The sequence below is a fragment of the Herpailurus yagouaroundi genome, unplaced genomic scaffold (assembly GCF_014898765.1).
Source record: "Herpailurus yagouaroundi ecotype Mexico unplaced genomic scaffold, PumYag 163, whole genome shotgun sequence".
NCBI classification, from domain to species: domain Eukaryota; kingdom Metazoa; phylum Chordata; class Mammalia; order Carnivora; family Felidae; genus Herpailurus; species Herpailurus yagouaroundi.
The window spans coordinates 23248333-23319555 of NW_024412404.1; the positions used below are offsets into that span (position 1 = coordinate 23248333).

The following is a 71223-nucleotide window of genomic DNA, read 5'->3' on the forward strand; positions in this document are numbered from 1 at the left end:
ATATATTCATAAACAGGGATTTTGTTCTTTTATTAGTAGTTAGGAAAGGTTGCATTAATATTCAGTAGTTAAAATGTGCCATTCTAAATTTTTCATAATTTCCCATGGGAGAATGAATTTTTTTGAAAATATTCCCCGTAGGTGAATGACTTTAATAACACAGTGTCTATAAAGATGGCAAATAAAATGGCTCGTAGATCTATGCTTAGGCAAACAGTTGAAATAGCTCTTCCTTTATAGACAATTGTTAGCCCTGCTCATCTAAGGTTGATTGAGATTGGTTAGATTGGTACATAAGTGTGTATTAACTTTTTGGGTCCCCAAATCCTTTCCTGAAATCTTTCAAAGCTGATGCTTTAATAGAAAGAGCAGAAAGTACAGGCAGATGGGCTTGAGGAAACTGAAGGATTCTGAAATTAAAAAAATGAAGACGCTAAATAAAACTCTGGGTTGCCAATCTCTCTCTTTTTTTCCTTTCTCTCTTGGTTATGGAGATAAAGACTGACCAACATCTTTTTTTTTTTTTTTTTTTTTTTTTAAAAAAAAAAAAAACAAATTTTTTTTTTTTTTTTTTTTTTTTAAGAATAGCAACTTGATGTAGCAGAAGGGGAAATTTCTTACTCAAGTGAGGAAAAAAGCTACTAGAAGCCACAGGAATAGACAGGCAATCATAGCAGGACAAAAAAGGACCACAGTTATGTCAAAAGCTTTTCTTCATGGGGTGCTGGAGAGAGGCATGGAGCGCTCTGCAATTCACAGGCAAAACCAGATGCAGCATTGCCTGGCCAGAAAGAATCACAGCAACTACACACAAGGCTTGTGATGGACTCTTTTCTAGAATTTGCTCACAATCAGGTAAACAGCCTTTTCCTTGAGAGTCCCATGTCTGAGGATTCCAGCCTTTTGAAGTAGAGCTACTTTTCTGTCTCCCCAAGGTCTGAAATCGATGTGTAGATCTGGATGCAAGGGGCTGGCAGTTCCCAGGCAGGCTCACATTCATGGACAAAAACATCAGAAATAGTGGAGTTGGTGTGAGGGGAAGATTTAAGGAAGCCCCACCCCCAACAAATCCCCTCTCTGATGGAGAGGACAGCAAGAGTACATGAAAACAGCAACTGTCCTAAAAGTAGTAAAGTGAGATTATGGACACACACATATTGGGGGAACATGAAGATAAATCACTGAAAGAGATAGATGTGGGCAGCTGGTGGCTCAGTTGATTAAGTGTCCAACTCTTGATTTGGGGCTCAAGTCATGACCTCACAATTTGTGAGATCGAGCCCCTCATCTGGGCTCTGCACTGACAGAGAGGAGCCTGCTTAGGATTCTCTCTTTCTCTCCCTCTCTCTCTGGCCCCTCCCCTGCTCTCTATGTGTGCTCTCTTTCTCTCTCTCTCTTTCTCAAAAATAAATAAATAAAACCTAAGGGAAAAAAAGGCGACAGATGGAAAGACCAACTAATCTCATTCATAGGAAGGTTCTAGACTTCTATAACTATTGTATTAACAGTGCTCATCTCTGACCACTGGAATTACGGGTTGCTTTGTTTTAATTATTTTTTATTCTGTCAAGCATTTTTTACATGTCTCTCAGATAACATTGGCCAGTCATTGGAAACTCTTGGAAGCATCTTTTCTAGGAAAAAGATGATACCACATGATGAAATGTTTCTCCTGCATCTAGGATATTGTTACAGAGAACTAAAGAGGGAACAAAGAAAATCAAACAGGGATCTGGGTACCTTGTGAAGTACTTTTATTGAAAAGAAGAATAAGCTTTGAGCATGTATTTCTATAGAAATACTAATTTTATTTGGCAATTACCTTCCAAATATTTACATATGGACTTCCTTTATTATTTTAATCACTCTTTTAAATGAGACTATAAAAATTACAAATGAACTGCTTTATTGTAAGAACAGTGTTATACCTTATATTAATGGAACTCTAAATAAGGAATAAGATATTAACCCTAGTTTTATTTTAGAGATATTTGTGAACTTACATCTGAAATAAAGTGAAACCAACTGTTGTTACAAATTACCTTTACTAACCTCAAACTCTAAAAAACGTATAATTAAGTACTATGATCTCTTGTAGAAAAGGTAAGATAAAGAATTGCTTTACGGTCAATTTATTTAGAGATCCGATTCCTCACAAACAGTGTGTCTCATTCCTCACAAATAGTACGTGTCACTTGAGATTCTGAACAAAAAGCCCATCTCTACCACCCAGAGGCAAAGGCTCATGAGTACCCATAACCTGGCAATGGGAAATGAAGGCTACATTCCCACGATCTTAAGAATTCAAATTTTGTGGCAAATGTGCTAACGGTTTGGCTCCCACCTGCTAGAAGGAACTTATATATAAGGAACTGATATCTATGATGACTTATTTCCTTGAAATTAGCCTCAAAGGAGGTTACATATTTCAAGTGGATACTAACAAACTGACAGCTTTGAAGAAATCCCTTCCTGTTTCTGGAACGGTCACATAACAGAATATTAAAGGTCTCTTGAGCTCGGGGACCCCAACATTAGAGTCTTTGCCCAGTGTAAACCTGGAAGTGACAAATTCCTATTCACTTCTAAAGCAAAACACAAAAATAAAATAGTAAATAGCGATAAATGTATGAATGAATGACAAACATAAGTGCTTCTATCTAAGAAGGGTTTGTATCTAAATATCCTCTGGTTTCTCCTGAGAACAAGGCTCAGGAACCCCAGCATGCTAAATATCCAAGAGTATTCCCAGGAACTGTGCTCCCAAGTCCATGGTGATACGGATTCTGTCTCCATATGTCCCTGTTAAGAATTTATTGTAAAGACTGAAACAGAGAACTTTCTCTTCTTAAATAGATACAATAATGTAAACACAAATAGCTGTACTAAGTAAGCCCCAAACCCTATAAACTGTACCAGGACAGTTATCTGGAATACACAGCAGGAGGCAAAGCCATGGCATGCTCAGGTTTTTATCCCAGATCTAAGTTTTAAAACTTCCAGTGCAAATTCACTCCAGGGAGAAATTGTATTAAGCACAGACTCTTATTTTCTGCTGATGAGCACAGCCATGTGAACAGCTGATAAAGCCATCTCTCCCTGCAAAAGGGTGCCCGCAATATAGTTATGAGTTTCAGCTCCAAAGTTGAAAACCACTCTGTTTGCTAATCCAATTGTAGGTCTGTTGCCATTGCACTAGGCTAAATATATAAGTGTCTTAGTTCTATCTTTTTTTGTCTTACTTAGCAGGAATGGCAAGAAAACGTGCTCCGCCTACCAGAAAAAAAATGTTTCATAGGTCCATTCGGGAACCGAATGCAATGTGAGGTGATATGAGAATTTCTGGAGAAGTATCAAAAATCCTTAACAAACTCAACAAAAATCGTTAACAGTTCTCAGCATGAGGATGCTGAGTGTGTGTTTTGAAATCTGGGTGAGTGAACACTGGCAGGCACCTACTGAGGCTCTACACAGAAGGTTCTTCCGTGGCCCGTTGGCAATGACCCTGGGCTGGGACCATTTTCAGGGATTTCTTATTGATTCTCCATTTCATTCAGTCTCAAAGCTTTCAAGATAGTCATATAGGGTATGGCATTTATTAGCAAATTTCTGTACGTTAGCCCTGCAATGGGTTTTAAACATATTAAGCCTACAGGCAGGACGGCATACATGATTGGCCAGGTCCAATGCAAAATGAAATTCTAAACAACTTTTGAACATTTTTTATTTTTAAACTTTTTTTAAATGTTTATTTATTTTTGAAAGAGAGAGAGACAGAGAGACAGAAACAGAGCATGAGCAGGGGAGGGGCAGAGAGAGAGGGAGACACAGAATCCTTAGCCAGCTCCAGGCTCTGAGCTGTCAGCACAGAGCCTGAGGCCAGGCTCGAACCCACAAGCTGCAAGATCATGACCTGAGCTGAAGTCGGAGGCTTAACTGACTGAGCCACCCAGGGGCCCCTCTTTTGAACATTTTTTTAACAGCAAAAGCAGAGCATTAAACCAAGCACTGGATTCTTCTAAGCAGAGGGCCCTATGTGACAGCTTACATCACACGCTCATGAAAATATCTCTGCCTTCTGCAATCAGTGCCAGTTACTGGCTATACTTCTGTCCAAGAATCCATTGTGATTTCTCTGATTTTACTCCCCTCTCAACTTCTCCTACATACAGACAAATGTGTTCACACATGTGTGTATATGTTTGTGTGTGTGTCAAGAACCCCAGGAAAAGCGTTTTGAAAAAAGAAGCAGAAAACTCTGACTCTCACTTACTCAGTCTCGTTCAGCTCACTGCTAGATTTCTTTAGGCCTTGGACTCCTAAGCCAAAGTACAAGACGCTCACCTTTAAGTCCTTGTGGTAAATTATTTTTCAAACGTAAAATATGGCCTTAAGCATAATAATATCAAATATTCACACTGATAATACAAAAACAATATTGAAAGGAGAAATGTCAGCATTTTTACTGAGAGGTATAATAAAAATACAGGGAGGTTAGGCATGAAATATTATAAAATATGAAACGCTATGAATACTTTCATTAATATTAATTAGCATTCTGCATTTAACCAGGTGTTATTAGTAATAGCATTCTTTAATTAATGCTTCAGCATAATAGATTCATAATCACTATAAATAATGTAAGTTTTTTTTATTATTGATATTTTCTTTAAAACCTAAATTATTCAAAGATGTTGACAATGATCCCATGTTTACTGGACCTGGTTTTAATGAGGAGTATCTCCATAATATTGCTTAAGGAAATTCTCTAAGAGTAAATAAAATACAAAGAAGCAAAATGCCTGAGAGAAAGAATGAAAAGCAAATGGACATTCAATTATGTTTGAGCAAGGTTAATTTGTAGCCCAATTTGTGGCTTTAACACGCACAGCTAGCGCCACCTATAGAAACAACAATGAAAATCCGTGCCAACAGCAACTAGCCTGTTTCTGCAACAATTGAACTGGATCAAACATCAGCAAGGAATGAGTCAGCATTTTAGTGAAAAACTGTGGTCTTTGTTCCGTAAACAAAGAGCACTTCTCTAATGAGCCTCAGCACTGAGCTACTAAAGATTTATTGGAAATGTAAAACCGTGGTGTATTACCAAGACTGCCTCTAAGTCTTACTGCCTCTAAGCCTGTTATAGGAGAAAAACAAAAGTGAAAAGAGCATAACAATTCTACTGGAGAGGGAAAGCATATTGAGCCTTTTATTGCAATTAAGATACCACATGGCTTGTCCTTTTCTTTTCAGACTCATTAATGTACACTAAAAAGTACTGGGGGGACATCTACTTTCTGCCAAGCTCTTGAAAATAAAATACTCTGTCCTCGAGGTGCTTCCAACACCTAAATAGAAAAATATATGCATATGTACATCGATAATGGAATACAGGATAGGAAGTTTTAAGTGTCATAAGATGGCTCATATAAAAGTTGTAGTGCATGGCAGAACTACTTTCAACTGGAAGATCAGAGAAAGCAGCCTGGGAAGTGGTGCCTGAGCTGGACTTTGAAGGAGTTTGATTGGGACAGAAGGGAAAGGTGGGAAGACACAATTTGTGTATGAAAGAAAGCGGGAGAGACACATTTGGAAGGGTACCATGGAGCCAGATCATAAAGAATCTTGAATAGCAAAGTAATAAAATCGTAAGCACTTGCATAGTATCTACAATGTGCTGGGTACCAGTCCAGAAGCTCTCTACAGATTAACTCATGTCATCCTCAGAACAGTCATAAACAGATCAGTACCATATTTCATATCTCAGTTTTACAGATAAGAAACTGAAATACAGCGACGCTACCTAATTTGACAGAGATCACATAGCTAGCAAGTAAGGTTTGACCCACGTTCGTAACCCACTGCTATCTCTTGCTAATAAGGACTTTGGACTCAATTCTGTGCAAAATGAAGAGAAAGGAAACAGTGTTCTTGTTCTTTTTTTTTTTTTTAAGTAAATAAATGTTTTCATGAAAAAAGGAAATAAATGTCCACTATAGAGAACTCAAAAGGCAAAGAAAAAAGAAGGGGGGGCGGGGATACAGTTTTACTTCCCAGAGACAAACACTGTTAACATTTTATTCTATTTTATTCCCATGTGTTTTAAAACCTCCTGATAACAAATTTTAAAAATAAGAGAGTTTAGGCTGAAAAGAAACAGACTACCCCACCATCCCTGCTCCCCAGCCCCCACCCCCTTAGACAACCTTTTTCTAGATATAACAATTGAAAGCAATATCTATGGAATTCAGATATGCTACTCCTCTTCTCCTAATGTTTGAAAATTACAATATTGCTTTTACATCTACTATTAGTTATCTTAATCATTTCATTTTTAATAATATAGTAGTCCTCTGCTTATTCTATCAGCTTGAACTGGTTCATTCTTTGCAAAATGAGAATATTAATGCCTCATTCATCCCTTCAACTTGCCTCCCTTGACCTTCGGCAACTGCACTTTCCAGTACAAGGCTGTTAACATTTATATTCTCTGCCGCAACCACAGTCAAGTCTTTTATTCTTTGTATTTAAGTTGGCTTTAAGAGCTAAAAAAAAAACAAAAACAATAAACAGCATTTACATTAATATGACTCTAAATATTTTTTACTGCAAGGCCAAGTGTAACGCTAAGATTGTGTTTTCTTTTTTACAAGCCCTATGTCACAACACCTGGGGCCATGGAGAGGAGAAAGATCCTTGCATCAAGGTGAAATGGGTTCTCTTACACTCTATCAATTGTATTTAAAATCAATCCTTGCATATTCTATGTAAATTAGGACCACCACAGCTTGTGACCTTATTGTGATTTGGGTTTTTTTGGGGGGAGGCGGGAGGAGGGTCTTAAACTGCCTTTTTTTTTGGAGCATTTCATAGCCTCTTTTCAGCTGAAATGTTTATCTCCAGGCCTGAGGCATAGCTCTTATCCTGGATTTGCCTTCACTCCCTTCTTGGATTGGAACCACTGCTCCCTCTTGCCCTCTCGAGGTAGATCCAGCCTTTCTCTTGAGTTCCTCCCTTGTTTTTCTAAAGTGTATTATCGTGAAACTTCCTAAGAAATGAGATAGGAAAACTGAAGGATACCATAAAAACATGCTTTTTTGCTTCTTTAACTGATTCTATTTTTGCTAGAACAAGTACCTCCACTTTATATATACAAATAATGTATGTCCTCCTTGTAAGGGACAAAGACTTAATGATTTCTTTGGAGTCTTCTAGCACAATAGATAACAACTAAGAAATGCCCAGGCAAAAATGACAGGTGAAGCAATCCCATGAGTATTCCAAACTGCCAACACTAGACATCTCAACGCCAAGATCCCCTGGCTTTAAGGAATAAGTGACTTATGGATGACACCTAGACCCTTGCCCTTGTTCTGACCAATTCCTGGATGCCTGAGAGCATACATACACATACATCAGACCATAATTCTCATTAAAAACCCCAAACCCCAAGCAAAGACAAGACTCATTCTACTTTCCTTTCCAAGCCTCCCAGATGATCTATCTGTACCTGCACTCTTTTTATACTTTCAATAAACTCTGCTTTCACTTCCTCCCAGCTCAAGTTTGATTTCTATCCTATGGAAGCCAAGGACCCTCTTGACTAGTCCTTCAGGATCCTCCTCTGGGTCCTGGGACCCAGCCTGCCTACATCAGAAGGAAGGTGATAAAGCTTTCTGATTCCATGAACTCCAAAAATGTCTTTATCTTATTATATATATTACTCAGATTCCTAACAGGAAAAATGAAACTACTATAAGCATTTAAACAGAGGGAACTTAATGGAGAAAATTGGTTACATAAATAAGGGAAGAACTGAGAAACCAAAGAAGGGAAAAGGCAACCCAGATATTACAGATAGTAGACATTCACAACCATCCTTAGGCTGGAGGGACAAAGCAAGAAGTGGTGTTAGCAGATCTCAGACCTCAGCCTGGTCACCCAGAAGAAACTGGAGCCACAGAGAAGACACAGCAAAGGTCAGATTTCACTAGAGGCATAAGGGCAGTAGGAATTATACACTGGTTTCTTGATTCCTTCTGTGCTCTCACTACTTGAACCCACCAGCAGCCAACGAAATAGGAGCTTGAGAAATCCAGCCCACAGAGCCAGTGCCTTGCAATATAGAGCAGAGCAGAGCAAAGGCCAGGAATCCATCCCAGAACAAACTCCCTCACTCACACTTGATTTGTTTTCTTCCTTGGTATAAAATTCTAGGTCCTCAGTCCTATTCCTTCAGAGTTTTGAAAACATTACTCCACTGCCATCCAGCATCCAGTGTTGTGGATAAGAAGTCTGGTTCTTCCATTCTATGTGGCTTGTCTTCTCTCCTTCCCATCAAGCCACCAGAGAAAGAAGTCTCAAGCTTCCTATTCAAAGTAAGATCCTCCCAACAACATTTTTTCCTTCTCATCTCCCCTCAACCTTCCAGCATGCCATACTACTTTGCCTCCAGAACAAAGAAAGAGAGCTTTGGGAACAACTCAAATTCCTAGCATTAGTCCCTGGGATTCCCCAGGAGGATGCATTCACTTGCCCCTACTCCACTAAACCACTTGTGACCATGTCGGAGCTCCCTCATAGGTGCTCAATAAATAAATTAAACTCTCTGGAAATAAGAGACCCTCAGGAATCTCACTTCTCTTCCTTGTTTATCCAAGTGCCACCAGAAACTGAAACTCCCCAGGTTCTCCATCAACATATCCCTGTAATCACCTGGGCCCACCCAAAAATGATCCTATTTCCTACCATTCCCAAACCTTCTACTATGACCACTGGAATTCATGACGCATAGCCTGTAAAATTCCTTCCTCCTTCTGAAACCCCAGCAACATTTGAATGTGGGCATCAGGCATTGCATCCTTAGTTCTTTCATTTACCACCCTACCTCTTACCCACTACCACCACTCTCCTTAATTTGTTAATGACTCTAATAGAGTTTTTTTAGTGTTTTAGTTTCTTATTGCTGTTATAACAAATTACCACAAATCCATTGGCTTAAAACATCAGAAATTTCTTATCTTACAGTTCTGAAGTCTAAAATAATTTCGGCAGGACTATGTTCCTTCTAGAGGTACTACCTTCTAGAGGGGAAAATTTGTTTCCATGCCTTTTTCTAGCTTCTAGAAGCTACCCACATCCTTGGCCCATGACCTCACATCACTTGAAACCCTGCCTCCATCATCACATCTCCTGATCCTATTGCCTGACTCTTATAAGGACGCTTGTGATTAAATTGTCCCTCACTCTGTAATCCAAGATCCCCATCTGAAGATCTTTCACTTACTCATATATGCAAAGTCTCTTTTGGCACATATTGTGGCACATGTGCTCACAATTCCAGAGATTAGAGCATGGGTGTTTCAGGGAGCCATTATTGTGCTTACCACACCACCTTCCCTTCCACCCCTAGTCCTATCACCATTCTTGGGGCATCTTCATCCATTGGAAGATCCATCCAACATCTGAACCTCTCAGCTCCTTATCACTTTAATCATCTTTTTTTCTACCACACCTCAGTCACCTGTCCCATGCTCATACTCATGAACTTGCCATTACCAATAACCCACTTTCCTCCAAAATCTGAGTTTCTAATCTTTTTTACTACAATCTCATTTCAGTGAAATTGCCAACTCTAACCATTATTCAAATTCAAAAACTTCCAAGCCATTAACCATACCAGTTTCTTAGTGTCTCTCATTTTTCTCTCATATCTGTTCTGACCCAGCCTAGATCCCGTGGTCCATGATTACAATCTCTCACTTGAAAACTCTTAATTTGTTTGCCATTTTCACCCTAAACTCCCCTGTTTGCCATTTTCACTCCTACACACTCATCTGAAAAACTTCATCCCCTGGTTAAATCGAATCAAATGATTTAAATTCTTATAGAGGTAGGATAACAGGGGAAAGGGCAGGGGCAAGCCTCTGATAGCATCTTACAAGAGTACACAATAAAATAAATATATAAAAGGACCAGCAACTAGTAATGTCTGCCCACAGTAGAATTCAATAAGCCATAGCTGTTATTAAACTATTCTTGGGACGCCTGGGTGGCTCAGTCAGTTAAGCATCCGACTTCAGCTCAGGTCATGATCTCAGAGTCTGTGAGTTCGAGCCCCACGTTGGGTTCTGCGCTGACAGCTCAGAGGCTGAAGCCTGCTTCAGTTTCTGTGTCTCCTTCTCTCTCTGCCCCTCCCCTGCTCATGCTCTGTCTCAAAAATAAATAAAAACATTAAAAAAATTTTTAAACTATTCTTTTGGCCTACTTTCTGTATTATTGTTAAAAGAGTATAATCTTGGGGCACCTGGGTGACTCAGTCAGTTAAGGGTCCAACTCTTGATTTTGGCTCAGGTCATGATCTCACAAATGTGAGATTGAGCCCCGTGTAGGGTGGGATTCTCTCTCTCCCTGTCTCTCTGCCCCTCCCTCACTCCTCCACGCACTTGCTGTCTCTCAAAATAAATACATAAACATTTAAAAACTTTAATATATATATGTATATATAAATGTATAAACATTTAAAAAACTTTAATATATATATGTATTATACATATGTATTATACATATGTATTAAATGTATAAACATTTAAAAAACTTTAATATATATACATGTATTATACATATATTATAATATATAATATATATTATACATGTATAATACATATAATATATATTACACATATATAATACATATATATACATATACATACATATATACATATATACATACATATATATATATACATATATATAATCTTAAGCTAACAAACTATCTCACCATAGTTATCCTTTTGTAAAATATCTATGTGGGCATCACACATGTGGGTTTCTGATCATATAACCCAGTACTGAAATATTTGGATTATAGTGCTTTATAACAAGTATTCCACCATTTCAGTAAACCTAAATAAGTCCTAAAATAGGTTTTTTTTTACCTGAAAGTCTTTTCATTGTTTTTTCAAAACTATCAGTGTGTTTGATGCTTGAAACTGACATATAAAATGAGTGCTTTCTGCCCACAAGCATTTATGCACTAAAAAGACAAGCAAGGCAAAATGTAAAACACAGAAGGTAAAAATTAAAATATTGTTGGGTCTGCTATTTGACAAGAACAGTTTCAGACATGGCAGGTGAGCTTCATCAGGGACTAATACAAAGTAATTCACACAGAAAAAATATATATATAATCTATATTTATAGAGTAATGAGCTCAGAACCATCTGTTATAAACCAGTAAAAAAGACATTATAAACTACTAAAATGAGACGCTAATCCAACATGCTACAGACGTGGGAGGAAGAGAGCAATACATTTTAAAAAGCAGATTGTAGGGGCGCCTGGGTGGCGCAGTCGGTTAAGCGTCCGACTTCAGCCAGGTCACGATCTCGCGGTCCGGGAGTTCGAGCCCCGCGTCAGGCTCTGGGCGGATGGCTCGGAGCCTGGAGCCTGTTTCCGATTCTGTGTCTCCCTCTCTGCCCCTCCCCCATTCATGCTCTGTCTCTCTCTGTCCCAAAAATAAATAAACGTTGGGAAAAAAAAATTAAAAAAAAAAAAAGCAGATTGTAAATAGAATGTAAAAAGGTATCCTAAACCACATAGTATATGTAATGTATGAAGACCTATTTGGTTCACCTCAAGAAAGATAACTTAAGCTCAATAAAAACCATACAGAGTGGTATCTAAAAATCGTAAAGTGAGACTCTCAGTGTTTAACTCTTAATACCAATAATAAAAATAATAAAGAGCCATCATGCATCCATTCAGCTCAGAAATTTCATGTTACATCACTCAGTCCTCACAGGAACCCCATGAGACACGTTGCAATCTGCATCTTGTAGGTGGAGTGTTTGGCTGATCGGGCTACAGTTACAAACTACCACAGAGTGGAGGGCATAAACAACAGACATTGACTTTCTTTACAGTTCTGGAGGCTGGAAGTCCAAGATAAGGAGCCGGTAGGGCTGGTGTTAGGTGAGACCTCTCTTCCTGGCTTATAGACAGCTGCCTTCCCACCTTGTCTTCAGATGAGAATGAATAAAAGTGTCTATTCCTCTTCTTTTAAGGACATTAGTGCTATCAGGTTAAGGCCACACACATATGACCTCATTTAACTTAACCTCCATAAAGTCTCTATCTCTAAATACAGTCACATTCAGGGGTTAGAGCTTCAACATATGATTTTGGGGGGGACACAAGTCAGCCTGTAACAAATGAGAAAGTCAAGACCCATTCTCCACACTTTTCCACCCCACCATGAGCCCAGGAAGGCTAACATCTGGGACTGCATTGTCCCAGCTCCCTCTGGCTTAGAGCTGGGTTCAGCCATTGGGAGGCACCAGCAGGTGATCAGAGGGTGGGAGGTTGGAGAATTTATCCCCCTGGCTCCTGCCCCACCACGCTATGGGTTTAATGGTAGTCACACCTCCTGTTTGGTGATCCCTCTCCTATACCAGCAATTCTTGCCCCATCCACTATGGCCATTTCCTCCCCCTTATCTATCCAGACCCAAGGTGATAACAGCTTCCCATGCTGCTAATTCCAGCGTGCTTTACTATCCCCATGTGTATGTTATCCCAGTACACACATTTGCAAATAGTGACTTCATTAGACTCTCTTCAATTGTCTCTTTAATGTGCCATCTGTTTCCTACTGGATGCTAACACAATAAGTGGTACCCAGGAGACAGACTCTCAAAACATGATTCTGAAATGGCTCACATATTTGATGAAAGCACAGATAACCTCCTTTTCAGTCATAAGGTGACATCACAATTGTTCAAATTATCACTGGTAGTGGCAAGGGATGGAGTATGAGTCCAGGGACAGGAGTTGAGAGATAGTTATGGCATTTAGTCGTTAAGACAAAAATTTGGCATTTATTTGTTAAGGTAAGTGAGGTCATTATAAATATTGTGGGGGCAGCTGGTTATTTCTGACCATCCTACACAGAAAAGGGGACACTGAAACTTTGAAATCCAAACTCAAATAATAGATGTAAAATCAAAATACCACTATGAAAGGAATCTCCAATCTCCTATAACCACAGAACAGATGTAGTTGAGGATCAAACCCAGGGACTGATTGGAAGGATTATGAAGTAGCAGCATTTATTAGTTGAAAAAATCTGCCAAGTAAGGGCATTGGTGCAGACAGAATGGTGTGGCAACATTGGGCCAGATACTAATGAGACTGAGAATTTTGAACCCCAAGCGCCCCTTAATCTTTTTCACTGGTAGCAGTAGCCCCCCCCCCCCACACACAAATACCTGGCTCTCATCTAAAACCAGCCTTTGCACCACTTAAAAAAAAAATGAGATTCAACAACTATACCGAAAGCACTTGACTCACTAGAGATACAGAACCTCATCAACCATGCCATCCCTCGTTGGCTCTGGTCCTAAGAGTTAGAGTTAGTCCAGACAGAGCAGTATAAATCCTGCTCCTAGAGAGACATATTACATACCAAAGGAATGATGGGATCTCACCAATGGTATCATCAGGAGTCCAGTTAGCATGCATGGAAGTAGTCATCACAGGTATTACACTATCGAAAATAAAATACATTATTTGATTTTCAATATGGATGCACTTACCTGGAATTTGGGGTTTAAATGTGTTAGTGTAAGCTTATGAAAGTGGCTGTATAGGCTTCTAGTTGGTTGACTGAAGCTTAGACTCAACAACATAGTCTATAAGTATGAGATGCCAAAATTTCTCTGGCGTACTGTAGAACAGTGATTTTTAAATTTTAACATACATCAATATCCCATGGATATCTGGTTAAACAGTTTCCTGAACCTGAGACCTGGAAATTCTGATACAGTAGGTTGAGAGTGGCCTTGAATTTGCATTTTTAATGAACTCATGGTTGATGCCACTGCTACCAGCCCTGGGACCTGAGACTACACTTTGAGAAACACTACTATAAAGACTACTATAAACACTACTCTGAAGACTCAGGGGAAAAAGAACACTGGAGTATATCCATTATGTGCAACTGCTGGACCACCCTTTAGCTATACTCACTGAGCAGGTATTGGTAACAAGATAACCAACATCCTTACAGTTTCCATGGTGGCTGACCTCTGCAGGTTGAAGATGACAATTTCAAGATGCCAACATGGAATTGCGCTCCCTGGTCTCAACGGGAATACTGAGATCCCAGTGCACTAGAGGGCAGATTTTGATCCTTAACAATAAATGAATAGGTAAAGATGGGAATGATTACTATAATAAATCCCGAAGACAGAGTAGTACTCAGAGTATTTTGCCCATGGGCAAATATGACTAACTAAATGGACCACCCAGTCCTTGGAAATGAGATAAATAAGTAGCCTAATGAAGTGCTGTTCCATAATATATAAATAGAACATTTCTTGGTCTGATAAGCCGACACCAGATTTAAGTTGCCATAGTGAAGATTCATGGCTTCTTATGTAGTTTCCAAACTAAAACCAGTAAACAGATTCAAAATCTTTGTTTGAGATGGAGGCTGGGTCCCTCTAAAGAAGCATCTTGAAATATAGCCATAAGCATGGACTATGACTCTCCTTCCAAGTCTTCTTTGGAAATATCTATGACCATTTAGTATAGAAACAAAAATGCCCAGCCCTTCTGAGGGTTATTATAATGCCCCGAAGTGTCACTAATCCTTGAAGAATCACAACATTGTTGTCATCCACTGTTAAGCATGAAGACTTATGGAGGTCAGGAGTCTGTCTCTCTGTGAGTCCAATGCATCTATAGATACATTCTATGGTTATTTTCCAAGAGCCAGAACATACAGTGAAGAGATTACTTATAACTAGAAGAATCTCCACATTGCTTTTCTGATCATGCAAATCATGGAAGGAAGGGTCAAGTGGAAACCTCTGGAATACTCCTTGCCAAAATAGTAAATACAAAGCAATATGCATTCCCACAGAACTGCAAAGATTAATGTCACTTTCAAAGACTTGAAACATGGAAGTGTGGTTGGGGAGCCTGGGTGGCTCAGTTGGTTAAGTGTCCAACTCTTGACTTCAGCTCAGGTCATGATCCCAGAGTTCATGAGTTTGAGCCCTACATCAGGCTCTGTGCTGACAGTGTGGAGCCTGCTTGGGATTCTGTCTCCCTCTCTCTCTGCCCTCCCCTGGTTGCTCTCTATCTCTCTCTCTCAAAATAAATTTAAAAATAAAGCTTAAAAAGTAAATAAAATAGAAAGATGGAAATGTGGTAATTTCTTCACATTTCTATTTAACCTGCCAAGATGGCTGGTGTAACAGTATTCTGGGTCTTGGAGATGACTGTTAATTATCATAAATTTAATCAGGTGGTGATGTCAAGTGCAACTGAAGTTCCAAATATAGTATCTTTTCAAAAAATTTTAATCCCTATATAGCCAACATACAATGTTATATTAGTTTCATGAGTACAATATAGTGATTCAACAATTCTATATATCACCCAGGGTTCACCATGACAAGTGCACTCTTTAATCCCCATCACCTGTTTCCCTTAACCCCCATCCATCTCCCCTCTGGTAACCATTAGTTTGTTTTCTGTAGTTAAGAGTCTGTTTCTTGGTTTGCATCTCCCTTTTTTCCCCTTTGCTTGTTTGTTGTTTCTTAAATTCCACACACGAGTGAAATCATATGGTATTTGTCTTTCTCTGATTTATTTCTTTTTATTATACTGTCTAGCTCCACCAAATATGGTATCTTTACTAGAGCAAACACCAAACACGCTGGTATCTGGTATGTTATAGTTACTGTAGGAAATGTTTCCTTTTCTATTCCCATCAATAAAGATCATCAAACAAAATTTGCCTTTCATGGCAGAGTGATTAGTCCATCTCTGACTTAACTCAGTACTATGACAACTTGACTGCTTGGGTGTAATATACTCCAGAGCTGCACTGTCCAATATGGTAACTATTAGCCACTTGTGGTTGAGCACTTGAAATGTGCTATTCTGAATGGAGATGTGCTATCAGTATAAAATACACACGAGATTTCAAAGACTTAGTACAAAAAAATGTAAAATATCTCATTAATAATTTTGCATTCTGTATGTTGAAATGATATTTTGGATATGTTTGGTTAAATAAGGTTATAAAAATTGATTTTACCTGTCTCTTTTTACTTTTTTAATGTGGCTACTAGAAAAATTACAATAACATATGTGGTTCATAGTATATTTCTAGGGGTGCCTGGGTGGCTTAGTTGGTTGAACATCTGACTCTTGATTTGGGCTCAGGTCATGATCCCGGGGTCATGGGATCAAGCCCCATGTCAGGCTCCATGCTGAGTGTGAAGCTTGCTTAGGATTCTCTCTCTCCTCCTGCCCCTTTCTCTGGCTCACTCTCTCTCTCTCTCCCTCTCTGTCTCAAATAAAAAAAGAATTTTAAAAAACACAGTATATTTCTATTGGGCAGCACTAGGTCATTGAACCTGGTGAACAGAGAGGAGCAAGTACCCAAGATGCCTTAGTAAGATATGTGGATGTCAGAGAATAAGAAATAAAACCTGCCAAAGTACAGTGGCTGCCATATTGATCATTTCTACGAGTCTCAGAGGTTGACTAGGACTTATCAGATATCCACTCTAGAATGAAAAACAAGTTACTGCACCTTCTACTGCTCATCACAAAGAAGCACAACACTTGGTGGGCCTCTGAAATTTGGAGGCAACATATCATATTTGGGTATGTTGCTCATGAAAATGTTTAGGCGTATGTTGTCTGTAGTTTTCCCTTATTATCTCTTTAACATCTTCAAAATCCCCACTTTTATTTATGATATTGATAATTTGGGACTACTCTTTTTTCTTGTTTCTTGGACAGTCTGGATAATGCTTTATCAATTTTTGTTGATCTTTTTTAAAAATCAACTTCTTATTTTATCAATTTTCTCTATTCCTTTCTGGTTTCAATGTCACTGATTTCTGCTCTTTACAGTTGCCTTCTCTCTGTTTTGGGGGGAGTTTAATTAATCATCTCTTACTAATTTCTTAAAGTGGGAGCTTTGATTATGAATTTGAGACATTTCTTCTCTTCTAATATAAGTACTCAGCGCTATAAAACTCTCTGAAGTATTGCTTTAGCTGCATCACAGAAATGTTCTTTTTTTAAAGATTTTATTTATCTATTTATTTATCTATTTATCTATGTATCTATTTATTTATTTTAAAGTAATCTCCACACCCAACTTGGGGCTCAAACTGAGAACCCCAACATCAAGAGTCGCATGTTCTTCTGACTGAGCCAGCTGGGCACCCCTGCATCACACAAATTTTCTATGTTGTATTTTTATTTTAATTCAGTTAAAAAATATTTTTTATAGTTCTTTGAGAACTATTCTTTGATTCCTGAGTTATTTAGAGATGTATTATTTAATTTTCAAATACTTGAATATTTTCCATATATACTTCTGTTCCTGGTTCCTCACTGAAGTCCATTATGGTCACAGAATATACTTTATATGATTTTAACTCATCTAACTTTGTTAGGGTTTGTTTTATGGCTTAGAACATGGTTCATATCTTGGTGAATCTTCCTTGTACGCTTGAGAAGAATGTGTATTCTGCTATTCTTGGGTGGAGTGTTCTATCAGTATCAATTAGATTAAATTGATTTTAGAGTTGTGCGGGTCTCCTATAACTTCTCTTGATTCTCTGTCTGTGTCTTCTATCATTTACTGAAGGGGAAGACTTGATGTTTCTACGTATAACAGGGTTTGTCTTTTCATATCACTTTTTGCTGCATGTGTTTTTGAATCTCTGTTTTGTAATAGGGGCACACACATTGAGAACACTTATGCCTTTTTGATGAATTTAACCTTTCATCATTATGTAATCTCTTTCTTTATCCCTGGTAATTTTCTTTATTCTGAAGTCTACTTTGTCTAAAATTAAAAGTTACTTCAGCTTTCTTTTGCTTAACGTTTGCAAGGTATTTCTTTTCCCATCATTTTATGTCTAATCTACATTATTTTATTTAAAATAGGTTCCTTCTACATGGCATGTAGTTATTTCTTTAAAATCCAATATAAAAATCTGTATATTCAATTACTGTATTTAGACCATTTATATCCAGGTTAATAATTGATATGGTTGTATTTAGATCTATCATTTTTTTTTATTCGCTGTTTGTCCCTCTGTTTTTTTTTTTCCTGTTACCCCTTCCTTGACTTCATTTGAAATATTTGACTCTATTTTGGCATTCCATATTAATTTATTTCTTGTTTCTTCCATTATATATCCTTGTATGATTTGTTGGTATTGTTTTGGTTTTATTTTTATTTTTGTTTTGGTGTGGTTGCTCTAGGGTTTACAATATATACATACCGAACTTTCACAGTTGACTCAAACTTAATATTTACCACCTCAAGCAAAATTAAGAAGACTTGCCACATTATAGATTTCTTGATAAAACCCCTTTCCGTTAGGATTGTTGTGAATTGTGATTTGTAACAAGAAATATATATTTGGTGGCACACAGTTCCTAAAACCCTTGGAATTTCCTAAGTGATAAAAACAATAAAGGTGAAGGGGTGACTTTTGTTGTTCATAACAAACCCCTTCCAACTACACCTGAGTTCATGTTAATGAGGTGGTTTTTGGAAAGCCCCTAGATAACTAAGCATGTGGACTGGTTGCCAGGAGAATCATGTTGGTTTTAAGAAAGGGTTAAAATTTTCAGCCTAACCCTCCCACCCCTGTCCTCCAGGGGAGGGTACAGGGGCTGGAGGTTGAACCCACCAGCTATGGCCAATGATTTAATCAATTGTGCTATGTAATGAAGCTTGCATAAAAACCAAAAGGACAGAGTTTAGGAAGCTTCCCAGCTGGTGAACACGTGGACGTGCTGAAAGGGAAGTACATCCAGAGAAAGCATGGAAGTTCCATGCTCCTACTCTCATTCCTTGCCCTATGCATCTCTTCAGTCTAGCTGTCCCTGATTACATCCTTTTACAATAAGTCAGTAATACAGTAAGTAAACTGTTTTCCTGAGTTCCATAAGCCACTCTAGCAAATTAATCAAACCTGAGGAGGAGGTTATGGGAACCACCAGTTTACATGTTTTGTGACTTTCCAGTGTTTGACTTGAGTCACTGTGACACAGCTATACTTCTACCCTTGGATTCTGTGACATGTCCCCATTGAGTATGCTTGTTACCTTCCTATGTTTTCTTAAGCCACTCTCATTTGAGTCTTAGTGTCTTCTTTGCAATCTGACCAGAAAGTGTGAGATTATTCTCAAGAGTCCTCCAATGTTCCACCCCTTAACAGATACTATCCATTAATGAACTTGCTCTTTTGACATCCACATACAGCATTTGGTTGCATCTCTGTTAGCGGTATACATTGAAAAATTCCCAGTAAACTACAAAAATGAACTACACTTTTTCCTTATTCTAGTATCAATGTTGCCTGTGAGCCCCCAGTCAGCCTAAAGTGCATAGCTTTGTTTATCCCATTCTGGCAAACTCAGGACAGTCTGACAATTCATCAGTCAGATTTAGGACTTCTCACAATCAGTTGCCTTGTGGTTTAAAGCCCTTTCTCCTCTTCCGGGCCCCACCTGGCTTAGAAACATTATGTAAAACAAGAGGAAACAGGTGTGGCCTGCTTTCTATTCTTCCACTCTACTCTGCTCAATGTACCAGCTCCCAGGTAGTGCCTTCAGCAAGACCCAGAGGAGGGAGCAGTTTCTTCTTGGCTATAACTTAATTTTTCTTCAGTTGAGGTTGGCACTGTTTGGTCTCTCACTCAGACAGAGTCAGATGCTGTCTCTGTTGTGTAGCACACACCATGGTCTGTTGGTGCCCATCTGAGTATCTTGCTCATGCATATTTCTGGTGACGCCCTCACTACCTGGCAATGTCTTGAAGGGTGCAAACGAGCTAACTGACACTCACAGCTATAGTCTTGGGTTTATCCAGGTCTCAGAGATTCCAGGAATCTCTGACATGGCAAATTTTTAAATGCAAGGAAAAACAAGGAGGGGAGGAGCACCTTCCATTTGTTGGGAGAAACAGTGAGGACATAAGACCCCATTGGGGAGGACAGAAGGAAAGCCCTCACAAACTCCCCTTTCAACTCTCTTTCATCAATCCCATATCTCCTGATGGAAAAGCTTAGTGGGGCAAGGTAAGGGAATTTATTTTAACTAAACAGAAATAAAATAATTTTCTTTAGTCCTTGGTGCTGATTTTGCTCATCTATAACCCAGCACTTTCCACCTAGCCAGCAGGTGGAGGATAAGGAACAAGTCAGCAGCCTTTAATAAACATTGTGGTGGACATTCAGCATTAGGAGTCATGATTCATGTCTTTTTCTGTTTTCTGTCCTATGCTCCGAGGCCTTAGAAGCGGAGAACTTACAATTTAACACCTCATACTGATGCCAGCAGGCCATGTGCAGGGACCTAGAGGGAGAGGGGTCCTGCAGAACCAGCCAAGAAGATCCTTGGCTTTTCATAGGATGGAAATCAAATGTGAACCAGCAGGAAGTGAGAGCAGTGTTTATGGAAGATATAGAGAGCAGATATAGACAGAGTGTCTAAGAGACTCCGAAAGGAAAGGAATATGAGTCTCATCTTTGTTCCAGGTCTTGGGGATGATGGTCTGGTATACATGTCCCCTCAGGCATCCAGAAACCGGTTAAAACAAAGAAAAGGGCCCAGGTGTTATTACTTGGAGCCAGGGAGCCTTGGTGTCTGGATGTCTAGTGCCAACGGTCTGGAATATGCATACGATAGCTTTCTCCAGTCTTTCTCACCTGGTCCTTCCTTAGATATTATCTAAAGAAACCATTAACTCCTTGCCCCTTACAAGAAGGACATTATGAGGCATGTGTAAAGTGGGGTGAGGGTGCAGGTCCTAGCAAGAATAAAAGCAGAAAAAGGAGCAAAAACAGATTTTCATGGAGTCTTTCAGTGTCCCTGTCTCAATACTTTTATTTACCTACTTCCTCCACATCTGTATCTCTTTCTGTATCCTATCCCTAAATTAATGGTGTAATTATCCACCCAATTTCACTCAATTCAGAACACTGGGATTAACCTGGGTGCCTCCCTCATCCTTGTCAGTTATATTCAATCAGTCATTAAATCCTCTAAATTCCTCCTTAGTCATATATCTCTGTCATAAACCCCTTCTCTGTCCCTCTACCTTAATTCCAGCCTTCAACACCTTTTGCTTAAACAATTGCAATAAATTCCTAATTAGTTTCCAGTCAATGAAATCTCTCCCCACCCTACACTGAGCATATCTTCCCAATGATGTGACAAAGTAACTCTCCTTTTTGAAAACATTTGACATCTGTGGAAACAATCCAAGTCCCATACTGGAGAGAAGAAAATATGCAATCAGAAATTTATTTTCCTTTATGAAGATCATAAGCTTTAATTAATAAGAATCTTATCAATCACTTTAAAAAAGGCATGTTGTTTATTTAGGTACTATGCTGTGAATCCCTTCTCTTTGCTGATAACAGAAGCTGTAGGGAGAAAAAATACATACTAAGGGAGCTAAACAAAGAATCCATTTGCTAGCTAATCGAATTGGGTGAAGATCTAAAGATTAAATTGATCTTGCCTGACCTGTTCACTGTCATCAGTGACACATTTCTCTACAGTTATTTTCCTGCCATTTCCAGAGTAAAGACAAATTGTGTGCTGCCAAACCGTTTTATTACTCACATAAAATGTAAACCTTTATGTTTGTCAAGATTTACATGCTTAGCGGATTATCATAAATCACAATTAACAACAGCATAGGAGATAAGGCTCATGACTTTTACATGTTGTTAATCATTTTATCTAAAACAGCACCCATCCAGGGCTTCAGTCAGCTTTATTTTTCTGCATAGTACTTACCACCAAACATTTTCTCTATTTTTTTGTCTCCACCAGAAAGTAAATGCTGTAAAGGCATTTTGTTTTGCCCAAACAACGGTATTAGTTGTGTTTCATTCATTTGTAAATATCCCTAGTTTAGTGCTTGGTACAAAGTGAGCCTCAGCAAATATTTGTGTAATGGATAAAAGGAAGTAAACGAAAAACAAAACAAAACCTCTGTCGTGTAGCTGAGAAATGGTTTTGCGCTTCACAAATTACGAGTAATGAAAACATCTTCACAGTTCTCAGGACAAGGTAAGAGGTGGAGGCTGTCGTTATTCACCCTACTCTACATGTACATGTATGTATACAGTGAAGCTTGAAAATGTGCCGTGTGGAGGTCACAGAGCAGTGGTGGTACAAAACCTGCTAAAATCTGGCCCGATGACCTTGGGTGATTTAGACCCTTTCCTCGATTTCATTAGCCAATTTTAGGTGTCAGACCCAAGAAACCAATTTGCTCCCCTTCGAAACTACCACGTTTGGCACACTATTTATCTCGAAATACATTCTTGAGAAGGCGAAAAGGCGACATGAGGAAAGAATGGGCAAAGGAATAATTTTTAATTCTCACACTATTTTTCTCTTTTTTCAATATATGTTTATTGCCAAATTGGTTTCCATACAACACCCAGTGCTCATTCCAAAAGGTGCCCTCCTCAATACCCATCACCCACCCTCCCCTCACACTATTCTTTTTCAATTTTTACGTAATTCTTGTGACTGCCGCTAGTGAAAGTGTTGAGACAAAAACGTAGACTAGCTCCGCTACCCACAGCTGACATGACCAAAATGCTTTCGCTGCCCACACCCAAAATGGACGCTGACTATGACGTTCCTGGCAATTCTCTACTGGCCCCGCCCCTCTAGCCCGGAACCCCTCCTCCCTACCGTGCCCGCCCTTCCGTCAGAGATCTGCTCATGATTGGGTGTCCCTAGTGTTTGGCGATTCTCCGGATGTTGCGTCACGCAGGGAGTAGGGGAGACTGCGCGCGCACAGACGGTAAAGAGCGGGCGGAGGGCCAGGGAGGTGTGCGCGTTTGCGTATCGCCGGCCCGGAAGGGTAACTGCGCGGTTGAGGTGACCGGGGACTGAGGTATGGCCACTCCGGGCCGATTGTGGCACCGCAGATTCACTGTCATGATGGCTAGCTTCGCGGGGCCGCTGGGTGCATCCGAGGAGAGCTGAAGGCGGCGGCACTGCTGGCTGCGTCACAGCCTGGCGGCGCGTTAGAGTCACCGTCCTGTGGGTGACCGGGTGAATGGGGGCGACGGCTGCAGGGCCTGAGATAGGCTGGCAGGGGCTCACCCCCCGCTGCCATCTTCTGCAGGGGCAGCGAGGTGCTGAATCACCCTGCGGCCGGGCCGCACAGCCACCGCTCTCTCAGATAAGGGGGTGCTTGATAAGGATTGTGCATTGACTCTGGGAGACTGGAGGCTTGCTGCCGAGTCTAGTCTAGAGAGCTGGTTGAACTTTCTCAGGGGACCAGGCGCTTGATTGCATCAATGCTTACGGGAGCGTTTGGGGTTTGGAGTCGGTGATACCTTACCCATTTTATAGGTAACTCACAGGCGTCTCAGAGGGCAAACAGTGTTTCGAGGCCATTTCTAGCATGTGGCAGAAGCAAGATTTCTACGTTGTTCTGTTAGGCGACGTGGTGGCCACTCGGTTGGGCCTCTTTCCCAGTCCATGTGTCGATGACTGAGGAGATAAACAGCAGCAACGTACTGAGATGATGTAACGACGTGAAAGTATTAGAAGGACTCGGTATTTTCCCAGTGTTGTACACCCTCTTATAGATTCAGTGGTGGACCTGGAAGTACACTCGGTTAAGTAAGTTTTAGCAAAGATTCTTAACTATTGGTGTGCTAGGTAAAACCTATTCCTGGGTCCCATTCCTAGAGATTGAATTATTAGGACCAGAGTTAAGACCCAGGATCTACGTTTTAAGACACATCCTAGGTGGTTTCAGCACCTTGGGTATTTTTATCACATTTTGAAAGTACTATTTGGCGTGTTTAGCAAAAAATTCGTAATGCGTCATTACTGTTGAGGTCTTGAAGCCTTACAGTGCAGTCTGACCTTGAAGAGTTATTCATCTCTTCCTTGGATGACGTTTTTGTTCTGCTCAAAAGTTGCACAGAGTCTTGTTTTAAATTTTCCCATCGAATTCTGGTGTAAATCTTAAAACCATATCTATAAAAGCCATTACACACCCTGTAATTGTCTTAAGAAATTAGCATTCACTTTGTATTACATACATAACTTCTACAGAGTTATACACCTTATTGTTCAACCTGGGATTTAATTCTGTTTTGGTGAACCATCCCATACTGGATTCTGGAATAGATTTCTTGAAATAACGGGGAATAAACAGAGAATTCATCTTTATCATTTAAAAAGGTCACTTCCATTTTTCTCCTAAAACAGGATTGGTCCTTTCGTATCTCTGTATCTTCTATGTTAATTCCCTCATTAGTTAGTGGGTTATTTTTTGTCTGTGTCTAACTAGCATTTCAGATCTGCCTGGTAAACCTGGTGCACCACCATGCTGGCCGCAAGACTTGTGTGTCTCCGGACACTACCTTCCAGGGTTTTCCAACCAGCTTTCACCAAGGCCTCGCCTGTTGTGAAGAGTTCCATCACGAAGCATCAATGGCTCTTAACACCCAGCAGGGTAAAGATAATCTGAATGTTTTCATGTTGTGTCTCTGTGCACTAGGACCTTTTTTTTGGACAGAGTATGAAGTTCCCTATTTTACCATTAGTGATGCGCTGAAACAGCCCTGATAATGCCCCAAATCAGTTCTTTCTTCCCATTAGTTTTGTATCATTTTGTTCCTCCTTACCATGTATGAAAGAGCTCTTATAACTTTCTCTTACAGCTTTTGGAATTTCATTCAGAGAATTTACAGTGATTTGTGAGAGATTGAGAGCTCTTACGGCTCAAGAGATTGTGGAGCCTGTCGTAAAAAGCTGAAGAACCCAGGAATATTACCAGTTGGCCAGTAGCTAGAAATGTTACTAAAAATGCCATTTCAGCTTTTGATTAGAGAGTGGTAAAATCCATTAGGTTAGGGATGCCTGGGTGGCTCCATGGGTTAAGCGTCTGACTTCGGCTCAGGTCATGATCTCCTGGTTTGTGAGTTTGAGCCCTGCATCCAGCTCTGCTGACAGCTCAGAACCTGGAGCCTCTTCAGATTCTGTGTCTCTCTCTCTCTCTCTCTCTCTCTCTCTCTCTCTCTCTCTCTCTGCCCCTCCCCTGCTCATGCTCTGTCTCTCTCTGTTTATCAATAATAAATAAACATTTTTTTTTAAATTTTTTTTTTTTTTTCAACGTTTATTTATTTTTGGGACAGAGAGAGACAGAGCATGAACGGGGGAGGGGCAGAGAGAGAGGGAGACACAGAATCGGAAACAGGCTCCAGGCTCTGAGCCATCAGCCCAGAGCCCGACGCGGGGCTCAAACTCACGGACTGCGAGATCGTGACCTGGCCGAAGTCGGACGCCTAACCGACTGCGCCACCCAGGCGCCCCAAATAAACATTTTAAAAAATCCGTTAGGTTAGAGAGAAACCCATTTTCTTTTATAGTAGATTTATCGTTCATCGTTCACATTAGAAGTATAAGTTTTGAAATATGAGGTAGATAAGGAAATACATACAGGCTAAAAGAGACAGCTGTTTTCCTCTTGAGTTAACTGTTCCCTGTTGAAAACAGCTAAAATAGAGGTAGTAGTCATCCTGCCCTTTCTTTGGCTTTGTGTTCAGCAAAGATAACTTTCTTGAGCCCCATTCCCCAGATTTAAAAAAAAATGCAGCTAATACATATTGAATGCAGATTTTTTAGCAGTTAGTCCTTGAAATATAATTCTAGAGATATAAATCTGTGGTTTTTTAAATAAACAATTATTCCGAAACTTTAAGAAATAAAGTTGTGAACTAAGGAGTTAAGTGAATCACTTCAAAGATAGACCATAGGTAGGGTCTACATTGAATTTTTTAGATTGGCTAACATACCTTTGTAGTGAAAGTACATACATAGAAACGACCAAATTAGTATAGAGTTTTCTAATGCAATGAGATTTAATTTTATTTTACTGATAACATTCTGTTTTGGTGTGTGTGCTGTGTGTCTTTGTTTTCGTGTATATCAGGAATATGCCACCAAGACGAGAGTTGGGATCCGGCGTGGGAAAACTGTCCAAGAACTTAAGGAGGCAGCAGTGGAACCATCAATGGAAAAAATATTCAAAAGTAGGCAGTAGTCTTTAGTTTTTGAGCTGGAAAATGTGAATACATTTTACATGCATGAACAGCTTCCTAAACATACGTACAAACTTACGTATATGAGCATTTCCTTGGAAGAAAGGCAATCCATCATTCTTCAGGATCTTGTGGCCCAGAAAAGATTAATATTTCACACTGGGTCCATTGGTTTCCATTCACATTTCTTCCAGAGAAAATGTTATTTTTACCATTTTTTAAAAAGGATTAGTAGTATGACATGATATAAAAACATATAATCTGTTAAGGAAGTTCATTTGAAGTTGCATAGAATCTTCAAGCATATCATGTTTGTGTATGTTTCAAGTCAAGAGAAAATCACTGAAACAGATACTAATAAAAACCTAAATGTTCAAGAAGAGTCCTCTTAACTGGTTGTTCATATAAGGCCTCCCTGGAAACCAGACCTAACAAAGTCAGTTTGGATTTCAGCTTTGCAAGTTTAACCAGATTGTTCATCTAGCCACGTATACTCAACACTATTGCTTGTTAACAACTTTACAGAATGTCAATATATTATAATGAGAAACAGTTGTAATCAGTGTCCTTCAGGGCATTTCTTTCTGATAAGTAAGTTTGCCCTGAAAACCAAATTGTATGAATCCTACAGCTACAGCACAGTAATAATCTTAGCAAATTTATACTAAAGGGGGTAAGACGCTGTTTATGAATATTTCCAGCCAATTAGAGTTGATAAGCTGTTTCTCTTGCTCTTGTTTTAGAGCATCCTCTCCCTTGATTCCGCTGCATAAATATTGATTACACTTTTGGTTCCTTTTTCTTTCTCTTTGTAAAGCATCATCTTTGTTAATAGCACTTTAGACACAGCGTGATATGATTATTAACATTTCTTTTTCATCTTTCTAAGAATATCTTGAGAACGTACCCCCGATTCTTAGGAATAAAACACTATTACAGAAGTATTCCCATGTCCACAGATATACTGCCTCCTTAAAGTTCATTGGAGTGAAATTAAAGGCCAGTCAAGTCTGATCCTTTCTGTATTATTACACTTAGTTTAACATTGTCCTTTTTTACTGGTGCCCTAATTTTAAGACCATTGCTATACCCCTATATATTCTAACTATGGTTTTACAAAGGAGTATGGTATATAGTTTGATTTTCCTCATATAAATATTAGAGCTTACCATCCCTTTTCAATTTAGTGAAGATATGACTGTATTAATGCGCATTTCCTTCTGTGCTCTGCAGTTGATCAGATGGGAAGATGGTTTATTGCTGGAGGGGCTGCTGTTGGTCTTGGAGCATTGTGCTACTATGGCTTGGGAATGTCTAATGAGATTGGAGCTATTGAAAAGGCTGTGTAAGTAAATTGTTCCCAAACATTTCTAATCTTAAATATTCCAGTTTGGTTTTCATCCTTCCCTTTTGCCACTTTTGGAATATTTTATATCTAGTCTTACACATGAATAAAAATGAAATCTTTTGGCATCTGTTCAAACTTAAGTAAAAATCTTTTACCAAGGTTATATGTGTTTAGGCAAGGAGAAAATGTGTTTTTTTTGTAGATGTGCCAAGTGCTTATATTTTATGTTTTTATTTTTTAAACTTTATTTTGAGAGAGGGAGAGAGTACAAGCTGGAAAAGGGCAGAAAGAGAGGGACAGAGAATTCCAGCCAGGCTCTACGCTGTCATCACAGAGCCCAGTACTGGGCTCTGTCTCACAAACCGTGAGATCATGACCTGAGCCGAAATCAAAAGTCAGATGCTTTTAACTGACTGAGCCACCCCAGTGCCCCAAAGTTCTTATGTTTTATATCATTTAATTTTTATGATAGCTCCAATGCATGCATCATTATTTCCATGATAAATGACGTGAATACGATAGCAGTAAATTGATATTTCCTAAAGTTTCCCAGCAAATAAATAATTGAACCAAAATTTATATCCATGCTTTCATAAATGAACCATGTTGTGTTTCTTACAGAATTTGGCCTCAGTATGTGAAGGATAGAATTCATTCTACCTATATGTACTTAGCAGGAAGTATTGGTTTAACAGCTTTGTCCGCCCTGGCAGTGAGCAGAACTCCTGTGCTTATGAACTTCATGATGAGAGGCTCTTGGGTGGTAAGTCAGCTTGTTTTTGTTTTCCTTTTCCACTAAATACCAAAAGATTAGGCAAAAAATATTGGCCGGGGGTGGGGGGGAGTGGATTAAATGGAAAGAATCCCTTACTATATTGACAGGTTGTTCAAATCTGAATTAATAGTGCAGCTGAGACAAAGTAGGAAGTACATTCTGAGATAAATCAGCTATCATTCTTAGTTGAGTGTATATTTAAATACTGGTAAAGGGGTTGAAAACCAAACATACAGGAATATCCTACTTACCTAGAAGCAGCTATCAAATAGCTTGTATTTTATAGCAATTTTATTAAAAAAAAAAAAAAAAAAGACAGGGCAAATGCAAAGCCATCTTAGAAATCAGTGGAAAATATGTATTGCTAACATTCTGAACTTTCCTGACCCTGTGTAGGGTTTTACATTCAGTGAGTGTTTCTTGAGCATTTGTTAATTTTTCTGGATAAAAAAAATAGTGATTTCAAAAGTGGTAGCTATTTTTCTACTGTCTGGTTGAAGAGATGAACTTGAGTAAGTGGTAAAGGATGTGCAAGGAGAAGTAGAAAGTGTAAAATCAGTTGAAAGACTGTTTTTATCTTGGACTAGTAGGGAAGTTCCATGAAAGAGACGTGTATTTCACCAGAACTGTTGGAGGCTATCATTTTTTATTTTAGGAGAGAACAAAGGTAGTCTAGGTTTGCAGAACAGCTTGAGCAAAGGAGAAGAGGTAGTCATTAAAACCCGCAGAGTGCTCACTCACTCTCTCTCTCAAATAAACAAACATTGGGGTGGAGGGCAACGCCTGGATGGCTCAGTCGGTTAAGTGTCTGACTCTTGGTATTGGCTGAGCTCGTGATCTCCTGATCTTGGGATTGAGCCCCCGTGTCAGAATCCCTTCTTGGAATTCTTTCTTTGCCCCTCACCCTCGTGCACTCGCACGCTCCTGCGCGTGCTTGCTCGCTCTCTCTCCTCCAAATAACATTAGAAGAAAACATCAGTGGAGTTCGAGTATCTGAGGTCTAGAGTGTAAAGAAGACACAATCAGACAGTGTCTGGTTGCCACACTGAGGAGCGGGTCTAATCAGTGAGAAGCGGTTGCAGATACTGGAACAGCAGAAAATACGATTTGTCTTTGAGTTCTAAGAAGTCAAATGGAAGAGACAAGAAGCAAGTATACCAGCTGGGGCTTTTCAAGATCTGAAGTGGAGGATTATAAGAATGTGAGCTATGAGTTTGAGACTGGAAGGGAATGGGAGATGGGACCGTTTATATCATACAGATTTCCAAATCTGTACTTTCCAAAGAAGAACCATTTAGGGCAGTGTGGCCATTTGGACACTTCAGTATTCTTAGAATCTTACTTCTCAGATGGGTGTCCTGACTCTCCTAGCCTAGAACTTCATGAAGGCACAGAATAAGCACGGTGCATTCTCACCAGGAATGTACATTTTAATCAGGCAAATAATTTAAAACAATGATTTTTAACAAAGCAACGTGGTTATAAGAGAATAATTTAAGTATACAAAGAGTTTAGCCCCTAAAATAAGACTTCAAAGAAGTGTTTGTGCTTGGGCCATATTCTCAACTTACTTTCGGCATAAGATTACTCTTACCTGCTGTTAGAACTACTTAAATTAAAAAATTTGGAAAGCCAGGCAGGTGCTACAGAGAGGAAGATGAAGATTTTGGGGGGGGGACAGACATACACACAAATAATGTCAAAGTTGACACCAAGTGATTTCGGAACAGAGGAGAGGCTTCTGACACTGCTCATGGCAGTCAGGGTACCTCCCAGAATAACTTTCCAGGGGACGAGATAATCCTTGAATAACTCAAATGAATTAGGCAAAAATAAACGGAATTAAAGAGGCACGAAATGGGGTCATATTCGCATCCCTACTATTTCATTGTAGCTGGAGTGTAGAGTATGGAACAGTGAAAGGCAAAGAATGGAACTGGGTCATGAACATGAAGGACCTTAAAAGAAAAAAATACAGTTGTGATAAATACCCTGAAAGTGCCTTGCATTTGTATGAAGAAATGCATGAAGTGGATTTTAGTAATTATTTCTTCATTGGAAAGTGATCTAGTAGAACTCTGTGTTTTTTTCTGTTAATGAGTAAAGGCTTTCTCATTCTCAGCAAAAACAGCTGTTTTGTTTTTATCTGTACTTTACATCTGAGGCATGCCTGTGTTCAGATGGATAATGCAGAGGAGGGAGGCAGGCCTTAGGTCGCACAAGGGATTAGTGACATCTAATCAAAAGCATTCACAATCTGTTGTTTTTTGAATAGTTGGGCTACCAGATATCTGATGTTTTCTGTCCAAGAGTAGCAAATTTGTTTCAGGTTTCCTAAAGGTTCATTACAGTCTTTCTCTATTATGTACATTTCTTTCTATATGCACAAGAAGTATTTAAGTGTCATAACAATGGAAATGTAAGATAAAAGGGACGGAGGACCAAGTCAGCTAGAAAACTAAGAGGATAGAGAAGTAGAATCTTATTCTCTTTTCCATGTGCTTCTGTTTTTTAGGTTTTTGTTAAGCAAATGATGGAGTTCAAGACAGTGTGCTATATATATATTCTAATTGGTGTATCATGATAAGTTTTTTTTAATGTAGTTTGCTATGCAAAAATAAATACAATTAATAATTATTTTGGGATTCTTAAAGAGGTTTTGTTAGGTCTCTGTCTAGGAAGAATACAATTTTTAAAAGGTCATGTTATCAATCAGAGCTCAACATACTCACTTGAAGAGTCTGCAAAACTTTGTGTGACAGTAGGGGACACTCTTGTCCCCTCCTAGATCAGTTTTCATTATCCTTAATTTTTTTTTTTTAATTTTTTAATGTTCATTTATTTTTGAGAGAGTGAGAGAGAGCACAAGTGGGGGAGGGGCAGAGAGCAAGGGAGACACAGAATCTGAAGCAGGCTCTAGGCTCTAAGCTGTCAGCACAGAGCCTGACATGGGGCTCGAACACACGAACTGCAAGATCATGACCTGAGCTGCAAGATCATGACCAAGTTGGATGGTTAGCCGACTGAGCCACTCAGGCGCCCTTATCCTTAATCTTCTTAAACAAAATTTATTGGAGGGACTAGCTTGGAACTTAAGGGTTTTTCCTTTGTTGTTGTATATAAGGATTGATTTTTCTCAGTAACGTGTGTTTCAGACAATTGGTGCAACCTTTGCAGCCATGATTGGAGCTGGAATGCTGGTACAGTCAATACCATATGACCAGAACCCAGGCCCAAAGCATCTTGCTTGGTTACTACATTCTGGTATGTTCTAACTTTAAATTTTTATTAAATAACCTTCATTACTGTCTTCTTTGGTGGTTCTTTACAATTGTGAATGACTTGTGCATAATTTAATAAAGACTCATGTTTAGAAAACACTTATAGTTTTTTGTACTTAATAGTGGTTGTATTATAGCCAGATCTCTACTCTGAAAAAATAATTATTCAGATACTAAGACCATGGACATCCCAGTATTATACTTGGCTTCCTGTGACAGTCTAATACACGTAGAGATTTCCTTTATGTATTTTGCCTAATACTAGAAGCATTTCAAACCTGATACACATTACTTGAGAATTATTCTTGTGTATCTTTAGAAAAATTTTAAAATGAGGGTGGAGAAGGAAAGGAGGAGGTAAGTCACAAGAAAGAATAGGAGTACAGGATCTTGCAATGGAGCATTGGAAGAAAGAAAACAATAAGAAAGACCTTTGGAAGTGTACTTTGTCTCTGATACAGTTAACTGGGTCATTATTTAGATGGGTCTTAGCGCAAAGTTACCATGGACAGGGCAAAGGCTGTCCACTCCCTGGTATTGCAGGACAGTTTTAATATCCTTTTAGGTATATGTTGTGATATCTCCCTTAATTATGGAGACACAAATATTTTAAAGTTTAGATAAAGTGTTGCCATTATCTGTGGGTTGAATAAAGAACCAACTAGACCTAGAAGCAAAAGTGTGTCTTAGATACATGTTCTCTACCTCAAAACAAGACAGATTTTTTTCTATATATTTTTTTGAGTATAGGTGATAAACAATGTTACAGCGGCAAGTGTACAACATAGTGTTTCCAGTTCTGTATACGTTATGCTATACACCTCACAGTGCAGCTACCATCTGTCACTTTATAGCACTATTACAGTGTCACTGACTATATTCCCTATGCTGTGCCTTTTACTCCTGTGATTTACTCTGTAACAGGAAACCTGTATCTCCCACTCCTTTCACCCATCTTGCCCATCCTCCCACCTCCCCTCTGGCAACAATCCGTTCTCTGTTTTTATGGATCTGTTTCTCCTTTTTATTTTTTTATTCACTTAAGACAAGTTTTATGAGCATTTCCTTGAAACTTTCTTGGAAGCAGGCTCTGAAATGTTTCTTACGTGGGTTAGTAAATGGAAATTAGGTTTTTGGCACCCAGTGAGCCAGATTTCCAGTGCGAACTATGTCATTCATATTATTATGTGCTGTTTTTGTTTTGGTAAACATGAGACTTCACATGACTTCACAATCTCAGTTTTCAACTCTCTTCCATTAGGCCTGAGGTTATTCAACCATAGATTTTGTCTATGGAGTTTTACAGGACAATGTCCTTGTGATGGAGGGAGGTGGTCCAGTATTTTCTAGTACCAATAACCTGCTTTAAAAAAATTTTTATCCAAAATATAATATGTGTACTTCTAAAAATGTAATATCTCTTGAGTGCTATCTGTAAATATTTAAGGATTACTCAGCTTCGGGACAACTGCATATCACAGTAGTATACAGAGCTTTTTGTTTTTAAGTATGAAGTGTATATCCTTTCATTAAAACACCAAAATCCTCACCATCTGAGTTTAGCATTTATGTTACAGTTACAATTCTCTGGATTATAGTATTATCTTGTCCAGTGAATGGACTTTTGCACCTGTTTCCGTTTTAGACACTTGAGGTCCTTGAGAAAACTGGTTCAGTGTTTTTACCTCTGATAAGTAGTAAATATTTAGTGACTTATTGAATTAAAATAGTCATGTTGTTTCAATTTGAGCTTAGAATTAAGGGCTTTCTATCTGGGTTGCTTAGAAAACTCCTTTTAATCTGATACTGTAGTGTATAAATTACTTGAGGTATTTAATGTATTGGAGGGGACCCCCAACACTACCCATTTGTTCAGTATTTTTTTAGAAGGAGTCATAGGACTCAGCATATAGTTGTACTCAGAGCTAAGGACATCAAAAGGACACATGACAGAATCTGGAGAAATCCATCCACAGGCTTTCATTGTGCTCCCTCCTTCCTTTGAGGGGACCTAGTAAGGATGTGTAAAGTGCAGTAACATACAGTGTTTCTGCCCAGGGAAGCCCGTTAGAGACTTGGTACCCACGGGCTTTAATAAGGGCGAATCATGTAGGCACCCTCCTAACAACTACCAAAATACAGATTCCAGAAGGAAAACAGACTTTCAGCATAACCCTTAACTGTTTGCACAAGTAGTCTAACCCTGCCAGAGAATGATTTAAGTGCCAAGTTCTTAAATTCCAGCCAAGAACCAGCCCTGCAAGCAAGTCTTTGTAAAGATAACCTTAGGCCTGCTATGCTAAACCTTCCCTGCACAGCATGAATGCCAATTTTTGCTTTATGCTTCATATATACCTACCTGTTTTAAGCTATGCAGGCAGGCATTAGTATTCCTGTTTTGTGGATGAGGAAGCTAAGTTATGTGAGGTCAGTATGCCAGGAAGTGCTGTATTATTTCTTCAAGTCTAGCCCTGTATCCACTTTTTTTTTTTTTTAAGTGTATTTCTTTTGCAAGAGAGAGCATGAGCTGAGGAAGGCTAGAGAGAGGGGGAGAGAGAAAGGATCTGAAGCGGGCTCAGTGCTGATAGCAGAGAGCCCAATGTGGGGCTCGAACTCATGAACCATGAGATGTTGACCTGAGCTGAAGTCAGATGCTTAACCAACTGAGCCACTCAGGCACCCATGTCCACTCTTTCATTCACTGGAATGATTGAGCTGAGAACTGAAGGAAGCTTAGGTGACCCAAGGGCACCCCCTCACAGTATTAAAGGGACATCAGAGTTGGCTTTTGACCAATATTAACATCCCAGTGCATTCCATTTTCATTTTTCATCCAGATGTTTAGCACTATGCAGATACAGCTGTGGTCTTCATCAGGACTAAGTGATACTCTGCAGGAATTACTGAAATGATCATTGGAAAACTATTCTAATTGTGTTTTTCCCCCAGCTTTATCAGGATGTAATTACCACGTGATACTGTAAATTTTCAGATGTACAACTGGTTGATTTATACATTTATATATTACGTAATGACTACCACCATAGCATTAGCTAACACCTGCATTCCGTATTTACCATTTCTTTTTTGTGGTGAGAGTACATTTAAGATCTGGTCTCTTAGCAACATTCAAGTAGATGATACAGTGATAGCTGTAATCACCATGTGTATATTAGGTCCTCAGATTTGTTAATCTTACAACTGGAAGTTTGTACCCTTTTACCAATATCACCCCATTTCCCCTACCCCATTACCCCTGGTAACCACCACTCTATGCTCTGTTTCTCTGAGTTTGACTTTTTTAGATTGCACATAGAAGTGAGATCATATAGTATTTGTTCTTCTCTTAGTTCACTTAGTATCATGCCCTCAGGGTCCATTCATGTTGTCAAAAATGGCAAGATCTCATTTTTTTTATGGCTGAATACTACTCCATTGTGTATATACACCACGTCATCTTTATCCATTCACCCATCAAAGGACAATTTGGTTTTTGTATCTTGGAGATTATAAGTAATGCTGCAGTGAACATGGGAGTACAGATATCTGTATAAGATCCTGGTTTCCTATCTTTTGGTTATAAACCCCGAAGTGGGATTGCTAAATCATATGGTAATTATCGTTTTAATTTTTTAAGGAACCTCCATACAACTGGCTGTACCAGTTTGGTGAATGTTAGTTTTTGTTCACAATAATAATGGTGAGCTATCTTTGTTAGTTTTGTAATTAATAATGTCCTTAAGCAGCAGACATCTATTACCATTTAAGATTTTTATGAGAAAGTATCATTGAAAAATCTCTGAATAAACTTAAAAGTTTTGTTAAAGCTACAGGGAGGCTGGGCCACAGCTCCCCACACCATCAGATAACCAGCCCTTAGAGAACAGGCTCACCAAAGAACCAGACCGTGGGGAACAGACCTTTGGAGGGACCTCCCTAAAGCTGACAAAAAGTCCTGGAGGACCAGACCCCCAAAGGCCTCAAACTTAGGGGCTACTATTCTGAAAAGGCCAAGAATCAGGTGCCCACACTCTTTGAGGACCCAGATACTGAGGATAAGTCTCCCAGAGGGCTAGAACACAAAGAGCCTGATTGCCAAAGAGCTAGGCCATGAGAGTTGTATCTCTCAGAGGACCGTGGCATCTGGGATGAGACCTTGGCACGGCATGGTGGCCAGGATCTCTGGAAGACCAAGCCGCCAAGGGCCAGACCCCCCAGGGATAAAAGCTTCAGAGATAGAACCTCCAATGAACTTGTGGGAATGCAAACTGGTGCAGCCACTCTAGAAAACAGTGTGGAGGTTCCTCAAAAAATTAAAAATAGATCTACCCTATGACCCAGCAATAGCACTGCTAGGAATTTACCCAAGGGATACAGGAGTGCTGATGCATAGGGGCACTTGTACCCCAATGTTTATAGCAGCACTTTCAACAATAGCCAAATTATGGAAAGAGCCTAAATGTCCATCAGCTGACAAATGGGTAAAGAAATTGTGGTTTATATACACAATGGAATACTACGTGGCAATGAGAAAGAATGAAATACGGCCCTTGGTAGCAACGTGGATGGAACTGGAGAGTGTGATGCTGAGTGAAATAAGCCATATAGAGAAAGACAGATACCGTATGTTTTCACTCTTAGGTGGATCCTGAGAAACTTAACAGAAGTCTATGGGGGAGGGGAAGAAAAAAAAAGAAAAGAGGTTGGAGAGGGAGAGAGCCAAAGCATAAGAGACTCTTAAAACTGAGAACACACTGAGGGTTGATGGGGGGTGGGAGGGAGGGGAGGGTGGGTGATGGGTATTGAGGAGGGCACCTTTTGGGATGAGCACTGGGTATTGTATGGAAACCAATTTGACAGTAAATTTCATATTAAAAAAAAAAAAAAAAAAAAACCATGCAGAATGACAAAACCAAAGAAGTGTATCATTGCCGTTGAGGCCACTCGAGAAACTGTCTTTGACAGGGTCAGCCCACACAGGAGAGGACCATTTGAGGGTCAGGCCATGGAAAACAGGACCACCAGGCTAGACCCTGGGGAGCCAAGGGAGGATTGGGCTCCACAAGGGGGTGCTGTGAAAGCGTGATGAGGGAGGCAGGGCCTCATTCTTGCTCCCTGGTACCAGCTCTACCTCCTGCTCCTGGCCCCCTCCTATTCCTGGCCATTGGTGGCTAATGGGGTCAAGAGAACCTGGAGCAGAGAGCTGGCACCAGTATAGGGAGGGGGGCGGGGGGAAGGACACTTTTTCATCCTCTGCCTGTGGCTTAATGCAAATTTTGGGACAGGGAGTTAGTTACCTGGGGCAAGTAAAGTGGGGAGCATGATGGAGAATAAAGGTTTTTTTGTGGATTCTGCACAAAATTTGCTAAAAATTTTGCTGTCAGTTGCAAAACTGATGGGAATCCTAATAGAAATGTCATAGAGGAATTTTTATTCAGTATTTTTCTTACAGCAAAAGCTATTTTTAGTTGTTCATTATCATGTGATAATATCTTATTACTTGATCTAGAAATGTTACTTTCACAAAAGAGACACACTGTTAAAATTATAGGATGAAGATAGCTCCTATTCTGAGTTAAACTCTGCACATTTAATGTGTAAGAGGGCAACTTGTTCTACTGAGCACTGAAATAATGCCTTATCTGAGATTTATTTTTTTTAATTAAGGTGTTCTTTTAACCTTTGCTGATTAAATTATTGGTGCCTTTCACTAATTTTCCTGAACTTGTTGATAAATATCTGACAACTAAAATTACTGTTTACAAACTGAGCTGACATTCCCTTCTACCCAAGGAAACAACGGTGTCTGTCCTTGAAGTTCCTGCATCTTAAGATTAGCATCATATATGCGTTCTCTCATTTTACTTTGTTCCCTTTTGGCAGCAGCAGGTTTGACCTTGAGTTAGTCATTTTAAGCCTTTTTGTCTCAATTCTTACATATATATGAATTTTATGAAGAATACCAGTAGGCTCACACACAGATAATGAACCATGTAGAATTTGATAAAGTTATTAAAACGCCAAATTAATGCTTGTGTTTTTGAGTTGAGACTGTTTAACTAGGTATAGTGTTGTGATTTTGAATTTGGATAGCCACAAGTTTGGGGTATGGAATTTGGGGGTAGTATCACCTAAATAAGGGAGAGATGTTGTAGTCCTGTTGTTTAACCATAAGGTACGTGATGTTCAGATGGTGTGTTAGTTACAAGTGGTGTTTTCTTTCTGGTTCTTACTTAGTCAATACTTAACTACTTGCTCTTTCTCCAGGTGTAATGGGTGCAGTGGTGGCTCCACTGACAATATTAGGGGGGCCTCTTCTCATCAGAGCTGCATGGTACACGGCAGGCATCGTGGGAGGCCTCTCCACTGTGGCCATGTGCGCACCTAGTGAGAAGTTTCTGAACATGGGAGCGCCCCTGGGAGTGGGCCTGGGTGTCGTCTTTGTGTCATCACTGGGTGAGCTACTGCGCTTTGACATTCACTTCTTGGTATCTGAAAACCATTGATGTACTCAGCTATCCTAATGGAGGGAACTTATTAAGAGTTATTAAAAAATTTTTTTTAATGTTTATTTATTTTTGAGAGAGAGAGAGAGAGAGCATGAACAGGGGAGGGGCAGAGAGAGAGAGGGAAACACAGTATCTGAAGCAGGCTCCAGGCTGTGAGCTATCATCACAGAACCTGACATGGGGCTCGAACTTGTCAACTGTGAGATCATGACCTGAGCCAAAGTCAGATGCTCAACTGACTGAGCCACACAGGTGCCCCAAGAGTTATTTTAAAAAGTTTAAAAGACAAACACTAATTAGACTGCATTTTCTTATTTGGCATCATGGTAAACTATTTTGGGTTTCACACAATACATCTAAAATGGGAAAGTTCGTCTGGAGAACATGCAAGAGCCTTTCTGTAATGTGGGCAAGTGACCCATTACAGGCATAAGTATCATGGGTTTGGACTGAATATGCATAAAATTACACGGTGCATATAGTCAGTCTTTTTCCTATCTGTGCAGTACACTAAAAGGTTTTTTTAAAGAAATGTTAATCATAAATCCAGTTAGAGAAGAGTCCTTTTTTCTTTTTTTCCTCCCAGGATCTATGTTTCTTCCACCCACCACTGTGGCTGGTGCCACTCTGTACTCAGTGGCAATTTATGGTGGATTAGTTCTTTTCAGCATGTTTCTTCTGTATGATACACAAAAAGTAATCAAGCGTGCAGAAATAGTGCCACCATATGGAGTCCAAAAATATGATCCCATCAATTCGTAAGTAGTCTTCATGTCTTGTCTCTGTTACACAGGACGTTTGTGTTGTTATGGTCTGTTTTGTTTTATGGTCGTATTAGTTTCCTAGGGCTACCATAACAAATATTACAAACCGAATGGTTCAAACCATGGAAATTTACACTCTTGCAGTTCTAGAGGCTAGAAATCTGAAATCAAGGTGTCATCAGGGTTGATACCTTCTGAGGGCTCTAGGAGAATCCTCCCTGCCTCTCTTCTAGCTTCTTGTTTTGGCCAGCAATCCTTGACATTCCTTGTCTTATAGGTACATCACTCCAATCTCTCCCTCTGTCTTCACATGGCATTTTTCCCATATGTCTCTCTCTGTCACCTCTTATAAGGACACCAGTCATTTTGGGTGGAGGCCCACCCCATTCCAGTATTAACCTCATCTTCCCTCCTATCTTGATTATATTTGCAAAGACCCTCTTCCCAAATAAGGCCACATTTACAGGTACAGGGATTAGGATGTCAACATATCTTGAATTCAACCCACAGTAATGGGTTTGTCAAATTTTACGATCTCTGTTGTTGTTTGATCTATTGTATCTTTTTAGTAAGCTATGTATCCACAGAACATTTGATTATATTGTAACTAAGTTTAATTTAGATACTCAGTTAAGTCCAAATATTTACCTACTTTGTTAATTAGCTTAGTGGTGCAGTTGGTATATAACAACACTTTTTTTCTCTTTTCTTGGCCTCTCCACCAAAGTAGGTTATTTTATTTAAACAGTTTTGTTGGGTTTCATGTTTTCTATCACATTTTTACAAGTAATTTGTTTTTTGTTTCTTTGAAGCTAAAATTTAATGTTTTTTTTAAAAAATGCTGCTGTAACACAGATATATAACAGGTTTTGGTTGGTGGTGGGGGGTTTCCTTGAGGGGATATTATATTTAAAAATGCCAGACTTGTGTCTAACACATTTTTATGAAGGTGCTACTTTAGTTTTGTTTTAATTATTTCTTGGCCTATCTTACAGGGTGTTTCTGCAAGATACTACACTCATACGAGAGGGTCAGAGGGTAGAACAATGATTTTTAAAACTGCCCTTTAACATTTCAAAGATTAATCTGCCAAGGAAAATCTTGACTGTTTTCAGAGCCTTCCTTAGTTGGCATCTTTTCTTTTTCTGATTTCCATTTCATATGCTGTACCTATGACAAATAGTATTGCTTTCCTATTCTAGATTAAGAAATAGTTCTTTTAGAGTTATTAGAATTACATCATCTATAATAGGCCGTAATTTTCTTTTCCAGGATGCTGGGAATCTACATGGATACGTTAAATATATTTATGCGAGTTGCCAGTATTCTAGCAACTGGAAGCAACAGAAAGAAGTGAAGCAACTCAGCTTCTGACCTCTCCAGTACCTCGGATATCTTGTTTGTTTAATAGGGGCAGGTGTTCACGGAATAGTTTGTGTAAGCAGCTTTCACTGATGTGTAGAAGATAAGACTTGTCAGCAGGTTTCAGATGTTTGGTGATTTGATGCTTCAGGTCTGCTTTCTCTTCTAAAGAATAAATTCAGTTGTTCTCTTCCAAATAAGCACACACATTTCCAGTTTCTCAAGTGTGAGTAATTCTAAAACGTTTTAATGAATGTGAAAACTAAGGTTTGTGTTGTGAGGATTTAACTGTTCTGTTTTAAAATTTATTTAAGTGAAAATTAGCGAATTTTGTTTTGCTGCATATTTTTTGAAATGCAGAAGTATTAAGTAATGTCATAAGTGACGTAGAAGTTTGGTAAAGGGACCAGAGAGAAGCAAAGGATCACCTTCAGTCTTTCTTTGAATACTTAGCACTTGTGTCGGTGGTGAGCCAGTGAGAGGGGTCTGGCTCTGGGGAGACAAATTAATCATTGCTGTTTTCACATTCATCTGTTGAACTTAATCAAAAGCATTGAGCATAAACAAAGATCTAGGTGATTCATTCTCCCAATGTTCCTTTCTTTCTCAGTGCTATCTTTGCAATGTAGAAGTGATCGTGTTTGGCTTTTCATTGTTTGACATTGTTAGGACAGTTGAGAATGTTAATCATCTGGAGAATTCCTGACATGTAGTTAAATATGTTTAAGTTTTACTTTTAAACCTTATGGAGCAAAATATCCTTAAAACTCTTCTCAGGATGAAACATTCAAAGCATGAAATCTGTTGCATTTTCAAATATACAAACACAGTATTCTTAATTGCTGAATTTTTTTTGCATATTTATTGAAATGTTTAAGAGAATATATGCTTGCCTTTCTTCATCTCTTCAGGCTTTGAAGCTTTTATTAGAAAAGCCTGTTTGTGGCTTACACTTAAGATTATGAAAGCAGTTTTTCTCTCAGGACTTGGTTTCTTGCATTCCTCTCAGACTAAGCACTAAAAACACAGGAGAGCATAGCTAGTCTTTCTTCATGAACTATATCAATCAAAACTATAATGGGCAAAGTGTTTTGTTAGAGTTTCCCCCAGCAGACTTTTCCTTCTCTTCTGCATGGGCGATTACTTGACTGTTGTGATATTGGTAAGTTTTTTTGATACAGAAGAGTTATTTTTGGAAGTTCTTAATGAATGAAATAAGTGTGTATGATTATTGAGATGATTGGTGTTTTTGACAAATATTTATTACAGTAATCCAGAAGTAACTATTCTAACCACCTCAAATTACATAGAATGCTTATTTCTGAATTAATAAATGTTCCAGCCAGGTGGTGATTGGTCTGTAATTTTTCCAGCTGAACCATACGCATACTATTTGGATAGAGGATTTGTTTCATGTGCTGTCTTACCCTAGTATGTAGAGTACAGGGTGATTATGACCACAACACTTATAGCCAGACTGCCTTTAATTGAACCCCACTTCTTCCACTTATTTCTTATGTGACCTTGGGCAAATTACTTATTCTCTCTGTGCCCATTTTTGAAGATGGTAACAGAGCCTCCCTCCTAGGATTGAGGTTCTGAAATGTGTGGGCATTTAGCTCTATAAATGCTTCAGCTGCGGGTTAGGGGGTCAGGGTGGGTGTTGTCTTGAGAAAAATCTTAAGTGCCAAATTCTGTTTTTTCCCTTCTCTACTTTAGTTCCTATACAATGTCAGTGTGGTCTTAAAGGTCTTGTCTTCAGTCACATTTTAGAGTCCAAAGTTTATATCCCTATGTTACGGTGGTATCACATAAAACAAAATGCTATAATTTCAACAATAGGTATCAGGCAGAAGTTTATTTAGAAAAATAAGGTATGTCTTTTTTTTTGTTTTTAGTTTATTTTTCAGTTTAGTTTATCACAGCACTTTTTCTGACTTTGCTAAGACAGGGAAGACTGCAGTATAAGAAGTGAGTTATATAAAATGTGAATACTTACAAAATAAAATATTATAATAGATCTAAAGTGATTTAAAAAAAAAAAAATCACTAGTTCCTAGACTCCATTAACATGCCATCAAGGTCTTTACTTCACATTCCTAACAGGGAAGAGTGAAGACCTGCACATGGATAGGCTTTAGGCAAAAAAGAAAAATATCTGTTCTTTATGTTCTAAAACATCCCCTGAAGCGTTACAGGATAACCGAGATATATATTTAAAAATAATCACACAGGTGGCACCTGGGTGTCTCAGTTAAGCATCTGACTCTTGATTTTGACTTAGATGATGATTTCACAGTGCGGGAGATAGCATGGAGCCTGCCTGGGATTCTCTCTGCCCCTCCCTGCTCCAAATAAATAAATATTAAAAATAATAATCACAAGGCACTTGGGTGACTCAAGTATGTTAGGCATCTGACTTCAGCTCTGGTCATGATCTCACAGTTTGTGAGTTCGAGTCCCGCATCAGGTGGACTTGAGCCCTGCTTCGGATGAGCCCCACTTCTGTGTCTCTCTGTCTCTCTCTGTCCGTTGTCACTTGCGCCCTCTCTCAAAAATCAAAAAATAAAGGCCCTTTTGGTTTTTTAGAATGGTATCCTAAACATTCAGTCAGAAAACAGGAGTGTGGTGGGGTACCTGGTTAGCTCGGTTGAGCATCCGACTTGATTTCAGCTCAGGTCACGATCTCACGGTTCATGGGCTTTCTACTGACAGCATGGAGCCTGCTTGGAATTCTGTGTTTGCCTTTCTCCCACTTGCGCGTACACTCACTCTCTTTCAAAATAAATTTTAAATAAAAACTTAAAAAAAAAAAAAGAAAAATCATGTGTGTCAGGTACCATGGTGCCTGAACCCAGGGGAAACATGGTCCATTAGTGAACAAAGCTTTGTGTTTCTAAAGTGTGCCAGGAGGAAGTCTTCCAAGAGAAAACAATTGTTTCAGCACATAGTAAAGGGAGGGTGTTTGACACAGCCTGAGTATGTTGGAGGAAGAGTAGGAAAGCAGGGAAGGATGGCAAGAAATGGCAGTTCCCTGGAAGCCTGATTTCCTGCTCACAACAGGTGTGTGTGTTCTGTGTCAGGACCTCGAACCCTTGAATGTTTTCTACGTACTTGAAAATATTAGAACGTGGGAAGAAAGGCAGGCATGTTTCCTTTAAAATTGTTCATCTGGACAGAGGGTGTGTGTCCATGTTAAAGTTCTTGAAACTGAGTGATACCCAAGATTTGTATCATTACAGTATGGCAGGAGGGTGCAGATAACGCTGTTAATTGCCAACGATTCAATTGTATTATTTGCTTATTGTATGCTAAGTCCTTTGCATAAATCATAAGATTACTTTGGGCTAGATACTTGATATTCCCATTTTCCAAGGAGTAAGCTGAAGCCCACCAAAGTTCGATATTTCCACAAAGTCATATGGCTGGCAAGAAGGGGTAGAGTCGAACATCTTAGTCAATCAAGCTGGGAAGTTCGATGGATGCCACAGGGCTGAAATCCTGTTTGAGAATCAAAAGCACTGTACAAATTAAATAGGTTGAGATTTTGCTAAAAATGCTTAGTGTTAGAATGTTAGTGTTTATAAAAAAAAAAAAAAAGGGGGCACCTGGGTGGCTCAGTCGGTTAAGCGTCCGACTTCGGCTCAGGTCATGATCTCACAGTTTGTGGGCTCTGTGCTGACAGCTCAGAGCCTGGAGCCTGTTTCAGATTCTGTGCCTCCCTCTCTCTCTGACTCTCCCCCGTTCATGCTCTATCTCTGTCTCAAAAATAAACATTTTAAAAAAATGAAAAAAAAGTTATTGTTTATCAAAAGGGATTGGTTCCAGTATCTGAAGAATAAATGGTAATCATGTTTTACTTCCCCAGATCCTATTTGTTATATCTAGTACTATAAACTCCTTTACTCAATTGCTTGGTCAAACGATTTTTTTAAGGTCAATGTAATCAGTAAGATGGAGTTCTCCCTAAATACACTCAATTTAGCTAGCAGTCAGAATGGAAGCCATTTTTCAGGAAAAGATGAAAGCTATCACCTTGAAGACTTGGCCTTTTGTAAAGGAGTTCAGGAAACTGGAGAAAGTTCCCCCAGTATAACACTTGAAAATTGCAAAAGGAGCATATTGTGCCAGAAGCAAAGATGAAATCAATTAGGGAAGAGGGATTATATGGGCCATTCTAGCCAGTTAGCCTGAGGGCAGGTGTGCAGTCTGTCCCCCTCTGCCTCAGCATTTCATTCTGCCTCACTCATGGCTTGTATTTGTATTGCTTCCTCACTGGTGGGGTGTTCTCCTAAGGGGCCACCGAGTCTCATAGGTGGTGGGGGTACTACAGCCTCACTGGATCTAGAAATAGAGAATTGATATTTTCTAGCAGGACCAAATTGCCATTCATGCTCACACATGAGCACACAAGTTTAGGAACAATTTTTGAAAATTTAAGACAAATGCTTTCCACTGAGTACTTTGTAAAAGTTGCCTAATCACCTGGATATGTCAGCTAGCCACCATCATACGTCTTTCCTTGTGTGTGAACCACCTGGGCTGCTCACCTGTATGCCCCAGAGTGGTTTTACATAGCATCACCGAGCTTCGTGAAACAAGATTTACGTGATGATTTCATAGGAAGGGTGTTTGTTCTAGGTCTTAATTTTTATTTACTCATTAGTCATGTTGCCTCAATACCAAGAGCTTTGTTTTTTATACTTCATTTCTGAATTAATATGGATTTTTTGCAAAACTAAACGATCTTAAAATCAGTGGCATTTTAGAATTAAAAAACATTCCAGTAGTTATCTTCCCATTTCTAATAATTCATTGTCCTATAAGAACGGGGAACTGAAGGATTATCTTTCCATAATTGTAGCGACTTTTACTGATGATTTAGAGGAAATCTTCCACAAGAGGATACAAATTAGCCCCACACCCAGTTACGTAAGTCATGCAGGTTGAATGGACTGATTTCCCAGCAATGCAAAAATGCTTCCAAAGCAGGACTAGTGGGAGTTGAGAAAGTGTTAGTGGTTTGATGTGATCTAACTTCATAAAGGAGAGTGAGGGATTTGATAGGTTCAGTTTGGTATTCTGAAGGAATTAACTCTACCAATTGTGGGGGGGGGGGGGGGGAACAAAGATGAATGAGAAACTTTCTGCCCTGGCGTCCTAGCCGGGCTTGAAAAATCTGTAAAACAGAGAAATCTGCGAGTGAAAGAAGGCCGCTGGCCCTGCTGACCTTTGAGCAGTGAATGTTGGAGACAGAAGGTCTCCGGTGGGAAATTTAGGGCCCAAACACAAGTCACTCTTCTAGGAGCTTAAGTCAACAGAGCCCTCTATTAGGTACCATGTAGGTCAAAAGTGAGAAATAGCGACAAATAACCCAAGGTAATTGTAAAGTCATCTAGAAACTACAAAAACATTATCCAGACTAATTGCTACAGGAGTTCGGAGAAAGGGGGCAGTTGGGTGCGTGCCCACAGGAATGTAGGTGTCCACACACACCAGCACAGAGCTTGGTGCCTGGAGGAGGCTCCTTGCTTGAGGGAAGGGGGATGTTTGGGCAGCCCTGACATGCAGCATCATGGGAGGTATCCTGCCCTACTTGCTGGGAGCCCAGCCTTCTCTGCTTGCAAACCAAACGTGCTTGTGATTCTGCTGGTGTGCTCACAAATTGTCACCCTTACCACACTGGGTGCCTCAGGAAAGATGGGAGTATTGTCACCTACTTCATTGAAGTAGAAGAGTCATGTACAAAGAAGATGGGGAAATCATGACAAGATTTTCACAGGTGTTAATTCTGAGTAGGAAAAAAATGGCATTTGGTAGGAAAATGGGGTGTTGTGTATCTTTGCCAATATATTATAGCTGCCCCTAAGCAATTTTTTTTCAAAAGGAAAGTACTTCTGGAAAGAAAGTACATTGGAAAACCCTAAAAGAAGCTTCTCAGATTTTAGGAACTTAGTGGAAAGACCCAGAAAGCAGAACATGTCTCCACACTGCGGCCTTTGGCACGTCTCCTTTCAGACGAGCTGGACCCAGAGCCTTCGAGGTCCCTGTAGCCCTGACACGCTGCGTCCACAACAACAGGCTTGAAGCTGACGCCAGGATGACAGCTCCGGCTGCACCTTGAACACCCGCCCTGTCCCGGTGATGCTAGATGGGGGGGTGAGAATACAGAAAGGTGACACCTCTCTTCTGGGAAGCCTGCTGCCAAACCTGCAAGGCGCAGAACAGACGCTGACAAACAGGATTCATCCCAACTCTGCGGTTCTCTCGGCTTTAAGCACTGGCAAAAGTGGACAACCTTGACATTGCCCTTCCTCCCGCCACCCAATTCTCTCACAATTGTTTTCCCGGTCCTCACCCTCTTGGTCAAACTTCACGTTTGTAATGGGCCTGCTCTCAGTCATTTAGACCTGAATTTCAGTGTCTTTTTCTTTTTTTTTTAATTTTACCCGAATCGAGGCAAGAAAAGACAACCATTGTTCCGCGTTAAAAAAGCGTCATACATCCTTGAACACAAGTGGGAGGCTGGTATTGTTTTGGAGACCGGATGCTGTTGACAAAGGGAAGGAAAGCTATGTACCTGTCTTCTGGTAATGGTCCACCTAATCTAACAATTATTTTCATGTAGCATGACACTTTAGCATTACCCTCTCATCCAAAGCATCTGTTTCTCTCCAGCTTCAGCTACTCTCTTACTGAGAAACAGAGCAGTTGAGCAATTTGTCCAGGTTCGCACAGGCTAAGACATGGCAGAGCTCTGGTTAGAGCTTGGACCCCAAGGCTCTAGAGTATAGGGGAGTTAGGAAGACAGAAATTGTGGACAGGGGTTCTGAGTCCCCGGCTCCAGGCTGAAACCACGGGGCAGGTGTGAGGTGATGGGGGCAAAGGGCCCAGAACTCCAGACACACAGACAGAGACAGGAAAGCAGCCAAGGGATTATTCCTATCAGGTAGTGGCCTCACAGTTATTCCTGTACCCACACGAGTGGCCACAGGATAAAAAAGACCTTGCCTTCTAGTCTCCCCAAGGTGCCTTTGTGGTGTGGAAAAGGTGACATTCCAGCATGACCCCCACGGAAGAGCCCGAGGCCTGCTGACAGCCACTGTGGTAAGGTAGGGTAGCCCACAGTCCTGGCTACAGGGAGATAGCCCACCCCCAGAGAAAGGACAGTGGGAGGATGCACAGCATTGGTGAGAACCCAGGGGACCAGTGAGGGCAGAGGTAGAAGGAACACTGCCTGCATTTACCAGTCTTATTCCAGTAGCAAGAGGCAGTGAGCTGGAGGCTTATGAGGAAGTTCGGGTTAATTGTAAAAAATAGAGGGAGCTATTGGTTTCTTGTACAATTTGGGGGCGGCAGGTAAGCTAAATAGCAACGTGGGTTACTTTCGACTACTTGTGAGCTCTCACGGAACCAACATTAGGAAAAAAACCTCAGCTTTGGAGTCAGGCCGAGCTGGTTCCAGATGAGAAGTTGCCATGAGTGTTTTTGTGAGAGGAAAGAAAACCTCACTTTCCCTTGTTGCAAGATGAAAATTCAGTGCCTGCCTCCCTGGGGTTGGTGGGTGGGAGGATTAAATAAGACAGCTGAGGATCACAACAGTGTCTGGCTCCTTCCTCTATTGTAAACTGATCTGCAATTTGCTAAGCAAATAAAGGAGGGAGAGTCATTTCTGATCAATTACAGGATTCATGAAACACGTTTGGAAAAAAAGTGTGGCAACCAAGAGTAAAGTGTGGGACACAGGCCAAAAATGTTCTACCTGTAAAGGGTGGGGACGCTTCAGGCATTTTCCTAATTGACCTTAGAAATCACGAATTTGACTTGAAAATTTTTTCTTCCTTGTAAATTTCCCTGAGTGTCGGATGTGTCTCCGGAGACTTCTCAGGAAGGCTTCCAAGTGTTTCAAAATCATCTTTAGATAATTTATTCAAAGCCTCAAATATAATTTTTTGTACCCAAACTGCATATGCTTAAAACTAACAGGTGTTCCTGTTAAAATGCTTCTCATTTTCACTTCTCACAACCCAACATGAGATTTCAAATATTCTAAAGAGCCAGAGGTGTTTCTTCCTTTTTTAAAGTAAGAAGTTGACAACTATCCTTGAAATGTTAAAAAAAAAAAAAAAAAAAAAGCAGCTGAAAATTTGCGTATAGTGATGGTCTCTGGGGAGTGGGGTTTTGGGGGAAACTGATACTTTATACCCGGTGTTATCTAAACTAGTGCGGGCATAGATTGCTTCGGCAATTTTTCATAAGCATTCAAAAATCAGGGTGGAATTCTGACATCTGAATCTATTCTTCCCGTTTAAACAAGTGTTCCCAGGAATAGCTGCAAATCTCTGAATCCTATGTGTGAGTGGCTAAGGAACAGAGCCCTGGAGACAGCCAGTTTTGCTGGCCCTTAGCTGTGTGGTAGGTACCCTTACAGCTCTGATCTGTGGTGAGAAAAAAGCTGTGTTGAGAACCTAACGTCTTTCTCTGACTCCGCGGCCGAGTGGCAGAGGGTCCTGAGAAATCCAAACAAACCTCCCTCTTCACTAACCTGAGAGTCTAATTTCTGCACCACTGCTAAGCAGTTAGAGTTCAGATTTGGCCCAATCCCTGTCCCCTTTGGCAGATAAGTTGCTCTTTGCTCCTCTGATGACACTTTGCCAAAAGCAAACAGGAACCATGCCAATGCAAAAACTACCTATTACAACAGGTAACAGGTGAGTGGTAGCCAAACGTAAGCTGTTGACCAACTTGGTGGTGACCCCCCAAATGACCTCACATAAAAATAAAACAGTGGCATTAGTCCTTGATGTAGACCATGGATACAATCCTAATTACAGGAAGCATCATTGGGAAACCGCTGACTTTATGGACCTGTACCATGCCCTTGGAGAACAGTGTGCTGGCTGTCAAATGCAGGCTGAGGACAAGTCCCACCCTCTTCCTGGCCCTTTCCAAAAGTGGCTGCTCCAAAGGCTCTCCTAAGGCACCTGGAGTTGTCCCTGGTAGGCTCCCCGAGGTCTCCCTGACCATACCCTCTGCTATGGCCACTGCATGCTCAGCACAGCCTTCAGGATTCAGAGCACAGCTTGGAAAGGGAATCAGGCAGGGGCTGGGCAGGTGCCTAACATGATATGACATGTGGTTCTTAAGCCCAGCAGCCCAACCAGTTTCTTTGTGTGGATGTGAATGCATAAAAGCTGACTTTAAAAAGATATCCCCAACTACAGATTTGCTCACCAAACTGTCCCAACACATGGTCTAAATTGTATCTCTAATCTCTAGCAAGAGAGGAGGGCCAGTGGAGCGCAACTGTTAGCCAGTCAAGGGCAGCAGGGAATGTCTCGATTGGCTGCCAGGAACCAGCAAGATCCTGGGGGAGCTGAACCAGACACTGGCATCTTCCCATGTGCCCTTCAAAGCTGGAAACCAGATAGCCAGTTGGCTAGAAGGGCACACTCATTAAGGCAAAGGACAGATGGCCATGATACCACAAGGGCAAACACAAATTCTGAGTATCTGCATGGCTTGCCTCCAGCAACGGAAGCTCCCTGAGGTCAGGTCCAGCGTCTTCCATGTCTCCTGGGCCAAGTGCATGGCCTAGCCCACAGAATACGTTCGGTGAATAGGTGACAAGCAGCCTTCTGCACCCACTGGCAGACTCTTCCCTATGGCCACCCTTGTAAGATGTTTGCTTCTCCACACATTTGCTCAGGCTGATATTCTACCTGAAGTGCCCTTTCACTTCATCATAAACATCCATCAGGGTCCAGCTGCAGCCCCACCCCCTTAACAGCTATATCGATATCCACCACGTTGCACATGGCCTCTCACACATGCCCTCGTTCATGCTTGTGCCCATTTCACAGATGGGAAGCAGACTCAGAAGCATTCAGTGACAAGTTCCAGGGTCACACTGCTGATAAATCCTGTGCAAAGCAAGAGCTCAAACCCACGTCATCTGATTCCAGGCTCTCTGCTCCCTACATTTCACCAATTGCTTAGAAGTCCTCCCTGAGGTTTGCAAAGAGTTTTATGGTCCTCCTTCCCCATCTTAGGAATGAACAGGAAGATCTGGGTGTGATAGAATTATTACTGACACTAAAAGTTAACGTTCAACACTGGGAAGTGGCCCTTCCCTGGCAGGGGTTTGCCACTCTGACCACTGAAGCCAGCTCTGGGAGCTCCCGTGGCCGGGCATTTATAGCTCTGTGTGTTACAGTTCACTAAATACTCTCAACTTCTCGAAAAGCTGGTTTTTTCCTCTTGGGAGCGGCTGACTCTACCCTTTATGAGAATTGCAAGCCTGCTGGTGCCCTGCCCATTGGGAAACACCTCACTCTGTCACTCTATAAATGTCTGAGGTGGCCCCAAGGGAGGACTTGTGCGGCACCGCTGTCTCCCCAGGACGTGAAGTTCCCACCACCCCACCATGAGGTTTCTAGCCCTCTCCAGATTGCTCTGCATCTTGCTCCTCTGCTTCTCCATCTTCTCCGTGGAAGGTAGGGCTGTCCCCCCAAAGTGCTGGTTCCCAAGCAGGGAATGCAGGGCCTGGGAAGGTTGGAATCAAAAAATGTTGGAGGGCAGGTCCCCAGCAGGCAGTCCTGGGCCTGGGAAGACAGGCTCTCACTCCTGAATCTGTAGCACCTCTGTATACAGTGGCGGCACCAAGGGGTGGCCTGGGAACTTTAGACCCCACGATCTCCATCCGTAGCTCCAGTTCCCCCACACCCACACACCAGCTATGTGAAGGTGATGTTTACCATGCAAACATGCAACCTCCTGGCAAGATTCTTGCACCTAAATCCTACCTAGCTAGAAATTCTAGAGCCACTCTCTTGTACTCGTATCATGCCTGTAGTACGGTGAATTTTGTGGAGACTGTGTGAGTCTGAGCATCCCAGCAAACAGCTGCAACAGATGAGATGAGTACGGTGTGGTGGTGGTTGGGGGGGGGGGGGGGGGAAGGCATGTTTGTATGTGTTTAGAAGTGGGAGAGATGTTCCCTGTACCTCGGTGGATATGAATATTTAGCACTCCTGCCTTTGTTTCATTCAGGTTAGCTATTTTGAGCTTTTTCTCTTGCCTAACTCTCTAGACACTGCCTACTTTTATTATTTTTTTAAGGCAATTATGGTTAAGAGACTCTTAAAAACTGAGAACAAACTGAGGGTTGATGGGGGGTGGGGGGAGGGGAAAGTGGGTGATGGGCATTGAGGAGGGCACCTGTTGGGATGAGCACGGGGTGTTGTATGGAAACCAATTTGACAATAAATTATATGTTAAAAAAAATAAAAAAAAAAAAAAGTACCATCCCTATAAAAAAAAAAGCAATTATGGTTATTTTAACATTTATTGGATTTGGGAGCATAGACAAATAAATAGATAGGGTTGAAAAACACCCATATCTTCATGACTCAGGAATATAGCCATGTTTAACATTTTATTTCTTTTCAATATTGCAGACAAGCATTTTTGGTAATTGATATATCTATATATGTTAAACATTGTATCTTTTTAAAATCACTATATTATTATATAATCACCAAAAATACTTACTATTAAAATTATTCTGGAAGCATTTACACCAAAATGTCAACAGTCGTCATCTCTGAGCGGTAGGATGATAGGAAGTATTTGTTTTCTGAACTTTCTGCAGTGAACATTGCTGCATATGTAATACAGAAAACAGTGATTAGAATTCCTCATAAACACAGTCCAAAGCAACGCGGTTTATCAGACCTTTATTTGGGGGCATGCTAGACGTTGCCACTGTTACCTTAATGACAATTCAATGAATATGAATACCTTTCCCCATAAAGTTTCTAAAACATTTAGGAGTATTTCTGGCATATTCTCCAAATAGTATTATTTAAGTAATATTTTTAGGTATAACTTGCCATCAAGTGTGCTATGATGAATTTCATGCTTCGACATGTAGATGGTTCATAATTTTGCACTATTTTAAGTATGTGGTAAGAGCATATGTGTATGTAAAACATTCCTTGTATTTAAGATTATTTTCTTAGGCTAGATTGCCAAAGGGAGAATATCAGGTCAAAGGGCATAGATACTTTGAGTGAGGATGCTGTGTTTTGGACAGGGACATGAGGAAGAGAGTATCTGCCCACAATGACTTTGTTATTTCTGAAAAATAAATCACCTCCAGGCCCCCCCCCCCCTTTCCCCAGGCCCTCCCACAGCCTGGCTCTTCCTGAGTTTCCTTCAATAAATATCCCTGACCTTTGTACCTTGGGAGCGGAGGCTGACTCAAGTCATTTGTACACAGATCCAACCTCATGGTGTCCCCAACACACTAAGGAAGGGCCTCTGCCCCTCTGTGTCTACCCTCAGGGAGAAGGCATTCTAGGCATCTTGCCAAGCCCCGGAAAGGCAAGCTTTGCTGTTCCCGAGTTCCTAGTCCTGTCCCGACGGCCCAGAAAGGTAAGCACCCTGTCCAGATGGTAAGAGGCTCTGGGGAGGCCATGGGACAGGCCATATATGTGGATCAGCCCTCACCTGTGCCTGGCACAGAGGGGCCACAGCAGATGTGATCTTGGCCTCATGGAGCTTCCGCTCTAGTGTGGAAAAATGAAAAATTAATCATTTTGAACTGAATACGTTCTGTCAAGAGAAGAACAACATGCAATTAGAAAACGGTACTGGGAACACCCCCGGCCTGGGTGGGAGGCATCAGAGGAGGCCGCATTTGAGACCTGAAGAACAGCAGGGAGACAGAGGGGAGGGTTCAGGCAGGGGAAGCAGCAGGCATGGAGGCCTGAGATGGGCAGGAGGGAGCCATGGAAGACAGAGAGGCTGGTGAATTGCAAGGTGTTCATGGAAGCTACTACCCAAGGTAGGGCTGGCCTCGTGAGCTGCCACATGAGGAAAGGTGACCAGTGGGTGGATGGGACTCCCAGGCTCAGAACGTCCCAGAGATGAGGGCAGGCAGCATGCGTCCCAGGAACCAGGCTGGAGGTGCAGAGCCAGGGTGAGGCCTGGAGGAGCAAGACTGCCCTCTCCCACGAGGCCCCCAGGGGCCCCGGCTGGTGAGGGAGACAGCCCCGAAGGAGGCTGCAGGTACCCAGCTCCCAGCACCGGCCCAGGCTGAGGGCCAGCTGGTGCATGGGAGTGGCCTGGGTGTGAAGTTAGCACTAGAAGACTTCTGCTGGCCTTGGGTAGGAGGGCCCCACAGCCTGGTGCATGCAGCCCCCCAGGGAAAGCTGCAGAGCCTAGAGCCAGCCAGGCCTGACACTAATCCAAGGCTTCTGCCCCCAATTCTCCGCGGCTAAGGTCTGAGAAGGCCCCAGTCCTGCTGGCACCTCTGGGACCATGGCCCAGGGAGCCCATGACCAGAGCCAGGTCCTCCCACCCATCCCCCAATCCCACCAACTACCAAGAGTCCTGTGCACAAAGCAGGAGCTTGGGTATGAAGGACAGGGAGAGAGAGAGAGACAGCACTCCTTAGCCTCTGGCCACCTCTCCAGAGAGGCTGACAGCCCCTCCCTCCAGACTGGCATCACATCCAGCTGCGGTAAAAATAACCCGTTCTCACACCCTGCACCCAAGTGTAAAGCACCCGCCCAGGAAAGGTGAGAGGAAGTGCACTGACAGGCTGACTGCAGCTCTGCTCTCCTCTGAGGCCCCAGCCTGGTGAAGGAGGAGGAGTGTTTCCATGAAAGAAATAAGGCAAAGCCGAGGGAAGGGAGAGGTAAGAGTCTCTCCCTACTGAGTGAGTCCATCCCCAAACCCTTCCCCAGGATGGATGCACTCACAGGAAGTAAAACAACATTAGGGATGTGCGTGCACATACACACACATGCACACACGCACACACAGATCCTAGGAAACACAGCCAGTTAACTCCTTGTGCCCAGTACAGGGCAGCTGTTTTGTTACTCACTCAACACTTTAGAATAATTGAGGTGCACGGATTCCATGTTGACTCTGGATTTCTTTCAGTGTACGTACATATTTTTAATTCCATTGCAGAAAATTGCAAACAACTTAGAACAAAAAGAGAAAAACAAACCTTTTTATCGGGTCCTTATTGTACAATCTCATTTAAATCTTTGGAACCACATCAGGGAAGCATTGTCACCATTTTACAGTTTGGGAAACCGAGGCTCAGAAAGAATCTGAGGCAGAGCCAGGAGCCGGATGTGTCTACCTCTTTCCACTACAACAAACTGGCTCCTCCATAGAGAGCAGGTCCCGCAGCATGCTTGTGAAGACACTCGCATTCCCAAGACCTCAGACTTCCCCAAAGCAAAGCGCCATCTGGGTTGGAATCCCAGCTCCACCACCTGCTAGCTGTGTGCCCTTGAGCGGGTCGCCCAGCTCTGCTAAGCCTCAATCTCCTCACCTGTGAAGGGGTACGATCCCAGACTCTACCTTGCCAGGCTACGGTAAGAAGACAGTGAAGTCATGACTATAGCCAGGCATTACCCCCATAAACATGCCTGCTGGGGAAGTCAGAGCCCTGCCAGGGCGCCTGAAGCGGGAGGCCAGAAATTTCAACACTGAAAACCAAGGCCCGTGCCTTCTTGCCCGGGCTTGGTGGTTCCACCCACCATTTTCTGGGCCTGATCCTGGGGCCGGGTCATCAACAACAGAGCTGCTGAGCATGCCAAACTCTGGGAATGTGGCCTCTGTCCTCTGGCCCCCCCGGTGTATGAGAGTGTCTGCCTACCTGTCCAAAGAGAAAATAACCAAGGGTGCCTGGAGGATGTCCCTGGGCTGACAATACCAGTTAGACATACACATGCCAGCATGGGACTCTTCAATGTAAAGTGTCTTTCCTGAGCCTTGGTTCACACATAAGTGCAGTGCCAGGCCTGTGGGGATGACAGGACGTGGCAGGCACAGGATCTTGGGTCGGTTCGACAAAACCATCTCCAAAAGTCAGTGGGCTGAATTTACCACGTTTACCGATTTGCTAAACAAAGCTTTCTCCAAAGTATTTGAAACGTTTGTGTCAATCTGTGTAGCAGCGTGTCATAGCAACATTGTTTTCGTGGAGTGTTCAGTTTGTTAACTCTTAGTGCTGGACAGGCATCAAGCTTAGGCGGGGGGCAGAATGACAGACCCCACCTAGGACCTCTGTCAGGCCATCCTCCTTCCAGGTGTCCTGAGGTTGTTGGTGAGGAAGCTCCTGGGCAAGACTGGGGAGGTCTTGTTTGAAGACCCCTGGAGCCTGAGAGTGTGCCTGCCCCTCCCACAGACTGCCTGGGACCTGAGAGCTCTGTTCCACCCTCCCTGTTTTGAAGACAAGCAAAATTACTTGACCCACAGTGGGAGATGGGGGAGAAGGGGCCCAGAGAGATTCCTCCCCCACCAGGGGGTTATCCTTGTCTTCAGAAAGGGGACCAGACTACCCATTGAGGACCACCAGCGTGATTACTTGAGGGTTTTGGCAACTTTGCATGACACCTGGGTTGACACAAGAGCCAGTACAATGGACCCTGGAAGGGAAGAGGTGAAGAGGGTGCCCCACCCATCCTATCCAGTGGACCAATCAGAGGGTCTCATATCTGTAGCCTTTCTCCTCCGGGGGTTATATCCATTAGCCGTAGCTGCGTAACTAAACACTCCCAACTTCAGTGGCCCAAACTACATGTATTCTCATTTTCCATGAATCTGCAGGTCAGCTGAACAGGCTCATTTATTCTTCCAAGGGTTGGATACACCATTCTGCTGACCTTGGCTGGGCTCTCTCACATGTTTGGGGGCCAGTGGTCTGTAAGTCTTGGAGGGTCTCAGTTAGGCAACTGGACCTTCTTCCACATGGTCTCTCATCCTCCAACAGGCCAGCCCAAACTTCTCCACAGAAGCTGCAGGGTTCCACCTATGTGAGTGAAAGCACCTAAGCACCTCAGAACTGGCCCACCTTTACCTCCGCTGCATTCAGCTGGCCAAAGGAAGTCACCGGGGCAGCTCAGATTGAAGGAAAGGAGAAGCAGACCCCATATTTTGGTGGGAGGAGCTACAAAGTCACATTGCAAAAACAGGGTGGAGAATTGTGACTATGTGTGCAATAAGTCAACCACAGTATTTATTGTAGGAGCCAGAGAAGAGAGTCCTGGGGATCTGAGGAGGGTGGACAGAAGTTGCAAGCAGTGTTCAGGAAACCATGGTCCCCCATCAGAAATTCTAGTGGAAAATTCTCATGACATTATATTAATAGAAAAAAGTACTTTACACTGTACCATGATAGTACCATGACTATCACTGTTGGAAGATGAAAGCACTTTCAAATAGGAAGACAAAATACAAAGACAACTATACCAATGTTAGCACTTATTTATGATTGAGACATGAGGCTATGGATAAATTATAATTAAATTTATTTTTATAGCTGGTGGTTATATAGCAATTATTGTCTAACACTTACATCTGCTAACTCATTTAATCCTCACAATCTTAAGAGTTAGATAACATTACTACCCCCATTTTTACAGGTGAGGAGCCAAAGCACAGAGAGGTTAAGTAACTTGTTGAAAGGCACACAGTTAGTAAGTAAGTGGTAGAGCTGGGGCTTTGAATCCGAATACTCTGGCTCCAGATTCTATGTTCTTTTTTTATTTTATTTTATTTTTTTAATGCTTATTTATTTCTGAGAGAGAAAGACAGAGTACGAGTGGGAGAGGGGCAGAGAGAGAGAGAGAGAGAGGGATACACAGAATCGGAAGCAGGATCCAGGGGATCCAGTGCTGACAGCACAGAGCAGGACTTGAACCCACGAACCATGAGATCGTGACCTGAGCCAGTTGGACACTTATCCAACTGAGCCAGCCAGGCGCCCCCAGATTCTATGTTCTTAACTATCATACCACATTGCATATAGTAATAATCTGGAAACAGAAGGGGGGAAAAAAAAGGAATAGTCTCATCACAACAATTTAGTAATCTTCACATTCATTTGTGTTTCTTTTATTTTTTTTTCAAGCAACCATGTTCATCCAGTTTTATTTTTATTGTACCTCATTTTCTTACTTTTAAAATTAATGTTACATTGTGAGTATTTTTTTTTCCTCTTGCTACAGTCTTCATAATCACAGAATTTTCTCACGTTAAACATTTCCATCATGATGAGATACCATAACATAACATACCTAACTTACCATTTCTCTACCATAGAATATTCAGATTGTTTCCAGAAATTGTTTTTCTGGTATTCAAAACAAAACTATGAAGAACAGTTTAAAGCCTGCCGGTTCTTTTTTCTTGTGGATTATTCCTCCCATAAGTGGGACTGGTTTGTCAAGATGCAAACATAGCTTTGAGACACATATTGCCTGCAACTCGCAGTCCAGAAGGAAATAGCCCGAGGAGTCTGAGGGCCTGCAAGTGACGTGGGCAGACCCTCCTACTGTGGCCATCAGAAACCAGACCCTTCAACTTTAGTGGACTCTTGTTGACAAAGCCAGTTTGGCACATAAGCCTCCTTCTCTCCATCTGATGCCAGTAAATCAGATTCCTCCCTGACAGGACTGAAATAACCTGAGCTGGTCATGTTTGCCATGAAAGCCCTTCCTTCTGGGTCTCCAGGAAGGAGATAAGATCTAATTCTTGCCTTGATTTTTAAAAACACTTTGAGCCTGGAAATGAACGTTAATTGTGTTCTCCCCTTTCTCCTCCCCCACTCTGCCTGGCTCTTGTCTTGTCTTACCTGCCCATTGCTCCTTCCCAGGGCGCCATGTGAGGATCTGCAGACAGTGCAAAGTCAAGCCGGGGTCCCGCACTTGGGTAGTACCTGGGGCTCTCCCGCAAGTGTAATGCTGCCCAAACAAGTCTACACACAGGTTGAGACCCTCATGCCCAGTGCCTGAGGCACCCAGAAGTCTCAGGTTCTCTCAGGATGCTCCTCTTGAAGCTGGGGCTGAGGGCAGAGATGCCAAGAGCCTTGGCCCATGGAAGCTTCTGCCCATGAACCATAAGCCTCTTCTCTTAAAGACACAACATTTCTTCCCTGCTATGTTGGAATGTGCTCACGCTGCCTTTTAGAAAAGCCTGAACCAGAATTTTCTGAAAACCACAACCTGGATACAAAGGTCAAAACGCTGGAATGCATGTCTTGCTGTGTGGCCTTGGACAAGTAACTTAGCCTCTCTGGGTGCATGTTGGCTTCAGAGATGTAAAGTTCAGAGACTGAAAAACCCTCTAAGGAAGACCATCAGTCACTGGCACCAATGGGTTTCACTATGCTTTTCAACCTTCCCGGCAGTGAGCTGGGATGTTGTGGGGCTTCACCTTGGTCAGCAAGGGCCCTGAGAAAGTTCCGGAATTCTAGATGCTAGTCCCACTCATGCCCCCCACTTTCCGAGTTATTCAGGCTCAGCCCACCTGGTCTCAGTCCCCTCCTGGCCTCTACAGTGTTGACAGTCAAGATTCCACTGTGACTTTTGACAGCTACAAACTCAGACAATTCTGATCCTGCTAGGGAGCAGGTAACAGGTCCCCAAGAGCAGTGACCAAGACTGCATCCTGAGGTACACACAGCCCTTAACTGTCCCACATCCGATGGCCTCTAAAGGAACCCCTTTCTAACTTCCTGATGTGAATCTGCTGGAAAGAACATTGAAACAAAACAAACAAAAAACGCCAAATAATAAATAAATAAATAAATAAATAAATAAATAAATAAATACACAAAATGCACATGCAACATCCATGTTTAAGAAAGTCAGTGATTGGGAGGCACCTGGGTGGCTCAGTCGGTTAAGCGTCCGACTTGGGCTCAGGTCAGGGTCTCAATGTTTGTGAGCTGGAGCCCCGCATTGAGCTCTCTGCTATCAGCACCGGGGCCTGCTTCGGATCTTCTGTCTCCCTCTCTTCTGCCCCTCTCCCTCTCTCTCTTTCTCTCTCTCAAAAATAAATAAACATTTAAAGCAGCAAAAATGACAAAAAGGAAAGTCAGTGATTGGTGTCCCCGGGTGGCTCAGTTGGTTAAGCATCCGACTCTTGGTTTCAGCTCGTATCATGATCTCACGGTTCATGAGATTGAGCCCAGAATCAGGCTCTGCTCTGTCAGTGTGCAGCCTGCTTGGGATTCTCTCTCTCCCTCTCTCTCTCTCTCTCTGCCCCTCCCCTGCTCACATGCACTCTCTTTCTCAAAATAACTAAATAAACGTTAAAGAAAAAAAAAAAGAAGAAGTCAGTGATTGGGCCTGAGCCTTCTGCTAGAGGAAACCCATGCCCCAAAGCCTCTCCTGAAGGCCACTCCTTCATCATGAGAAAATCTAACTAGGAGAAGGGGAGTGAGGACTACTGACAATAACAACGTTCTTGGTCTGACACACCAGGACTCAAATCCCAGACCCACCCAGAATTGTGTGACCTGGGCAAGTCGGTTCCCTTTTCTGTAAAATGGAGACCCCAGCACCCATCCAGAGGACTGAAAGGGCACAGTGGGTGATGGAAAGTACCCACAGAGGGCATGGCACACAGAGGAAAATGGTTCAGGGAAGTCCCTGCCTTCCCTGCCCTCGCTGGGGGCTCTGCTTCTACCCACAATGAGCCGGGGTTGTGACTCAGAAGAAACAGATGGCCAGGTCTAAGAGGCTCATCTCTCCGGTAAAGCTCCCTTCTAATCTGATTCTCCCAGGAAGGTGAGAAGCCCTCCCCATGCCACCCCACAGTCTGTGTCTGAAAGCGCCAGGCCCACAGCTTTGAGGATCGATGGGTGGAAGTTCTCTGGCACAGGGCTCTGGGGACAATGGTCCCAGGGCAAGCCAGAGTCCTTACCTTGTCATAGGCCAGACCTTTCAATTCCATACAGAGGCTGCATTCATGGGCTGGTCCCTTCACTCACTCACCCGTTCCCAGGGTAGGCAGTTGTCCCATCACGCCAGCTTCTGACGCTCAGACATGAACAAATGCAGTCCTCAAGGGCTGAGAAGCACGAGGGTGTGAGCCCCGGGGCATAAACAGAGGTCCGGGCACAGGAGGAAAAAGATGAGCTGATGCTTGGGCTGAATTATGGGAGCATTCCAGCTGGAGAAGGGATATGTGTGTGAGCGTGCAAGCATATGTGTGCGTGCGTGCGTGTGTGTGTGTGTGTGTGTGTCTGGGATGAAGAAGAGGAGCAGCAAAGGCCAGGCAGAAGACTTGAGGGTTTGAGGAGAATTCACAGCAACTGCAGGGAATGCAGGGAAGAAGGGCTATTAGGAGGAGGTGGAATGAGCCGGAACTAAGGCAGGGCCGACGAAGGCACAGAAGAGGAATTTGAGGGGTTTCTGAGCAGCAGTGGTGTGGCCTTATAGACTCGGTAGCTGGGGCTATGGAGACAAGTCCACGGTGAACATTTCTGTGCTGTGTCAGACCCTCACCGGGAACGCCCTTGGCGAGGTGAACCACTCAGCTACTAACACTGTGACAGCTGACCGTTCAACATCCTTGTTCCCAATCCTTCCTCTCTCCATCACCACCAAACTCCTGCCCCCTAACACACACACACACACACACACACACACACACACACACACACACAATGTAAAGAAAACACTGACATATAACTAAACACATGTACTTGAAAGTCAACAGGAAAAACAATTCAGAGGCCATGTGTCTGGCCACTGAACCAAGTCTAGCCTTCTGCTCAGGAAAGCACAAACCCCAGGAGCCTCAGCTTCTTTTTCAGGTAGGAAAGACCAGTCACTTAATGTACACAATTAAAAGGACACAGCAGAATGTTGGGGGAAAGAGGAGGCTGTCTCTGTGGGGCAGGAATGCAGTGCCCATGGCTCTGAGCCACTGGCGTGCAGGAGACCAGCCTTGGGTAGGAAGGGCAGTGACCCCATGGGACCTTCCAGGGATGCCAGCCCCTCAGAGCAGCCCAGACCAAAGGTGGGAGGCACAAAAGGGAGCTGAGGACTCTGTTCCCACCCTCCCTGACTCTGGAAAGTAAGGGGAAGTAAGGGAAAGCCTGAGACTGGTTCCCAGAGATTCCTGTGCAGAGCTAGAGGCTGGCCAAAGGCCAAACTCTTTCCTTCCCACTCACCTGTGGGATGTCACCTCCAGAAGTTGCAACATGAGATTTTAAATTTGGTGGAAGAACTTCACTCTCAAAGGGTAGACTGAGCCTTCAGGGAAAGTCTGACAAATAAGGTGATTCAAGGCTACTGGGGATCCCATGAGGATTCCAAACATCCACAAGGGACTTTAATTTATAAAACTTTAATTCTTATTTTGCCCTTACTTGACTCCTTAAGAACCTAGACTGATTGACAGTTTACACTAGTGTCATTAGAGAAAGTGTGCGGTCCCCATGGCAACTAAAGGGGCTCACACTCTGACTAGGTGGGACATGTGGTATCGTTGACAGTGCACAAGCTTCCCAGATTTGGGTTCAAATGAGGGTTCTGTCATATGCCTGTTGTGTGACATTAGGGAGGTCAGGTGACCTCTCAGAGCCCCAGATTCCCCACCCGTAAAATGAGGCTGTCACAGAGGGCTGTTAGGGAGACTAAATGAGACAATGAGAAGTGCCTGGCTCTGAAATAGAAGCCAAGTGGCGGTCACAGGTCTGTTTCCAGCACATTAGACGGATCCAGGTGTCTCCCCGCTCCCCAACCCCACTCAAGATTAGGTCCCCCTGGACCCATTTCATCTCCAGCTATCATCGAACCTCCAGTTGGGCACCACAAGCACTTTACAGCCTCGTGGACTCACCCATTCTGCTGATTCGTCTCTGAGCTTATTTTTGGGTAAACTGTCCAGAGTAGACCACTTTCTGGAGCCTTACAAGGCCATGCCCTAACTGGTTAGTTCACACAGGATCCCACACAGGACTCCCCTGACTGGCTCCGCGGCCATTTTCCCTGCCTTGGATGCATCGTAAAACTTCTAGGGTGTGAATGTGTCCAGGGCTCTGACCTGGTCTCCCAAGCAGTGGCTGCACCTTGTCTGTTTACTAGCAGCCTTGTAACAGGCGGACAGGTCCAGAGGCAACCGGCAGACTTGTTATCAACAGCCCCATCTCTGGAAATAGTCTTTGACTCATCTGCTGTTTAATCTGTCAAACTGCACTGCCCCTCAGGATTTGCAAAGTGTGAACCAAAAGGTGGGAAGTGTCAAGTTACAAGATATCGAAACAGAAAAAAAAGTTCTCTTCCACATCAAAATGCAGCCATTTTGTTTGCTCAAATCAAGGTTTAAATATATTGTGGATGTGAACACGTATACATGTGCAGCGGTCTCCACCGCTCGCTGTTGTCTTTCACTCAGCCACTTCACACATTTCAGCCTGCTGCCTGGCTCAGCGGGCATTTCAGCTTATACCCCCGGGCTACTCCAGTCTATCAACTTAAGGATGGATGGAGTGGGGAAGCACATGTGAAGGCATGAAGAGGATTAGTTGTTGACCATGACCAGGAACCAAGACTTATGTCATCGTCAGGTACCTCTTCATTCATTCATTCATTCATTCAGCTGGTCAACAACTACCCATTGAGGACCTTCTATGTGACTGGTCCTGTGTAAATACTGAAGAAACCTATGCATGAAATGGTCTCTTCCTTAAGTGGTTCACAGCACTCTGGGGGAGACACCAAAGCAGACAGATTATAGTACTAAAGTCTTTTAAGGATCCTGTCAAGGTCTCAAGTAGGGACCAATTCTGCCTGGGGGCAGGAGATGCCAGAAAAAAAAAAAAGGAAAACATTCCGGAGGAGAAGATATTATTGCTGTGTCACCTACCTAGACTCAACCATGAGGCAGGCTGGATAGCAAGGGAGAGCACTGCAGGGTGAAAAACAGGCAACATCAGGGTTAGAGCTTCTGCCCACCTGTGTGGGTGCCGCAGTGACCAAGAGCCAGCATTGCAACCCAGGAGGTTGATTCAGTGGGTACTAGTACCAACTAGATGGGTACTGGGGAACAGGTGACAGCCCCAGACTCCTGCATAGTACCTCAGTTAGGGGGACAGGCAGGGCCTTAGACAGACAGGGGAGGAATCCCAGCTCCATGTCAGAGGAGACAGAGACAGCCACCTTACACATGGCCTGGACACAGCAAGGGGACAAGTGAAGGGGACACATTTCAGAGTAGGTGGTGTCCCGGGCTCCCCAAGCCTGCTAACCCCAGAGCCCGCTGCTGTGGGAACGGACTCCCGACTTCCAGCCAGGTGGGTCCACCCTGGCCCACAACCACAGAGGACAGTCGTCAGGACCTCCCCTGGGCTGGGATAAATAGGGCCTCACAGTCATGTCCAGAGAGAGTACATTCAGGCCTACTAGGATCCCTGGGCCCTATGCCTTCATGCTCAGTACCAAATTCCGCCCTGGACAAGGGCTTCCCTGTCATGAACAGTCATTGTTCTGGAATTCAGCAATAGGACCCAACAGCTCAGGATGCCCAGTAGGTGGGCAGAGGTCAGTCTGCAAGATGGTCTTACCACAGACAGCTAGGGCAGAAGCAGGGTGCTAGGACCAGTGCTTTGCCCCTCCTACTTCAGGGCCCTTAGGAAGGTGAGCCCGAATAGCAGACAGCTGCTCTTCACCACACCCTCAGCCCTGGGAGGAGCCTGGAGAGCTGCTTGCCAACCTCTCTCGGTGTAGGTGTACATGTGCTGGGCATGTGTGTTTATACAAGGAGATGGGAAAGGATTCACACATACAGGGTATACATGCATGTATATGCAAATGGGAACAGAACTTGGTGGGTGGGGCATCCGTGTAAACACGTGTGCATGGAAACAAGGCACCATGGGTTAGCCCATTCAGGTAGATCAGGTGGGGGCAAAGAGGTTACAAAAGCCTGGGTTGGTGTGCTGGCAGAGAGCTAGAACATACTTGCATGCCCAGGCAGGCAGCTAACACCTGAATCCACATTTACTGACAGCTGGACCAGCTGCTGTACATCTACCTGAGGAAACGCTGTCAGGACTTGACCTTGAGATGAAACGGATTTGGTATTTCACGGTAGGTGCCATGGTGAGGAGGCTGTAGAAGAGAGGGAGCTCGTCACCCTGCAGGGGTGATAGACATGTGGAAGACAAGGTGACGTGTGTCCGGGGCTGCCCAGTGTCTGCAGGTGAGGGTCAACCCCTCTGTCTCACAGCAGGTGAGCCCTTCCCAGCTCTGATAAACTGAGCCTTTCACATAGCCTCCCATTCCTCCGTACTAAAGGTCAAGATCAGGGTCCATGGTGAGAACCTCCATGAGGAACTGTTCTTTTCCCAAGTTCTCAAATGCTTTGAGGACAAGGGCAGATCTAATGTGACCAGCTTGTCCCAGTTCATCCCAGACCTTCTTAGTTTTACCACTGAATGTCCCACACCCCTGGAAACCCCCTCAGTCCCAGGCAAACCAGGACAGCTAGTCATTCTAGCAGATCTGAGCCTGTATAACTGAAGAGGGGGGTGGCCTCTTTAAGGAAAAAAATATATATGTAAACTACAAACACAAAATTAAGGCTATGGAAGGGACATGTGAGCAAGGGGCCTGGAGCTGAAGCATCAGTAGCTTCAAGGTCATCTTCCTCTGTTACAGAATGTTTCAACTTTTTTTGGAGCCAGCCGAAACTGGATGTGACCCTAGGCCCTGTCCTTTCCTGGCTGTGTGAGGTTGGGCAAGTGACTTGCCCTCTTTGTGCTTTACTTCTTCCTTTCTAAAGCAGGGACAATCACACCAGAAGTTGTGTTGGTTACACAAGATAATATGGGTGACCACACACACACACACACACAGCCACAGCATAGGAGGGGATTCCTTCACTATCCCTCTCCGGTGCAAGTCTGTTGACTGAGTGAACTGAGGAGAAAGAAGTCAAGGCACCAGAACCGCGTGATGAGGAGATAGGCAGACAGGACATGGAAAGCTGGTTTTTCTCAGCACACTGGCAAGATGTTTGCCCCAGGAAACCCTGGCTCTGCCTCCAGCACACTGGGTGATCTACAAAAAGCCCCAGTCCCCTCATCTGTATGTAGGACTTGTGGAATGGCCCACCTTGGCCTTGTCCCAGCATTTTGAGACAGAAAGATGCAGAAATACCTGTGCAATTTAAAGTGCATTTTCCAGCCAAGGGCCAAGCCTGAGGGGATTCAACAAGAGGAGTTCTGGTTAACTGGGCCTGAAAATAGCCCAATACTCTGGGACTACTGATTTATCTTCTTGTCCTGAATCCCTAACTCTTGCTACCTGTGGATCAAGGAGGTCTGGCCTTGGTGGGGGATGTTCTGCTCCTGTGAAGGCCCCTGGGGAGAAATATTGAGACCCCAGCCATGAAGGCCTCTCCAGGAAGCACACAAAGGGGTCTCCTATTTCTGTAGATATACCCCTCCAAGGCCATCCTGGGGAGTGACGAAGCTTGGGCCTAACGTGACCTCCCTGTACCCCCCATGAATAGAAGGGGGACAGGCGGCTTCTCTAACTGAAGTCCAATGTCAGAGCAAGAGAATGAGGGTCCAGCCTAGGGAAATCTCCCAACAACAAGAAGGCTCCTGAGTTTCCCTGCTTTTCCTACTTATCAGCATCCAGGGCCCTCATAGCAGTGCCCTGCTTTGCCTAAATGTCTTTCAGGGATACGGGGCTCACTACTCCTGGGGCTGTCCATACCTGTGTTGGCCAGCTGTGTTAGCAAGTCTGTCCAGGTTGGAGCTTGATTCTGTCTTCAAGCTGTTCACCCTTCCTTACAAGGCTTGAATGGGTCTGCTGTTTCTCCATGGTCACCCATGGGGACAGGGAGTGAGTCCAGCCTGCTATCTGGTAACTTCTGCCTCCCACCTTAGTGGAGACTTGTATGCCCTCCGTGCTGCTTACCACATATATGGACCCCCACTAGTGTTCACACTAGTGACCCCACCCGCTGGGACAGCTGGCCTGGCCTGGCCTGGGGGAGAGGGCAGGAAAGATTTGAGATCCCAGAGAGGTAGGGCTGATAACCCCTCCGCATCTGCCTCCCCTCCCTACCACAACCCTCCTCTTTGTTTTTCATCTCACCCCCACCCCAAGTCTTCAGGGGCACCATCCTAGGAATCCGTTTGCCCCTGGAGGGCAAACCCGCCCCCTAGTCGATACACCACCTTTTCTTCCCTGCTCCTTCCTCCTCTTGGGAGGGAACCCTCTGCTCTCAGGCTGGGCTGTTCCTTGCCCGCCGCTGTTCTACAGCCTGGAACGCTCAGGTTCAGAGAGTGGCAAACCCCCTCAAAGTCACAGTGCAAGTTCAGGAAAAGGGATAACTCCAACAGAGCCCAGGCCCTCCAGAACTTGGGGACCGCGAGAAGCCCCAGCTTCCAGTGCCGTGCTCAGGGCAAAGACCTGGCTCCTTCCCCAGCTACAGAGCTGGGGACCCCTTGGCGCCTGCGCTCCAGACCTGGGCGAGGGGGGCGTGGTAGGAAGAGGAGTTGGCAGTGACCCCTCCCGGCCCGCCGGCGGCTGGAAACCGGTACCCTGAGCTTAGCGCGCACTAATTGGTCTCTTCTGGCGGCGGCGGGAGCGCTCCAGCTGCGCGGGGCCGAGCGGTGTCATCCGCTTAGCGCCCTCGCGCCACCCAGCGCGCCCGCCCCGCGCCCCTCCCGCCGCCGCCCCCACCGTCTTCTCTGCACTCCGCGCGGCCCGGGGAATGCTCCGCGCTCCCGCGCCCGGCCCGGCTGCGGCTCGCGACACTCTCTGCCCGCGGAGACATGAGGCGCGGCCCGCGGGCCGCCCTGGCGCTGGGGCTGCTGCGCCTCTGGCTGGGTGAGTGGGCGCGGGGCCCCGCGCCCGGGGTGGGGGGCGAGGCGTGGGTACTGGCACTGCCCGGGTGGGCGCCGAGACCGAGCTCCGGGCAGCTCACTTCCACAGTGGGACTCGGGCTGGGGGACCCGGCGGGGTGGGGTGATCCTTCCAGCTGCCCGGGCTCGGCAGGTCCTCTGGAGAACGCAGACTTGGGGCCAGGACCCCCGCTGCCCTCGGCTTTTTCAGAGCAGGGTGGGAGGTTTGGCGGCTTCCCTGAAGGCTGCTGGGGCAGGGGAAGGTGTCCCAGCTCCCAGTGTGACCTTGGCCAGGGCACCGTTCCTCTCTGGGCGCGGGTTCCCCGTCTGTCCCTTGATGGGTTGAGATTGGCCGCTGCCTGCGTTCTAAGTGCCCGCGATGGTGCGCGTCCCTGACAAGCCAGAGCAAACCCTGGGCGTGAGGGAGGTGGCGGTGGCGCTCTCCGGAGCTCCCCAGCCCCAGTCTGTAGGCGTGCTGCCATTGGGGAAGAGACTACCAGCCTGCCCAGACTGGGACCAGACGTGTGACCACACTGGTGCGAACCGGCCCTTCCGTGTGTCTGTTCTCCTGTCTGTTGTCTTCCTAGCCCAGGCCAATTTTGCCCCACACTTCTTCGACAACGGGGTGGGCAGCACCAACGGAAACATGGCCCTGTTCAGCCTCCCGGAGGACACCCCTGTAGGTGAGGAGCCCTGGCACCAGCCCCCTGTTGGTCCCCCGGAGGGTGGCCCGCGTTCCCCTGGACACAAGGACTGAACCCGTGATTCCTCTGTGCCTATGGAGACACCCAGTGCCAGGCTGTGGGCCCTCCTGGGGCACCCTGTTTGTGCTCCGAACTCCCCAGGGCAGTTGCAAGAAAGGAGGTCACGGCTGTCATGGAGACCTAAGCCAGTCCAGTCCTAGAGGCCCGGCTGCAGGTCCAGAGACAGGGCTGCCCCAGACAGCAGGCAGTAGTTGGTAGCGTGATGATAACCCCTGGGGTTGGCCACAGCACTGCCCCTGACGCACTGCGTGACCTTGAGCAAATATACTTACCTCCCCGAGCCTCAGATCCTCATGGGAAAGTATCCCAGATACTCATGGGAAAGGGGGAAAAGCGGAAAGAGGAGATTCTCCCTTCTCTCTCTCTCTCTGTCAGGGCCGAGAACTCTGAGCAAAAGGATAGCAGTGTGAAAGAGGCACCTATTCAGAAATCCCCGAGGAGCTAATCCAGGCGTGGGGGCACAGTGCTGCACAGTCCTGCCTTAATGGCTTCTCCCTTTTCTCCCATTCGCCATACCCAGGGAACCCCAATCTTGGCTGCTGGCCCAGTCATCACTACCAGGCAGAGGCCCTGGAGTTAGGCACAGCAGACCTGAAGCTCCTGTGTCATCTGTATTATAGATTACAACCTGCACAGTGGCTGATACTCACCGACAGTTATGAAGAATTATCATAAAGAGTGGGAAGCAGCCAGCAGGGGTGAGGCCTGCAGCAAATGCTCACTTCAGGGTAGTACCTTTGGCACTGAATTGAATATCCACTTTATAAACAGTTGAATCCTTGGTCCTGAATAGATGCCGCTTTTAGGAAGAGTTGGGTCCCAGATTCTAGTCTCCTCTTCTGTGTCTCTTTCCAGGTTCTCATGTATACACCCTAAACGGGACAGACCCTGAGGGAGACCCCATCTCCTACCACATCAGCTTTGACCCCAGTGCTAGAAGCGTCTTTTCTGTTGACCCCAATTTTGGAAATATCACCTTGGTTGAAGAGCTGGACAGAGAGGTATGGGGAGGTGTGAGAAGTGATGCCTGCCAGGTGTGCAGACAAACCTCGGTGGGCTAGAAGGTTCCCTTGAGCTCATTCCTGGAGCGGTCTTGTAAGCCGCAGAAAACTGACAGCAGATCAGGACTGGAAAGAGTGTTTTGGTTTGGTTTGGTTTGGTTTGGTTTGGTTTGGTTTGGTTTGGTTTGGTTTGGTTTGGTTTTTAGTGTAAACTTTATGCCCAACATGGGCATGACCCTGAAACCAAGAGTCGCGTGCACTACTGACTGAGCCAGCCTAGAAAGAGTGGTTTAGAGAGTGGGTCTGAGTTGGGTAAAACTCTACCCCTCCACCCCTCTGCATCTTTCTGAACCTAAAGGTGCCAGAGCATGGGTTCCCTTTCTCTTTTGAGACCCCTCACCTGGCTGGTGGCCCTAGCTGACCACATAACTGGACCTCCACCGTGGGGTTACTGCCAGCTGCGGTCCAATGGCAGACTCCACCAGCCACAGGCCAGGGTAGAGAACAGAAAGGTTGGTCTCAGAGACTTCTGCAGGGACACAGAGGTGGAGGTATGACAGTGCACCCCTCCCTTGCATCCCTGGGGACCTAGTGACCTCAACATTCTTCCTCACTCAGGTCCCACCATGGACTCAGGAGTGCTTGAGACACTGCAGACCTGGGCTGTAGAATATGGAGAGGTGTAGGAAGATAAGGGGAAGAAAGAGAAGAAAAGGGAAACATCAGCTCCCTGGAACTTCCACCACACTAGGTTAGCATCTGTCCTCAGTCTAGCAGGGGAGCATTCTCTCTTGGTGCCTCAATAATACTGAGGGTTTAGGAGAACCCCTGATGTGCCAAGACCTGAAACAAGGTCTCAAGCATGGCCAGAGGCAGCTTTTGGCCACCCTGCCTTGCACCAGGACTCCCTTGAAATGCCTAGGTCTGCTCTGGTTGGCTCAGTGGGGGCAGGGAGAGCTCCCCCCAGCCTCAGGGTCCCCAGATACATCAGATTCCCATACACTTACTTAATCTTTATGCTTTACAGAGAGAGGATGAGATTGAAGCCATCATCAGCATTTCTGACGGCCTGAATCTGGTAGGTGCCCCCGAGCTGCCCCCCCCCCCCCCATCAGCACTAGCACCCTGGGCTTGACCACAGTTCCCCCTCCAGTCTCCTAGGGGCTCTCTGGCAATCCCAAGCCCACAAGACAGGGCTTCACCAAGTGAGGCCAGTGAGGAGGCTTATCCCATCTGCCTCTTCCAACCAGCTCCTGCCCATTCACCCAGGATTAACACCTGGATGCCCAGACTCTAGCTTCTCACTCACCTCCTTCCCCTCAGCCGTCACTTTCGCCCAGCCCTCACCAGTGCCTGCCAAGATGATCTCAGGGGTTTCTCAGCTTCCAGGCTACCTGACCCCAGTCCATGTCTGAATTTCAGCCAGAGCTATCACTGTGAAATGTTAGACCTGGCCACAGCCCCACTCGGGAAGCACTAACAGTAGGCCACTACCCTCAGGATGAAATCCAAGCCCCAGTCTCGCATGCAGGGTCTCTCCATCAGGCACTGTCTGCCTCGCCCACCTTCTCTACCACATTCACCCTCCCAACCATCTAGCCATAAATCTGCTTATATTCTCTGAACTCTTTGCCTTGGTATGTGTTGTTCCTTCTTCCTGACATACTTTTCCACCTCTTTCCCTCTCACCTGACAAACTGTTGCAGAGTTTAAATCTCACTCCTGCTGAAGTGAAGTGAAGCCTCCCTGCTGTCCCCTACCACAGGCTGAGCTAGATGCCCTCTTTGCAGGGCCTCTGGGGACACCCTCCTATACCATGCACCCACAACCCCACAAAAAGGAGGGGGGCATTTACCTAGGCCGTGGTGTGGGTACATGTTGCCTCCAGAGTCACGTAATGCATGGGCCCTGCCTACACTACCTGGCATGCCACTGTTATCACCCTGAACAAGATCACCACCTTTCTTTTAAATATGAATTTTGCCCTGCCATCGCATCCTGCAAAACACACACCATCAGACTGTGTCTTCTCCCTCTGGGATGGAACACAGTGCTTGGGACCACGTGGTTGCTTAATAATATTTGTTACAAGAATGAATAAAAGCAGGAAGGAAGGAGGGGAGGAAGAAGGGGAGGAAGGGAGAGAGGGGGAGGTGAAGAAGGAGAGACAACGGGCAGAGACATACACCTGGGGCGTTAGAGGCCACTGTCCCTTTATTGCCCAGAAAGTCTCAACTGCCCCAGTTCCTGTCCCTTTTGTCTCTTCTCAGGTGGCAGAAAAAGTCACCATCCTGGTGACTGATGCCAATGACGAGGCCCCCAGTTTCATCCAGGAGCCCTACATTGTCCAGGTTCCTGAGGTAAGCAAGGGGCCCCAAGGCCAGGCCAATGCACTCCCACCCCAGATCCGTGGCCTGCCCTTTGGGCTGCCCTGTGACCTGACCAGGGGGATCCGGCCCCCGAGTGAAGAGCACCCATTGCTCCCTACCTTCTGGAGAACCCTTCCTCTACATGTCCCCCCACCTCTGTTGCCATCCCTCCCACATTTATTTTTATCCCAAGGAATGTCCATTAACCATTTTCC

The 71223-nt window shown here is 43.4% G+C and overlaps 3 protein-coding genes across 4 annotated transcripts in view; all 3 read left to right on the forward strand.

Annotated features, from left to right (window-relative positions):
* Positions 1-22847: 22847 nt before the first annotated feature.
* On the forward strand, positions 22848-41541 carry GHITM (growth hormone inducible transmembrane protein). 2 transcript variants are annotated; one of them, XM_040485591.1, is made up of 9 exons: positions 22848-22980; positions 24397-24561; positions 26041-26140; positions 27383-27494; positions 28119-28260; positions 31428-31536; positions 37821-38009; positions 38649-38820; positions 40099-41541. In XM_040485591.1, the coding sequence occupies exons 2-9, from the start codon at positions 24433-24435 to the stop codon at positions 40181-40183; spliced, it is 1038 nt and encodes a 345-aa protein (XP_040341525.1). In that variant the 5' UTR covers positions 22848-22980; positions 24397-24432; the 3' UTR covers positions 40184-41541. The 2 variants fall into 2 exon arrangements, with proteins under 2 accessions (XP_040341525.1, XP_040341526.1); XM_040485592.1 differs by lacking the exon at positions 22848-22980 and adding an exon at positions 23157-23717.
* An 8210-nt stretch (positions 41542-49751) lies between these two features.
* Positions 49752-58817, forward strand: GPR15LG (G protein-coupled receptor 15 ligand). The gene is made up of 3 exons (XM_040485593.1): positions 49752-50684; positions 52537-52626; positions 57875-58817. The coding sequence occupies exons 1-3, from the start codon at positions 50615-50617 to the stop codon at positions 57958-57960; spliced, it is 246 nt and encodes an 81-aa protein (XP_040341527.1). The 5' UTR covers positions 49752-50614; the 3' UTR covers positions 57961-58817.
* A 7903-nt stretch (positions 58818-66720) lies between these two features.
* Positions 66721-71223, forward strand: part of CDHR1 (cadherin related family member 1) — a 22716-nt gene continuing 18213 nt past the window's right edge. The window contains exons 1-5 of the mRNA XM_040485594.1: positions 66721-66860; positions 67462-67557; positions 68494-68639; positions 69667-69717; positions 70910-70999. Coding sequence (XP_040341528.1) covers positions 66806-66860; positions 67462-67557; positions 68494-68639; positions 69667-69717; positions 70910-70999 — 438 coding nt within the window. The 5' untranslated portion in view covers positions 66721-66805. The remainder of the gene's footprint in view (positions 66861-67461; positions 67558-68493; positions 68640-69666; positions 69718-70909; positions 71000-71223) is intronic.

What these genes read in the sequence shown, in the direction of transcription:
- GHITM (XM_040485591.1), top strand. Translation starts at nt 24,433, where the DNA reads ATGCTGGCCGCAAGACTTGTGTGTCTCCGGACACTACCTTCCAGGGTT. An exon ending in GGCTCTTAACACCCAGCAGG is followed by an intron (nt 24,562 to 26,040) that starts GTAAAGATAATC and finishes CGTGTATATCAG; the next exon opens with GAATATGCCACCAAGACGAG. An exon ending in TGATGAGAGGCTCTTGGGTG is followed by an intron (nt 28,261 to 31,427) that starts GTAAGTCAGCTT and finishes CGTGTGTTTCAG; the next exon opens with ACAATTGGTGCAACCTTTGC.
- GPR15LG (XM_040485593.1), top strand. Translation starts at nt 50,615, where the DNA reads ATGAGGTTTCTAGCCCTCTCCAGATTGCTCTGCATCTTGCTCCTCTGC. An exon ending in CTCCATCTTCTCCGTGGAAG is followed by an intron (nt 50,685 to 52,536) that starts GTAGGGCTGTCC and finishes GTCTACCCTCAG; the next exon opens with GGAGAAGGCATTCTAGGCAT. An exon ending in TGTCCCGACGGCCCAGAAAG is followed by an intron (nt 52,627 to 57,874) that starts GTAAGCACCCTG and finishes GCTCCTTCCCAG; the next exon opens with GGCGCCATGTGAGGATCTGC.